Genomic DNA, 60,948 nt, shown 5'->3' with positions numbered 1-60,948 from the left:
CAGTCAAAACCCATATTCAGCGGGGAAGCAATTACAGAAGCCAGACCTTTCACCCTCTGCAACCCACAACGACCCTGGATCCATACTCTCAGAGAGATAGAGAATGGGAAGGCTATCAGGGGAGGGGGTGGGATGTGGAGATCGGGTTATGGGAATTGTGCGGAATTGTACCCCTCTTATTCTATGGTTTTGTTAATGTCTCCTTTCTTAAATAAGTATAAAAAATTTTAAAAAATTAAACTATCAAAAAAAGTTGTAAAAAGTGTGTAAAGAGCTCTCCAAATTTAGTGACATAAAAGAAAATGACACAATTCAAAAGTGGGGAGAGGACATGAACAGAATATTCTCTACAAAAGGATACAAAAGGCCAACAGACATATGAAGAATTGCTCCAAGTCACTGATTGTCAGAGAAATGCAAATAAAGACAACAATGAGATACGACCTCATGCCTGTGTGAATGTCATACATCGGAAAATGTAGCCGCAACAACAAATGCTGGAGAGGTTGTAGGGGAAGGGCATCCTGCCTGCACTGCTGGTGGGAATGTAAATTGGTTCAACCTCTGTGGAGAGCAGTCTGGAGAACTCTCACAAGGCTAGAAATAAACCTCCCATACGACGCAATAATTCCTCTCCTAGGGATATATCCTAAGGATTCAATCACACTCATCCATGTACACCTATGTTCATAGCAGCACAATTTGTAACAGCCAAAGCCTTGAAACAACCCAGGTGCTCAACAACAGATGAATGACTGAAAAAGTTGTGATATATATATAGACAATGGGACACTACTTAGCAATTAAGAATAATGTACTCACCTTCTCCAACCCACCTTGAATGGTATTAGAAGGAATTATGTTAAGTGAGATAAATTAGAAAGAGAAAAATGAGTATGGGATGATCCCACTCATAAACAGAAGTTGAGAAAGAAGAATAGAAAGGGAAACACAAAGGAGAAATCGACTGCGTTTGGAGTATTGCACCAAAGTATAAAAACTCTGGGTGGAGGATGAGGGTAGATTTTTCAGCTTCACTATAAGGGGTTGGGGGGAAGGACACAGACCTCTGGTGCTGGGAATGGTATTAATATACACCTCTATTAACTTATAGTCTTATAAATCACTATTTAATTTATATGAGAGGGGAAAATAAATTGATTGCCTCCAACTTTTTGATGCATAGACCCAAGTTCTGAGTATATATTCCTTCAATCTAAGCCCTTAGGGTTTCTTTATTTTTTAATATTTATTTATTTATTCTCTTTTGTTGCCCTTGTTTTTTATTGTTGTAGTTATTATTGTTGTTGTTACTGATGTCGTTGTTGATGGATAGGACAGAGAGAAATGGAGAAAGGAGTGGAGGACAGAGATGGGGAGAGAGACACCTGCAGACCTTCTTCACCGCTTGTGAAGCGACTCCCCTGCAGGTGGGGAGCCAGGCTTGAGCTGGGATCCTTATTCAGGCCCTTGAGCTTTGTGCCACATGCGCTTAACCCACTACACTACCTCCCAACTCCCACCCTTTATTAATTTTTTTTTTACTTTTTTGGGAACTAGTTTGAGTTTTTTTTCTTAAATATTTATTTATTCCCTTTTGTTGCCCTTGTTTTATTGTTGTAGTTATTATTGTCGTTGTTGGATAGGACAGAGAGAAATGGAGAGAGGAAGGGAAGACAGAGAGGGGGAGAGAAAATAGACACCTGCAGACCTGCTTCACTGCTTATGAAGCGACCCCCTGCAGGTGGGAAGCCGGGGGCTGGAACCAGGATCCTTACACCAGTCCTTGAGCTTTGCACTACCTGCGCTTAACCTGCTGCGCTACCACCCGACTCCCAACTAGATTAAATTTTAACAGTGGAATTAAATTATTAATACATTTCTAATAATAACTTTTTCTTTGAAATATTAAATCACCTAAAATCTTAGACCAGGGAGACCAGATGCAACAGGTCTGTCAGTATATAAGATACAGCTATTTGGAAATAGCATTAAATAACATAAACCATGGTGAGTGATTTAATCATGGCTTATATGATTATAAGAATCAGAGATATAGTTTCAAATTGTACCCACCACCAACATTCTGGGTCACCATACTAATAACCATGATTGTAAAGCCATAGAGTTTGGTTTCTCTCACTCTCTCTTTTTGCAAGCTAATGTGTTTCAGATTTTTATATTCTGCATATGAGTGAAAGCATACAATAGATGTCTTTCACCTCTTCTTATTTCCTTTAACATGTTCACCTCTAGTTCTATCTTTTTGTCCTATAGGATAAAATATCATCCTTTTAAATTACAGAATAATATTCCATTGACTACATATTCACAACTTCTTCATCCAGCCTTGGATTGTTCTCTTTGAGGCTATAACCAGAATGTTAGATGGGCTTTTTCAGCTTGGATTCATGTGGTGCTTCCTCATGGTGGACAAGTGGAAATGAGGCTACTTCATCTCATCTCCTATCAAATGGCTCTTGATTTTCATGTGTCCTGCTACTGGTGACCCTAACTTCAATCACTTATTAAAGTGGTGTCTATCAAACTTTCCAGTAAACTTTACAGTTACTTGTTGTCCTTTTTGGGGTAGGTATTCTGAGACTGTGCAATTTCCTATTCTGACTAACTTTCACTGCACTCATTTATTTACATTAGTATGGACACATGGCTTCCTGCCTCAGTAAACCAAAAGCCAATGTCATCATAATTCATTTTAATATTCAAGCTGAGCCTGATTTGTCCAGCAGGACCCTTTTATTCTGACCTTTTTCCACTTTTTCTTTTCTTTTTTTAAATTTTATTTATTTATTAATTAGAAAGATAGGAGGAGAGAGAGAAAGAACCAGACATCACTCTGGTATTTGTGATGCCGGGGATTGGACTCAGGACCTCATGCTTGAGTCTGATGCTTTATCCACTGCGCCACCTCCCGGACCTCTCCACTTTTTCTGTATTATCTTTTCTGACACACAAGATGTTCCAGAACCATTTTAGAGTTTCCCTGTCAGATCCTAGAATTATTCATTTCTCTGTGAAGGCCTGATTCCTACTAGCCATTTAGAAACCAAATCTGGGCTTTACCTTCACTTCTGGATCATTACTGCTTCAGGAACAAGACTGCTGGACTGAAGCAGGAGGTTGGGAGTCCCCACAACAGGACTAACATGTGTCCTAACAGGCCAAAGTGTTACACAGAATGTTAATTTAGTCAAAATTGTGAATAAGCTATATTATGAAGTTGGGAGGAGAGTGAATTTCCATCTCTCCTAGGTTGGGCCAGACCAAAGACACGTGTCAATCATTTTTTCCTCATATTCACCTTAGGGGTGGGCCCTACTATCACACATAATAGATAATCACACTGAGGCACAAAAGAGATAAATAACTACTCAAGGGTGCACTGCTACTAAGTTAACAGAGTCTGAATTTGAACCTGGGTAATCTGGCTCAAAAGTCAGCATCTTAGTCATTATTATAGTTTTTTTTAAAAGCTTTCAGGCACCTGGGTAATGTCCAAAAATTACAAAAAAGTAATAAAAAACAACTTATTGAAATTTATGGCAGGAAATGTCAGACGTAACAACTAGAAAGAACTACAAGCAGCATTGGACATGAGGAGTGCTGAAGCAAGAAATTGCTTGACGTGGTGTTTCACTTGTATAATTCTGATTTTTTAAAAACTGTGGGCGTTGTTTCAATTAAAATACAAATCAAATCAAGAAAAGGGAGCTTCAAAAAATATAAAAGGGCTCTCCAGTTCTCTCCTCAGGGATGCTCCCCTGGTCAGTTTCCTGTGTGCTGTCTGATGTGGGGGTCTTAGATCCCCACATATCTGTCTCTTCTTGCTCTCTCTCCTTTGCCATCTGTCTCCAAATTGGGCTCCTATCAGGGAACAGGGATAATTTTTCTCTCCTGGGTTCAATTGAGTGCTGTGGCTTGAAATTAAGCCAGGTCTCCTAGCTGCAGAGGGGCTTCTGGATGAGCTCACCCCACATGCTTGTAGGACTCACATGAGGCCAAGCACCAGACCTAGGCATGACACAGAGCCTGCTGACCCCAGAGGACTAGGGAGAGATTATTTCAGTCAGCCCAGGAACCTTGAGCACCAAAGTCTCCCTGCCCCCTTCTCATGGGCCGTCTTATATCCATTTTTCTTTGATTTCTATGTAGCACAAAGATGCCCAGCATCTCTCAGGACCAATGCCAGTTATCCCTTTTCACTTCCCCAGAACACCACTCTCAGGATCCTCTCCCCTGCTCCCAATCCTTGCTCTGGGGCCCTGAGAGCCACAGCTCCTTGGGTGTTGGGGAAACTAAGTCTAGCTGAGGTCCCCAGGACACCCACTCACAGCCTAGAGCTCTGGGGTAGGGTGAGTTGAACTTCCTTCCTAGAAAGAAAGGAAGAAAGAAAGAAAGGAAGAAAGAAAGAAAGAAAGAAGAGGTGGAAGGAAGGAAGAGGGAGGGAGGAAGGAAGGAAGGAAGGAAGGAAGGAAAAAAAAAGAAAGAATGAAAGAAAGGAAGAAAGGAAGGAAGGAAGGAAGGAGAAAAAGAAAGTCTGTATTTTTAGATGTCAGCTAAGTTGTTTCCTTTGCACAGGAGCCTCATTTGCTGTGTGGTGGCTAGTGGTTGATGGAGGAGGCAGCAGGGGTGGGGAGGAGGCAGCAGGAGTTCCTTCCTTCTCCCTGGGCTGGGGAAGGACAAAGGCTGACATCTGGTTTGCAGTGAGTGGTCTATTTGATTCCCCTACTCAACCAGTAAATTTGCCTGGAGCTTCAGAAGGTTTCAGGAAATTGATGGCAATTTGAACCCTGGCTCCTTTTGGGCCTCTGGATTTCATTCTGATACCAAACCACCCAGGCAGTTGGCACTTCCCAAGTGTGGGCTGACTGTCTCAAGACACTAGGCAGCAGATGCCTAAAGCTGGGGCCAGTACGAGGACTGGCAGCCTGTGTTGCCCTGTGCCCAGCAAGGCTACTTGCAAGAAGGTGCCCAAGGTAATTCTACAGCCTGGGAGGGTGAGGGGTGAAAGCAGTGGAGAGATATGGCGAAGGTCCTTCCTCTGGAGGTTCAGGGTTCTGTCACACCAGCCAAAGGTGGTATAGCATACAGTCATGTGGGCACCTGGGAATCAGGCAGTGCCACTGCAGAGAGGGCAGTGCTGATGCAGAGGGCTCGGTGCCTCACCAAGGGCTGGGTTGCTAGATGGGCAATGCCAGTAAACCTGCCCCATGATCTGTTTTCCTTTGACTGAAAAAGTGCTCCAAGAAGACTGAGCTCTCCGAGGGCTTCCAGGCCACTGAGTCTGAGGAGAGCCTCAGGGCTTCTGGGGATACCATGAGCATTTTAACTCATCTGAGCTGCCAGAGCAGCAACTCTTGGCTTGTACAAAGCAGAGACTAACTAGACGGGACTGGCTCTGGACACCAAAGCAGGCTCCTCACAGAAGCAGACCATCAAAGAAAGGCAGTGCCCCCAGAGGGACAGGTGCCCCCAAGAACTTCCAGACAGCCTGAGTCTCCACCTCTCTTCTCACCTGGAAGCCACTCAGACTCCATCTCTATTCTTTGCCCTGGCTACTTCACACCAAGCAAATGGGCTGGCATGTGGGAGGTGCCAACACACACTTTGGAGTGATGTGAAATTGATTGGTTACTTTTCTTGACCACCTGCCCCTCCCCCAGGCCCCAGGCCAGCCCTTCCCAGAGTCCTGTGATCCTGCTCCTGATTCTCTCAAGACATCTGAGAGCACTGTGCCTTGGGCAATCAAGACTGGGCTAGACTCTCATTTCTGGAGTTCAGGGCTGTGCCACAGTCATTCCTGTATAAGACTGAGAGATGGTGAATGATGTCCCTGATTTCCCTGGAGCCCATAGCTCCAACTGCTGTAGGGTGCCATGAGTCTGTCCTGGTGAGGACCATGATGAAATATGACTCCGTGCCTCCTTCCCAGAAAGTGGACTTTATTGTTGCAGCAAGAGGAAGAAACTGAGAAGCATGTAAGATAGCTCACCTAGGAAGGTACCTGCTTTAATATATGCATATCCTAGCTTTAAGTCTGACATCCACCACACTGGAGGAAGTTTCAGTGCTATGCTGTCTTCCCTGGCTTCCAACCCTCCTTTTCTCGAGTCTCTTTCTATCTGCCACAATTTGCCTAAGCAGTGAAACCCTGGCAATGAAAAAATGAGGAAGAAATTAAAGTTTTCAATGTCAAAAATTAGATTCATTGCTCATAGCTAAGCTGCAGGACCAAGACTAGAACCCAAACATTTATTACTCCAGAACCCAACTTCTACCTTCACAATGTGCTGTCCTCCCAAGTGGAAAGTAAAGGCAGGTTCTGATGTACTTGCTCCCAACATCCTACTGAGTCTGTGGAAAATGTGCCACAGCTAAGTGAACCCACAGTTGCTTTTTGGACAAAGCTTGGGGTTGAAAGGAAATAGCTCTTGGCAGGAGCCATTCTGCAGTGAAAACTACTGTGTGGGCCTCGAGTAGAGCAGGGAGCCTTTCTGCTGATACAACACAGACACACACAGAGACAGACACACACAACACAACACAATCTGCTAATAATAATTCAGTTCAGTTAATAAGCACTTGCTGGATGCAACTTTGTGCCAGACAGTGGGGTCATAGATATAATGGGGCTATTGCTGGATTCTGGGCTGACAGGGAGATGAGAAGATGTCAACAATGTCAATGGACAAGGAAGATCCAGTCTACCCTATTAATGGGTAATACTCCCAGACTCCCATAGGACCTGGCAATCTTTTCTTGGGATGGATGCATTGATGGATGGATGAATGGATGGATGGATGGACAGATGGTAAGTGTATCTACAGATGTATGAATGAATGAATGGGTAGTTTGAAGCTTCATTGGCACAGCATTAGACAAAGACAGACCATCTCTATATATACCCATGTCCAGGAATTAGAGGGTATAGGGATTCAGGGAGGGAGAGGAGTGAGGGGACTTTCCAGGTGCTTCCTGGTACTGCCACCAGAGTGACCCATGTGGACCCAAAGAGACCCAGCCAGGGATGGGTGGTATCATGCCAGTAGAGTACATAGGGGCTTAAACCTGGTAATGCCATGCCAGTAGAGTACATAGGGGCTTAAACCTGGGTCCCAGGTTTAAGCCCCTACTCTGCTGCTGCAGGGGGGGGAAGTTTCATAAGTGGTGAAGCAATTCTGTAGGTGCCTATTTTCTTCCTATCTATCTATCTATCTATCTATCTATCTATCATATTTCTATCTTTATCTCCTTCTTTCTATCAATTTCTCTGTCTCTATAAAAAAAAAAGAAGGGACTTCCTGGATCAGTGAATTTGTGGTACATGCACTCAACCTAAGTGATAACCCTGATGGCAAAAAAAAAAAAAAAAAAAAAAACTGTTTTAAAGATTTTCCAACAGAGTGTCCTGAGCAGAACTTTAACCCCCAGATGCCTTCCATCCCTCCAGCATTAGGCCATGAGGTTCTGTGAGCTTCAGGCAGTCATGTGTCCCTACAGGAAGGGATGTCTGCAGGTGCCAAGAATGAAGTGGTGCACAGTAAAGTCACTGGATGAAGCACAGGAAATCAGGTAAATTTGAATTGTAAATAAACAATGCTTTAGTATAAGCATGTCCCCAACTTTGTAAGTGGAATAATCCTACTCCAAACGTATTTTAAGCCTCAGCTGAAATTCCAGTTTCACTGGGCATCCTGTAGATGTATTTACTAAAACTGGCAGCCCTAACACGGGAGTGTTCAACTCAGTTTCCTGGATAACTTCCCTGAGTTCAGCCCCACTGCAGCCCAGAATTTTCTTTTGCTTCTAAACCTACTTTGAATTGGATCGCTTTCCCTGGCATGCAAATGGACACTTGTCAAATAGTAAGCAATGTATCCAAGGAGGTGGCTCAGTGGTAGAGTACAGGATTTGCATGTGGGAGGCCCCAAATTCCACCCCTGGTTTTACATAAACCAGAGTTGTTTTGGCCCCTCTCAGTCTCTCTTTTCTCTCATAAAACACAACCTTTTTTTAATATGCTTAAAATAACAAGTGACAGCCAAAATTCAGGAGCAAAGTAATATGTAGCCCAGGGATCCAGCAACTAGAAACACAAAATATAGAAGCAACAGCTCATGATATTTTAAAAGAAGGTCCCAAACTAGGGGTGGCAGCCAGGGTGACTTCTCGAATCTCTTTCAGGTGTTTCTCCCAGTTCGTGACTCAGGCCAAGCCCACAGTTCCCTCTTTCTTGACCTGAGTCTTCCTGGAATCTTCTGTCTTCTATATTCTCACTTCCTTTTCAATCTCAGTCCTTGATAATAAATGATGATGATTTTTTAATGTTATAGACCAATGTTAAATCAGTAGAATTTAATTGTTTAACAAAAGAAATTGCATTTAGTGTTAACAATGATTGACCTGAGAAGAACCTTGGACAGCCTCCATTGCTCTAGCCATTTTGTTTTATGGATGGCAAAACTGAAGCCCAGAGGAACAGCCTACACACATCAGGCTTTCCTCACACTCACTCAACTGTTTTCAGCTAAGCCAGTGATGACTATTATGTTTATAATCACCTTCATAGCAAGTGATTATGCTCAGACTGCTGAGAAATTCATACTTACTGAGTAATTGATGTTCACTTTCAAACCTCAATTTTCCTAATTTGAGAGTAAAAACAGAAGTTTTTTCTTCACCATGAACAGCCTTTGTTGCAGCCTTCTTTCTGTCAGCCAAAGCTAGAAATAACCTAGAGTACAACGACAGAGGCCTGGAGAAGTGAATCAGGATGCTTTCACTCCAGGGACACTATGCACATAGTGGAACTTAGCACAAAGACCATGGAGAACTCAGGGACTGATCACGGTGAGGTAAACACAACATAAAGCAGAATACAGATCTGAATAGTGATAAAGATTGCTAAAATAAAATTTTCTAGTTAGATAATTGTTGACCCAACTTTCAAATAATAGAGTGGGAGGGAGGTGGTTCTAAGTAGCATTTTCCTCCATTCACGTATTTTACAGTGCCTAAAAAAAAATACATAATTAGGAGGCCAGCAGGTGGCTCACCCAATAGAGCACACATGTTGCCATGCTCAAGGACTCAGGTTTGAACCCCAGGCTACAAATGAGAGCATCTGCAGAGGGAGAAACTTCATGAGCAGTGGAGCAGTACTGTGGTGTCCTCTGTCTCTGTGTGACTTACCCTCTGTCTGAAAGAAAAAGAAAATAAATGGCCACTGGCAGCAGTGAAGTCATGTAGGCAGTGAGCTACAGCAATAACCTTGGTGGCAAAGAGCATATCAACAGAAACAGAACAAAAAAAGAACACACACACAACCAAACTGTAACTAGAAACTCAAAGGGACAGAAAATTCAAACTATACAAATAGCCTTCCTTCTTGGTTAGAAGTGAGAAAACAGACAGATCTCAGATTTGTGACTCCTATGATTAAATTCATGTAGAAAGCAAATATACAGAAACCCACAAACCAAAACAGGATACCTTGCCCCCTTTCTCAACTCAGAGAACATTGTTCTAGTACTCAGGACTTAGTGGCTCCTAACATTATGTGAACTTATGTTCACATAATGTTCATTATGTGAACATCTGGAAAGATGTTCACATAATGTTACTAGTGTTAGTGTCTTGGGAAAGGGTGGCAATTTCTTTCATTCATTTGTGTAGTTTTAGTCTGTTCAAATTTATATATTACAAAAGCATGCATTATTTAAAAAATACTTTTTTCCTTTAAAGTATGCAAACTGAGGGGTTGGGCAGTGGCTCTCAGTTGGCTGAGTATACATGTCACTATGTGCAAGGACCCAGGTTCAAACACCCTTCCCCAACAAATAGGGCCCAGTAAGCTTCATAAACTGTAAAGCAGTGCTGCAGGTGTCTCTCTTTCTCTCACTATCTCCTTTTCAATTTCTATCTTCCCTATCAGATATAAGAAAAATACATATTAGTAAATCTTTTAAAAATATATACCAAATGGCTTGTGTCAGTTGAGTGTAGGTAAACAGCAGATTATTTCTTTTGGTAATTTTCATTTTTTTCTCTAATTTTTTTTAAAAGTTAAAAGAGATTTTAAAAATTTAAGTTAATAGAGTAACAGGGGCTGAGTGGGGGGAGGTATACAGGTAGCATGTGTATATTTTGTAGATTTATGATTTTTAAAAAATTTTTTCCAAAAATGTAACAGTGCTTCCCCAAACTAGACACATGGTGATGGGTTTGGCAGGCTGTGGGCTTGACAGCAGGACAGTACAACAGATGGCCTTAAAGCCCTGCGAACCACTGCTCACACAGCCCTTCTTCCCTCACTGTGTCCACAAATGTGTGGCACAGTGCTACTAGCAGACCTTCCTGGAAGTGACTCACTTGCGGTCACAAGAGATGGTTGTGTCACTGTGAAGAAGATGACCTGCTCAGCACCTGTTTGGGGTAGAATCACCACCTGTTAGGGGTAGAGTCACCACACGTACACCTAAGACCTATTGACAGTGACACCTGGACTACTATGGAGCTCACCCAGCTGCAGCCAAAGCAGCTCTTGGCTTATTTTCATCATTCCCCTCCTCTCCTCTCCCCCTACCTGCCTTCCCTCCATTCTCTCTCTTTTACTGCAGGGAAACTCTACACAGGTGTCCCTGGAGTTATAGTCATAATCTGCTTCTGCTGGGAGTCAGGGCACACACAGAACCCTCTAAGCTAGCACTCCTGACTTGCCCACCAGTAACAACTTTTTAAAAATTTTTATTTATAAATTGGAAGCACTGACAAGACCAGTGACAACTTCTATCTTTGTCACAATGCCCCTCCTTCATCTGCTCTTACTATTTCATAGATTTGGTCTGTTGGGAAAATAATCCTAATGAAACAAATTTGAAAGCAAGCAAGACTGCCACACTAGGCTGATGAGACCCTGGCCCACATGAGCCCCATATGCCCTCCTAATGGGTATGAGTCACCATCCTCCAGGTGGTCTCATACCTAGTACTTGTGTCCTCCTGCAAAGGACAGTCCAGATGTAACTGCTCTCTCTTTGCATCTAAGTGAATGGTTAAGCAGCAAACTTCTGATGTGGCTAGATACTAGGACTGGGGAAGGTTCCAGAAGGTGGTGTCTGTCCTTGGGCATGGGAAATTTCTATGCCATATAGCCTGGTCTCCCTTGGAGCTCCAAGATGACACACCCTCAGGGTTGAATCCAGAGAAACAGAGTGTCCTTGGGGTCACTCTGCTTTGGGAGACTACCATAACAGGAAGTGACTCATTGTGGGCACTGCATGTCCTTATAATATAGTTTGGGAGTGTGATGCCTCCATTTCTGTTTCTTTTCCTCAAAATGGTTTTGGCAATTCTAGGTGTTTTCTGGTTCCAGATAAATAACTGTAGTTTTGTTCTATTCTCTTAAAGAAGCTTGCTAGAACTTTGATGGGTAATGCATTAAATTTATATATGGCTCTGGAGAGAAAATTCATTTTGATGATATTTATTCTTCCAATCCATGAGCATGGGCTATCTTTCCATTTCTTGGTATCATTTTCTATTTCCTGGAATAGTGACTCCTAGTCTTCAGTATACAAGTCTTTCACTACTTTGATCAGGTTTCTTCATAGGTATTTTATTGATTTTGCCACAACACTGAATGGGAATGATTTATGGATATCCTCTCTCAGACTTAAGTGTTCGCATAAAGAAATGCCACTGATTTTTTGTACATTTAATTTGTAGCCTGACACCTTGCTATATTGACTTATAATTTCCAGTAGTTTTCTGCTGGATTTTTAAGGTTTTTCTATGTATACTATCATATCATCTAAAAATAGTGAGAGCTTGACTTCTTCCCTTCCAATCTGCATTCTTCTGATTTCTATCTCTTGTCTGATTGCTAAGGCAAGAACATCCAATACTATGTTGAAGAGTAATGGCGAGATTGGATAGTCCTGTCTAGTCCCCGATCTGAGGGGGAATGCTTTCAGCTTCTGTCCATTGAGTATGATGTTGGCTGTAGGTTTGCTATATATGGATTCCACTATCTTGAGGAATATCCCATCTATTCCCACTTTTGTAGTGTTCTGAGCATGAATAGGTGTTGGATTTTGTCAAAGGCTTTCTCTGCATCTATTGAGATAATCATGTGGTTTTTGGCTTTGCTTTTATTGATGTGGTGAATGACATTGATTGACTTATGTATGTTGAACCAGCCTTGCACTCCTGGGATGAATCCCACTTGGTCGTGATGAACAATCTTTTTGATATACTGCTGTATCCAGTTGGCCAGGATCTTGTTCAATGTTTTGGCATCTATGTTCATCATAGATATTTGTCTGTAGTTTTTTGTTGTTGTTGTGTCCCTATTTGCTTTTGGTATCAGGGTGATGTTGGCTTCATAGAAGGTGGAAGGGAGTATTCCTGTTTCTTCAATCTTATGGAAAAGCTTTAGAAGTATAGGTATTAACTGTTTCCTGAAGGTTTTGTAGAATTCGTTTGTGAAGCCATCTGGTCCAGGACTTTTGTTGTTGGGAAGATTCTTAATAACAATTTCAATTTCTTTGTCTGTGATTGGTGCATTTAGGTTTTGTAGTTCTTCTTGGTTCAGTTTTGGAAGGGCATATGTTTCTAGGAATTCTTCCATTTCTTCCAGATTCTCTAGCTTGGTGGCATATAGCTCTTAATAGAAGTTTTGCATGATTTTCTGGATTTCTGTGGTGTCCATTGTGATATCTCCTCTATCATTTACAATTATATTTATTTGAGTCTTCCCCCCCCTTTTTTTAGTGAGTCTAGCTAGGGGTTTGTCAATCTTGTTTAATTATTCAAAGAACCAACATTTGGCTTCATTGATCTTTTGTATGGTTCTCTTATTTTCAATCTTGTTTATTTCTGCTCTAATTTTAGTGGTTTCTGTGCTTCTGGTTGCTTTAGGGTTGCTTTGTTCCTCTTCCTCTAAATCCTTAAGGCATGTAGTAAGGTCGTTTATTTGAGCTTTTACTTGTGATCTAATGGGTGATTATATAGCTATGAATTCCCCTCTCTGTACTGCTTTAGCTGAGTCCAAAATATTTTGATAGCTTTTGTCTTCATTTTCATTTGTTTCCAAGAGCATTTGAATTTTTTGCTTGAGTGCCTCTCTGACCCAGCAGTTCTTAAGCAGCATGTTGTTGAGTTTCCAAATTCTGTGACTTTTAATAATTTTCTGTTTGTTGTTGAATATTAGATTTACTCCACTGTGGTCTGAGAATGTACTGGGGATGATTTCAATGCTCTTGAATTTGTTGATACTGTCTTTGTGGCTTAATATGTGGTCTATCCTTGATGTGTGCATTTGAAAAGAATGTGTATTCCTGTTTTGGGGGGTGAAGAACTCTGAAAATGTTCAGGAGGTCTATTCTGTCCATCTCTTCATTTAATTCTCATCTCTTTGTTGATTCTGTACTTCATTGTCCAGTGTGAGAGTGGAGTGTTGAAGTTTCCCACTATTATTGTATTACTGTTGGTATGCTTCTAAATCCTGCTTATAAGACCTTCTGTTTTGATCATCACATTAGGTTCACCTGTATTACGTACGATGTATTCTAGTTACATAACCACTGTTAACTAAGCACTCCCCTGCCTCCGGGACATTGGTTTAATCCTCACTGGTTCACGCTTTTCCCTTCTCCCTGCCCCCTATCCTATGTACTTCCATGTTCCTGACTCTTCTGCCGGAGGAGAGAGATGCAGGACAGAATTGTGTTGATTAGAAGAGATTAGTTTTTTGAACTATATCCCTGCTCTTGAATAAAGATTAAACTGCGTTCTCAGCTCAGTCATGAGTCCCTGGTCAACTCTGTCTCCCGCCCGCAAAGCAAGTCCAGTATATTACTATTGATGTATTTTTGCAGTTCTTTCAGTAGGTGTTTTTTGTATTTAGATGGTCCCTCATTGTGTGCATAGATGTTAATAATTGTTAAATCTTCTAGGTTGATTGATCCTCTAATCATTATGCAATGGCCTTGCCTATCTTTTATTACTTTATTTAATTTAAAGTCTATTATGTCAGAGATGAGAATGGCACTGCATGTCCTAACTGGCTGACTGGAACCCTAGAACACAGGCACCAGACAGCTGCCCAAAGAGGGAAGTGAGGACCAAGGATGCTCCAGCAATGCCCTTTGCAGACTAACTGGACCCACAGTTATGTCCTGAGAGGTAACAGGTTTCTCTCACCCACAACTGTCCCAAGCTCTAGGTATTTCTGTTAGGATGTATGTTGTCCACATACCAGTCAGATGAGGACACAGCCAAGGATTAGTGGTTCCCAACCTCTTCACTGCCCATAGGCTTTCTCTCCACCTCCAGGGGCTCTGTGTCTACACATCCCTTCTGGAATGTTCCTCTTATGAGATCACAGATCTGCTTGAGTCTTGTACATAGTGGATTACCAGCAACCAACAAATCTTTGGCTGCTGTATGTCCTAAGGTCCATAAATTCTACCTTACCCTCTTACCCCAAACCTGGTGTTGCTGGGAATACAGCACAGGCTAGAAGTGTGAGCTAGGCAAAGAACACAAAATCACTGAGGAGGGCCTGGCACCGTGGTCATCTCCTTTCCCATCACAGGCTGCTAGGAAAGTTGGGGTGTGAGGGAGCAGATTGCTTTATTTTTTTACTTGCCATCAGGGTTATTGCTGGGGTTTGGTGCCAGCACTACAAATCCACTGCTTCCAGCAGCCATTTTTTGTCCCTTTCTATTTTTATTTTATGGGATAAAGAGAAATTGAGAGGGAGAGGTAGGGAGAGAGTACTCATGAATTGTCACCCTTGCAGGTGGAAATAGGGGACTTGAGCCTTGGTCCTTGCCTTGCACATAGTAATGTATGTGTTCAACTGAATGTGCTACTTCTTAGAGGTGGGGGGGGGGGTAACTTTGTCTCAGACTGTATAGGGCTGTGAAATCTAGTTACTTTGTCCCCCAGGATTCTCCCAGGAGCCCCACAGCCCCTCATTACAAGGGAATGCAGTGTGTCTGCAGTGGCACAGAAACAGTCAGTCCTCCTACAGAACCTCCCTCCACTATTTCCTCCAGGAACAAAAGACTCAATGCACACTTGAAAGCCAATGGGTACAAGCTGATGAGACTATTACAGAATCCACATTTCCAACTAGGACTGTAATTAAAATGCTCAGGACATCTTATTGTATTTGCCTTGATGCCCCCTCAGGATCTGACTAGCAGTCAAATGCTGCTAAGTTGGAGAAACTACCTTCCTTTTAAAAAATATTTAAAAAAAATATTTTATGTAGTTATTTATTTGGGTAGATACAAAGAGAAATGGGGAGATAGAAAGGGAGGGAGACAGAGACACCAGCACCACTGCTTCACCACTTGTGAAACTTTCCCTCTTTAGGTGGAGGCTAGAGCCTTGAACCCAGGTCCTTGTGCACAGTATCATGCATACTCAACAAGGTGTACCACCAGCTGGCCCCAAGGAACTACCTTCCTCATGGAAATGTCACCTGCACAAAGTGAGTAGCACCTTGGGGACACCTGCATACCTCCAGGTAGGCAGTGGGGCAACTGTGGATGGGGATGGCCATTATTCAGAGGTGGCAGCCCTCTCAAGGTTTTTGCCACCTCTGAATAGTGGTCTGTCACCAGGGCTACTGTGCCTTGTGCTGGCCTTTCCTGTGACTTCCCCATGCTCAGACCCAAGACATGACCTAGCAACTTTTCTAGTAGTGGGTTGTGGTCTGTGGGGGCCCCACCTGCTTGTATGAGGCTGCATATACTTCCTAAAAAAAAAAGAAAAAAATGTTTGATATTCTCCAAAACTAAATGTAGGGAATCACTCCTTGAAATTTAGCGGAATCTCTCTTACTGTTACACCAACCCCAGGCTCTCTACAGGAGTTAAGAATGAGGGGAAAGCAACAGGATGAGGTTTTAGCCTGTGGACACAAGAAAACTGATCCAGGAGTCATGGCCAGAAACTTATTTCTAACACCCTGGGAATTCCTTTGATTCTCTCTACAAATGGCAGGAATGCTCACTCTCAAGATGATGACTAAATAACAGGTGTTTTTGCCTCTTAAAGATCCATTCTCAAGGCAGCTTCTCTCTCATTCAGGGGATGCAGGCTGGGTCACAATGCAATTATCAAGCACCCAAGGGCTCCCCAGGAAGGAGGAGCAGCAGTGTGGCTAGGACCACAGGCTGACAGCCCTGAAGATGTGGGTCCTGAGCCTCATTTTCAACTACTGATCTGAGGTCATAAGACTACCTTAGGTTCAGTGGCAAAGCCACCAGTTAGTGAGGATCCCCTGCCTATCCAACAAAGTTGCAGAGGATTAAATGACGGGGTGGTGGCATTGCACCCTGCTGAGTGCACATGTTACCATGCTCAAGTACCAGGATTAGAACCCTCGGTCCCATCGGAGGGGGAGATGCTTCACAAGCAGTGAAGCAAATTTGTGGGTGTTTCTCTCACCCTCTAAATACCCCCTTCCCTCTAAATTTATGTCTTATACGATAAAAAAAAAAAAAAAAGAAAAGGAAAATGGTCACTGGGAGCGGTGCATTTGTAATACAGGAACCAAGCCCATGATAACCCTAAAAAAACAATGTATCAAGCCTAGTACTTGTGACTCTTCTGTAAAAAACACATCCTAATCACCCCTTCATGTTCTGGGCTCTCTATCCTCAGGATGGACTGGGTTGTGCCACCCATCACAGAGGCTGAAATAGCTTTTTCCTAGTGACCTGAGTCAGCTCTCAGGATGAAAAGTGAGTGAGACCTACTACCTGCTGGGACCACTGCAGTCAGTCCTCACTGTGTGGGGCCAGCCAGCCCAGTGTACAGCTATAAGAATAGACAGTCTGGGTGGATGCTGGTCCTTGTGAGCTGGATACAAATACTCCCCCTACAGAATGGCTTTCCAGTAAAGCTGGATTTGAGCAGCATTTTCTAAACCATGTTATCAACTCATTTTGGTCTACTACAAGTATAGTAGTTTTCAGAAATACAGAAATAGAAAACCTCATGTTCTATAGGTAAGAATTCCTTTATGAACTGTTTGTTTTTTGTTATGGATCACAGTTCCAAAAGTCTGAAAACCACCAGCCTAGGTGGCCAGGTTCTGGGAACCACTCTTTGCTAACCAGGTGGTGCAAGAGTGATAAGGGCAAGAGGAGGCTTGGTAATGTCTCTCATTGGGCTGCGCCAGTGTGACTATTTTAGATACCTGGATTCTAGAAAGGCAAATGTACATTTTCTGGTTTGTTTTGTCTCCGAACCATATACAATCTCCATAGATTAAGGCACATGTTAGGCAAGGCTATCTGAGAAAAAGGCATTTTGGGATCAGGCTCTCAGCAATTCAGTCTAACTCAGAAGAAGGTATCAGGAGCCGGGTCTCTATGCACCCTGGAATGAGGCATGAAGGTATATGCAGGCCTCTCTCTGGTGCTGCAAATTCAAAGAGGTTTCTAAAGAACAGATGGAGGGTGCCAAGAATTAAGTAGAAACACTAAGAGTACAAGGTAGCAACCTGCTATATAAGGAGGTGTCCACAGTCATAAGGGGAGCCTACAAGGATGGTACAAGGGCACCCCCATGTGGCCAGAGGTGATACCCTACAGTCCTCTCAGGAGCCTGAGCCTACCAGAAGCAAACCAGCTCAATCTTCAGTCCTAGGAAAAGGGGCTCTGCCATGGTTAGCAGTCTTGGTACAGAAAGAGATGTCCTGTCTGGCCCTGGCTGCTGGAAGCACAGGGAAGCAGAATTTAACAAGACTAACACTCTTAGGGAGGGCCTGTCTCAGTACCCACTTCACAGACACATTATCTCAAATGAAAACAACCAGTCTTCTAAATCCACAGCCTTGGAGAATGCATAATTGATTCAATGTAAAGAAATGTGTTTGATATCACTCCTCTCCACTAAGTATAGTCCTCTATTTGAAATTCACTCTCAAGTGCAGAAAAGTTCTCTATATTCCTATCTTGAGAGATTTGGAATAAAAGTCAAGTATTACCTGAGAAGTCTTGATTTCAGAATTTCAGAAGCTACCCCAGGGCATCTGGAACCACCAGGTATTATTGGCCTGTGGTTACTCAAGAGTAGAACACTCAGTAGCTTCACCACTCCAGGCCAAATTTTTCTGACAGAAAGGGAGGGAAAGACCAGTGTGGGGTGGACCTGGGTCATGCACTTGACAAAGCAGGTAAACTATACAGATGAGCTATCTTGCTACCACCTCAACCCAAGGTGGTGTGTGTGTGTGTGTGTGTGTGTGTGTTACAGACAGAAAAGGCAAGAGGCACAGAGAAAGAGAGAGATTAAGAGGCCACAACACCAAAGCTTCCTTCAAGACAGTGGAGGCCAGCCTCAAATCTGCATCATACACATAACAAAGCATTGTGCTATCCAAGTGAGCTATTCTGCCTTTCTCCTGCCTCTCCCCCACACCCCCAAGATACATACACCACAATTTATTCTTTTAAAAAAGTGTCCTGTGTATTTTCCCCAATTCCTTAGCAGTGTGGGGCAGAGGACAAAGGTGGTGTCAGGAAGGGTAGCAGTAGATTAACAGCAGACAGGACATCAGAAGGCTCCAGGCTCCCAGAGATAGTGTGAGAAGAGTGGGCTGCACCCACCCTGTTGGCACAAAGAATCACCAGCCAAGTCCCTGAGGAGCTGGTGGTAGTCAGTGCTCCTATGAACTTCAGTTGCCCCTTGCACCCCATCTCACCCTCTAAGGATATTTGGCCCCAACACGATCATATCAGAGCACTTGGGTTGTTGAGCACCATCTGGTGTTATCATAGCCCTCCATCCAAACGAGCTATCAGAGGCTCCTCTTACTTAGTAAAACGGGGGGGGGGGGGGGCGCCTTGAGAATGGAAACACCACCTGGAAATACCAAGATGTAAAGTACATCTTCTAGGAGGGATTCCTAAACTAGCCTGGCAGTTTACATCTAGCTGCATGGAGACTGGCTTGAGCTGGTAGGGCCCCTACTTCTCACAGGGGGTGGAGGGCAGTGGCAGGAGTCTCTGCTGTGGAAGCCAGGGAACTAGCACCTCCCTCCTGCCATATAAGAGTTTATCTGAGAAGGTAAGCTCTGAACAACAGTCATGTGGCTCTGGAACCAAAGCCACACTCTCACGTTGTTTACACTCACATTGCCTTAGTGCTGCTGTGATCACTGTCATTTGGCAAAGAGAGAGGATAGGAAGATCTCCCCTATAGTCTGGGCAAGGAGGAGAGGCCCAGAGGTGGGAGGCAGGTGGAGGAAGCTTCAATGATACAGTAGGCTGGCTCTACAGAGGCTTAAGGAAGAGATAGATGGCAGAAGCAGGGGCCCCACCAGCTCAAATCTCCAGACACTTTCCAGCAAGTGCTTTACACAGCCCCCATACAGGTGTCCAGGTTTCCTTTTCCCCACCACCTGTGCTTTCTTTTTCCATAGGAGTCAGTTCGTAGATAACCTCCTCTGGTTTTCATTCCCAACTAATCTAGTCCACTGTATACCCTCATCTGAACTTGGAAGCTTTTCCACAGGTCTGATTTTGTGCTGGTTTATGTTAGTATGCAACTGCTGCAGATCCTTTCTCCAGGTGGATATTCTCTTCTGAGGCTTGGATTTGAAGTTTCTCAAGAACAGAGATCCCAGCTCTTCTATACTTCTGTGTCTCCCCGCCATAAGGAGACAAGACCTAGTTATTAAAGGGGTTGGGGAGCAAGCCCAGAAATTTCTGCTCTTTGGGTTTGACTCTGAGGTACTAGATTCACAGAGCCAGGACACATGGGTAGGTGGCAGGACTAAGAAGAGAGAGGAGGGGTTAGGACAGAATGGGGGCAAGTGCAGCACAAAGTGCCACCCTCCCAGTCATCCCAGAAATGCCTCATAGTCTATGTACCAAACCAGCTGACCAGAAGTGGGCAGGACCCCTGAGATGGGCCACTTTTGGGGCTCATGCCCAACACGGCTCACCAGCAGGGTGATCTCACGCTTCATCCTGCCCATAACCAGGACTGCCACCTTCCTGGCACGATTGATAAGGGGCAGGCTAAGGCTCATACGCTGGTATGGCTGGGAGGGGCTCTTGGTCAGCACTACCAGTTGCTCACCATCCAAACCAGTGGGCGATTGGGGAAAGAGGGAAGCTGTGTGCCCATCAGTACCCATGCCCAGTAGTACCAGATCAAAGCTGCTGTTGGCTACCAGAGCCAAGATCTCATTAGCATAGCTCTGGGCTCCCTGGTCCTCCTCAACACAGAGCCTCTGGTGCAAGTGTACAGGCATGGGGTGGATATTGTAATAGGGGACCCTGACATACTGTAGCAGGTGAGTCTGCAGGCTCTGGAAGTTGGATTCAGGGTCCCAGAGTGGCACACAGCGCTCATCCACAAGCCACAGGTGTGTCTGTGCCCAGGGGAAGCTATAGTGTCCTGTGGCCAGCTGCTGGAACAGAGCTATGGGGCTCGAGCCACCTGAGAGAGCCAGGTGGAACTTGCCAAAGTGCTGCACAGCCCTCACAGCTGTGGCCTCCGTGTCCTCAGCCAGCTTGGTGATTAGTTCCTCAGGCCAAGCTGAGACCAGCGGACTTTCTCTGTATTTGGCTTTGTGAACCTGAAAATTACTGGGCAGTGGGGCAGGGCCAGGCCCTGGCACCAGCTGTTCCAGCTGCTGCTGGGAAAAGGCTAGCTGGTTGCCATTGAACTCAAAATCCAACAGGTGCCCATTCACAGCTCCTCCGGGGTAAAGCCGTGGGACCTCCTCGGCCAAGCTGTCCAGCAAAGGTGTCCAGAAAACCCAGGAGGCCAGTAGGTTCTCCGTAGTAATGAAGGAGTCCTTCCGACAGTGAAAGATTTGAGATATGAGGATAGAGTAGGCATCCTGCTCCACCACAGGGCTGTAGGCATAATAGTCAGACAGAGGACAGCCAAAAAGGCGGAGACTAGAATGACCTTCCACTTTCTTCCAACTCTGGGAGGGCATCGAGGGCTGGAACAGGTTCCGGCTGACCAGCACAGCAGGGCTGCCCAGCTCGCCATGGCCAATGTAGAAGATGATTTGTCGGGGAAGGCATGGACTCTTGGCTGTGGCCCAGTGCTCTTCTTTGGGCACACAATATGCCTGGTTCTTGAACAGGATCCTAATGTAGCCTACTCTCTCATCCAGGGCTTTGCCAGACATCAGGAAGAAAGGCACACCTTCCCAGCGTAGGTTGTCCATGTGAATAAGGATGCCTGTGGGAGTAGGGAGCAATGGAAGTGATGCTCTAGCACAGAGAACTGGGGTTCTAGCCCATTTTCTTTCCTCATTGTCACCTTTCTGACAGTCAACCCACTGCCTTTAGATACTGCCCCCCCCAAGAAACACAGACTTTCCATACCCATGCCCTGCCTCTCTCCTTCACAACCTCTCTCCCAAGCAGGGTTACAAAAGCAACCTCAGGTTACCCTAAACACCCACATGTCTTGGGGAATCTCTCAGAGTCATGCTCCCCCAGAAAAGAAATTGAGTTTCCAGCCTGCCATCCTGAAGTTTCACTGAGAGGCGTAAAGCAGGAGAAGAGGGGAACTGGGAGAAAGGAGCTTCTCTACTGTCTGGAAATCACTAGGAGTTGCCTAAGGGTAGTGGTGTACCAAAAAGCCAGTCCTGCAGCAGGACAGGGTGATCAAAACTAAACCCAAATGCCTTATTTCAAGTTCCAGCCTTGGTTTTTCTCCACACTATCTCTGTGACCTCATGAAAGTATCTACAACTTCATGGAGTTTGAGCTACATTTTTTTTAAAGATCTATTAATTTATTTTTAGGGAAGGGAGCTACAGAGAGAGACAAGAGACCAAAGTACTTGCTTATTTCTAACATTCAGCAGTGCTGGGATAAAACCTGTACCCTCACTGCTCTGACATAATGAGAAACTTCCCTGGTCCACGCTTCTTCTCCTTAACAAGAAGAAAGCTCCCTACTTACCTCAGGTTGTGTACAGTATTTGTGTGGATTAGATTACATCATACATATTATGTGCTGGCATACAGTGGGTATTTGTTGCTACTCTTGTGATGGCTGTTTTTATCTAACCCCGGAAATCAGCCCACTCCCCAAAACTAAGTCTTCGAAACCATCCAGAGATCACTCTGGTGGACATGTGCTTGCCTAGCCCGGTGGCTGCACAGTGAGATGCCTCCTTATCTCATACCCATACTGGGGGGTTGAACATAAACTCCATGAGAGCAGAAGCTAGATCTTATTCCAGCTAGATCTTTCTGCACAACAGAATGAGACCATAGGAGAGTCTTTGCCCAGACCTGCTGCTTTATGCCCTTAAGAAGCCAGAAAGGCAGACTGAGGCTGCTAAGGAACCTTATGAGGACCCCTCAAACCCACACCAAAGGGTGCCTGTACTGGGACTACCTGGCTGCAGAGCCCACCTGCAAAGGTTGGTGTCAGGCTGTGGAAGCTATCTGGCTTGTGCAGCTCTCGGCGCACCTGCTGGCTATAATCCTGGTACTGGCCCAAGACTGCATTGCTCTTCTGCAGGTCCCGTAGTGCCTGGAAGGCCTGCAGTTTGTGCTGGAGCACAGCCTCTGAGCTGCTAATGTTGTGTGGCAGCTCCATGGCCACAAGTGTGAGGATCTCTGTCAGATGGTTCTGGAGGACATCTCGGATGACACCATACTCCTCATAGAAGCTGGTACGACCTGTGTGGGTGGGGAAAAAGGTTGAGAGGCTCTTTGTGAAAAGGGGACAACAAACATGTCTGCTTCCCAGAGGTATAGCCAGACCAACCTCCCCCCATTACACTTCTATTCTAGATTTCTCACTGCCAGGTCCAAAGAGCAAACTTATTCTGGATAAAATCTCAGCATGGGAAGAAAGGAGTATCTTTGAGCCACTTCCCTTCAATGAGAACCATTTTTTTAAATATTTACTTGATAGGACAGAGAGAGAGAGGGAGGGAGAGATTGAGAGAGAGAGAGACCTGCAGCCCTGCTTTATCATTCGTAAAGCTCGCCCCACCTCAACAGGTGGTAACCCAGGTCCTTACACATAGTAACATGTGTGTTCAACCAGGTGTGCCACCTCTTGTCTCTTAAGAACTATTGTGTGAGAAGGTTTTGGTTCCAGAAAAGGTCATTTACCCCCTTACAATGATATATAGAGGTCCTACTCTTTTAGCTTCACTAAAAAATACAAGAAAACTGAGGGTCAGAGAAGTCACATAGCTGGTAGAGGTAAAATGCAGCTTGCCCTGGAGCCTGGAATTCTAACAACCAAAACACTTTTTAACGGCTTCCCATTTAAACCACCATAGTGAAGCATTAAATGTGGGGTGCACAATGTGTCCTGGAACCCCACTGACCCTGAACCCTACCCCACTAGGGAAAGGTAGAAATAGGCTGGGGATATGAATTGACCTGTCAATGCCCATGTCCAGTGGAGAAGCAATTATAGAAGCCAAACCTCCAACCTTCTGTGCCCCATAGAGATCCATACTCCCAGAAGGATAAAGAATGGAGGTGGAGGGCTGGACAGTAGCACAGTGGATTAAGCGCACATGGCACGAAGTACAAGGGCTGGCACAAGGATCCCAGTTCGAGCCCCTGGCTCCCCACCTGCAGGGGGTTTGCCTCATATGTGGTGAAGCAGGTCTGCAGGTGTCTATCTTTCTCTCCCCTTCTGTCTTCCCCTCCTCTCTTGATTTCTCTCTGTCCTATTCAAGAACAATGACAGCAATAATAACAACAACAAAGGCAACAAGAGGGAAAAAATGGCCTCCAGGAGCAGTGGATTTGTAGTGCAGGCACTGAGCCCAGTGGTAACCCTGGAGGCAAAAAAAAAAAAATGGGGAAGCTTCTAGTGGAGGGGATGGGATGTGGTACGGTGGTGGTGGGAGTTGTGTGAATTGTGTCTCTCTTATCCCACAATCTTGTCTTTTGGTATCAAATAACTAATAATAAAAAAGAGAAGCTGAAAAATAAGAAAACACAAAGCAAAATTTGGACTGGATTTGATGTATTTCACCAAAGTAAAAGACTCTAGGGTCAGGGGGAGGGTTCAGGTTCTAGAACATGATGGCAGAGGAGGACCTAGAGGGGGTTGAATTGTTATGTGCAAAACTGAGAAATGTTATTACACATGTATAAACTACTGTATTTTACTGTTGACTATAAATCATTAATTCCCCCCAATAAAGAAAAAAATTACATACATAAAAAAAAAAGAAAAATGTGGGGTGCAGTGAGTGGTCCTTGGATGTGCAGTCTGTGGTGGAAGACATAAGCTGAACTGGACTGTGGAAAGGTGAGTTTAGGCCACAGGTCAAGGGCTTCACACCAGGCAGGGGTGACAGAAGCCTGAGGAAGTTGTGGGGCGGTGTCTCCAAACTGAGCCAGATAGATGGTGTCTTATCAAATTTAGCCAGGGTGACTAAGTCTTGCAATTTTTTCTAGAACATCTGGATCATTAAGTATAATCTTATAGTTTTTAAATGTGAACAAGATAATTCAACTTAAAAAAAAAATTCATGTGTTGGGGTCAGGTGGTGGCACACCTGCATAGGTACACACATTGCAGTGCACAAGGATGCAGGTTCAAGCCCCTGGTCCCCACCTGCAGGGGGAAAGTTTCACAAGTGGTAAAGCAGGGCTGCAGGTGTCTCTGTCTCTCTCCCTCTCTATCTTCCCCTCCCCTCTCAATGTCTCTGTCTCTATCCAATAATAAATAAATAAAAATAATTTCATGTGTCTTAAAGAAACCCATGTGTGGGTTGACAGTGCTCTCTAGTCCTTTCCTCTATTCTGACACCATTTCCTCAGACACTATTTTTATCCAACTTCATGTTAGCTATCAAACTCAAGCAAAAACTACCACAGTCATGGGCGCCTAAAATGGACTTCCTAGCTCCCTTCTACCCTAAAATCCCTAATCTCATCTGCTCTATTTCTACCTTTTTGGTTCCTGTTCATTAACCATTTTGACTTACTCTGTATCCTGCCACCTTCCAGATACCAAGTTGCATATGCTATCATGATTTCCACCCTAACTTCTCTGGGCAGACGACCTCACCAATGTGTCCTTGGAACCTTGCCTCTCCAAAGCTCTACCGTACTAGGGAAAGACAGAAACAGCCTGAGGGTATGGATTGACCTGCCAACACCCATGTCCAGTGGAATGCAATTACAGAAGCCAGAACTCCTACCTTCTGCACCCCAAAAACAATTTAGATCTGCACTCCCAGTGGGGGAGACGTGATAGGATGAAGAGGATAAAAGGGCTCTGAACTGCAGATCCATTAGGACCCAGAGAGAGAGGAGGAAAAGGGGAGGGACATTTGTATGTAGTAATAGGATTGTGTGTGGCTTGGAGGGGGAGAGAGAACTGAACCTGGAAGAATAGGGGACCAATTATGTACAAATGTAGACAGCTGTAGTTAATCCATATCTGCAACCTTAAGACAAGCTGCAGTAGCTTACAATGGAGGGGGCTGAGGATTCAGAACTCCGTTGGTGGGTACAGTATGAAATTATAACCCTGTTGACATGTAATTTTGTAAATCAATATTAAATCACTAAAAAAAAAAAAAAAAACCTGGGCCATGTACGTAATAAGGCACATGCCCTACTCAGTGGGCTGTCTGTCCAACCCAATAAAACTTTTTTTTTTGTTATAACTGAAGCTCATTACTCCAATCCACTTTTTTTTTCAGATAGACAGAGAAGGAGAGAGAGAACACAGCACTGAAGCTTCCTTACATATAGTGGGGGCTGGGCTTGAACCTGAGTTGTGCACATGACAAAGCAAGCACACTATCTAAACTGAGCTATTTTGCCAGTCCCCACCAATTTTTTTAATATGCTAAATGGATCATCAAGATAGCTCACCTGGACAATGTGCCTACTTTGCCATGTGTGTGACCCAGGTTTGAGCCTGGGCCCCACCATATAGGAGAAGGCTTCATTATTGTGGTATCTTTCCCTCACAGTTATTCTCTCTTCCCCACCCTACCTACCTCTCATCATTTGTCAGGACTTCACTGGGTCAAGTTTTTCAGACAGAGACAGAGTTGGGGGTTAGCGAGGGACCCATCTCAAGCCTGGGCCATATGCATAGAAAAGCAGGTATACTATCCAAGAGAGCTGTTTTGCTGGACATCTTTTTATATGAAAAAATGGACTCAATGGCAATGACCAAAAAAAAAAAAAAAAGAAGCTAGACACAAAGAGGTGTGAAGCTATACTCTCAATATTTTATAATATTGTAAACCAAAGGTGAGTCAATAAAATTGTTTAAAATTAATAATGTGACAGGAGAGGAAAGTGAAAGTGAAAGTGAAAGAGGAAAGTGCCTGGGAAGGTGAGCTCATTAATAATCTGCAGGATGAACAGAGCAGGGCAGTCATAATGAAAATGATGAGCCAGCATCTACTGCAATGGGAGGAAGAACCCAGGATAAGAGCAAAGGAAGTAACAGGCAACACAAAAACACTACTGCATGGGTGAAGAAAAGCTGTGTGGTGCCTGGCTGCATATGAGAAAGGTTTGGTCTTTCCTGCAGTTTGGTCTTGAGAGCCAGGCTACCCAGGTTCAAGTACCTATGCAGCCATCTCTTAGTCCCCTGACCTGGGTGAGTGGCTCCAGCTCACAGAGAAAAGAGGAAGATTCGTTTCACCACCTCTGATAGGACTAGTAATGAGTTCACACATAGACAGAACTTGGAGCAGTGCCTGGCATGCAGAAAACACTTGCTGATAAATGCAGGCTACTATTTCTGTTACTGCAGGGGCTGCAGGAGAAGAACTGCTAACCAAACAATTCAAAGAATAGTTGACATTTAAAAATAAGGAAATTAGAAGAACTAATTATTGGTTCATGAGAAAAATACCATGATGGCTCTAGTTCTAAATCTGCTAACTCTGAAGTGGTTATCTGACACATATCCAGGGCAACTGGAAGTATGAGACTAGTGCCTGGAAAGGCACTGAACGGAAAAGATGTACTAGACTTCATCAAACTGAAAATGTCATCCACAGTGAAAGTAACATTATTTTATAAACATTGAGAAAGAAACCCAACTGTTACCCCAGTGATGGTAAACTCAACTTCAGAGATGTTCAAATATTAAAGAAAAAAACTGTGTCTTAAGATTAGAGAATTACAGTAAATTTAAGAGTATATACAGGACAGTTAACACATTGAGAAGAGATGAATTTTTGATGTGGCGAACACAACAGAGTCCTTAAGAAGCCCTGTTATTTGCTTACTATTCATTAGTTTAGCAAATCCTTAAGGGGCCCTTTTCCTATTTTTATCCTCTCTCAGTCCTAGGGAGACTGCATTTCATAGGTTTATTAACCACTGTGTAAAAGAGAGGTTCCTTTATGCCTTAATTTCAAGTTTCAGGAGGTGCACCTGTGTCTGGCACAGCCCATAGATTTATGGACTTTGATCTTTTTCTGGTTAGCTTTTTCAGAGTTTACATGCATAATTATAACCATGGTACCTCCCTGAAGAATAGGTCATAGAGCAAAGCACAAAAATGTGAAATTAGTGAGACAGCCCACCTAATGATGCTCAATCCATCAATTTTTTTTCTTAGTTATCACCCACTGGTGTGGACTGACTTTTTCCTCCCTGAAAATGGCCTCCCTTGACTCCTAGTATCATTTTCTTGGTTGAAGCTAAAGATTCAAAAAAAGCCACTGACATGTGAGTAAGGATAGGATAAAAGCACAAGCAGATAGAATCACTTTCTTCTGGAAAGACCTTCACAAATGTGATTTCCTGTCTGCTCATCTCCAAGGCTTGTCCAAGGTCACAGGATCATGGCAGGAGAGACCCAGACATCTGACCTTCATTCATGCTGTCCTTCAAATCTGCACAGGCAGCAACTCTGAGAGGAAGAGAAGGCTCCTCATTCTAGTAGAAAGCAGCTTGAAAGTCATGACACTGGCCACAAAAGGGAGCAGCATCCATTGTGAGTGAAGCTGCAGGAATACCACTAGAGATGGAGGTTTTGTGACTGCAAGTTTTCTGGGAAAACAGTTTGACTATGACACTGGGCTTAAACTATATAGAAGCTCTTAAAAATATATGTGCTTACATAGCTTTTAAAACATCTAAGTCAACTACAGCTTTAGGCAAGACAGATCAAGACCATTTGGCCCTGTCAGTATCTAAAATGTGGAGATGTTCAGACACCACTAAAGGGCATAGAGCAAAGTGCAGTCTAGTATACTACAACAGATGCTAACCATTCGATTAGCATAAAAACAAACCCCCAACTAACCTGGTTTTAACAACAATTAATTATTTCTATTCTAAACTCTTTCTAAGACTAAAAAATACCTCTTGCATTCTCTTTAAGATCCCCATTTCTCCTAGTCCTGTAACCTCTAGGACTATGCCCATACTTCTCAATATTTCTTCTTTCTAATTCCTTACCATCATACCACCTCTGAAGGCCTCAACCAAATTACTACTAGTGATACCATCCCACATTATGCCACTACTGAATTCTTATGATGGACTGCAACCAGAAATACAGAACCTGAGATGTCAACCTCACAACTCTTCAAACCTAGTTGATATCTTTCCTAACACATGGGACTACCTACATCCACTTTAGACAGCATATCATCTAACAAAGTTCCAGATACTGGATATGGGGTAGCATTTACGGTACTAGGTATAGGTGTACATGTAGCCGTAAGTTATAAATAATTATATAACTCAAAGTAATAGTATTCAAGTTCTTGATGATTAAACTAATAGACCTGGAATCCTAGTTGTAGTGCCTAAAGAAAGCACCATAAATTCTCTAATCAATTTGACTTAGACCAAATTAGCTTAGAAATCTAACAGAAAGATCCAAAGAAGACAAATCCCAAAAAACTAATTCTAGTTTGGCTGAACAAATGACACTCAAAACGTCTAAAGTCATCAGACAAAGAGAGGACTACAAAAGTCGGATAAGGACAAGAGACAGGCTCACTTAATAATGGCCCTTTTAGTCAATATCATACCACCTCACCATCTGGGGTACTAGAAAGGAAATTCTTGGATTCCCACACAAATATGATGGGCCTAGGCCTCTAAGGGATCCCTCTCTGCATCACCACTGGTCACTTCTATCAAGAACATAATCACAAGCCCTCTTGTGGGCCCTCAAGACCTTGCCCTCACCACAGAGCAGCTATGATAGGAACTGCTCCGGTTTCCAAAGGGACTCTATCCCTGCTACTTAAGGACGACTAGTCCTGAAATAAGAGCAACCTGCAATGTTCCCAGCTGTGACCATAAACTTTGAGCTCAGACCAGTAGGGACTTAAAGGTTACAAAGGCTCTTGTGCTAAATATAAATATGGACCCTGGATTGGATGGATTGAGGTAAAGTTAATTCTACCCACAGAATATTTTCAAGAATGGGAGCTACTCTCTACCCTAATGCAACTCTCTAGCCCTTTCCTCTACTCTGACACCATTTTCTCAAACAATGTTTCTATCTAACTTCATGTTAGCTATCAAACTCAAGCAAAAACTATCATAGTTCTGGGCCCCTAGGAACATGTCTAATATGGACTTCCTAGCTCCCTTCCACACTAAGATCCTTAATCTCATCTGCTTTGTTCCTATTTTTCCATTTCTATTCATTAACCATTTTGTATCACTTTATGTCCTGCCACCTTCCAGACACCAAGTTGCAGATGCTACCAAGATTTCCACCCTGACTTCTCTGGGCAGACAACCTGACCAATGTGTCCTTGGAACCTCACCTCTCCAGAGCCCTACCCTACTAGGGAAAGACAGAAACAGGCTAGAGTTATAGATCTACCTGGGAATGTTCACATCTAGCAGAAAAGCAATTACAGAAGCCAACTCCTACCTTCTGCACCCCCAAACCAACTTTGATTCATACTCCCAGTGAGGAAAAGGTGATAGGAGAAAGAGGATAAAAGGTCTCTGACCAAAATTAACTGTTGTTGTTTTCTCCATTGCTCAGTGACTGTGTGTCCTATCCATTGTGAGAGGAACTTGTTTCTCTCTACCTCTTCCCTCCACTCTCCTTTCTCCCTCCTCCTAGCAAATTCAAAAATAAGAAATAAAAATAAAACTCTTTCCTTTCACTGCTTTTTTTTTTGTCTTTTGGTTTTTGTCTTCTTTTTTTCCTTCCTCCTTCTTTTGATTTCTGAATTCACCCACATACCAAACTTTGGCAAACAAAAATATGTGTTTGTCTCAACTGATACCTTTTCTAAATTTATGTGGGCAACAGCTCAGATGGGAGAAAGCTCTAAAAAGCTTATAAGCCATATGCTCTCCTGTTTTGTTGTAATGGGCTTACTTCTTCAATAGACAACTGACAATGGCCCTATGTTTACCAGCAAACAATTTAAAGATTTTTGTTCCCTCTGGAACATTACTCATACCACAGGCATTCCCTATAATCCACAGGAACAAGGCATTGTCAAGAGGGCCCATCAAACCCTTAAGGCTCAATTAAATAAAGATAAAGGAGGAATGTACCCCCCCAATATCCAGCTAGCAAAAGCCTTAACTACATTAAATCTCTTTAATATTTACAATAACTCGGACCTACCTCCTATTATTCTTCATTGTCAAACACCATCTACCCTCTCAGCTATTAAGGGCAAATGGAAAGACACACTCGATAAAATTTGGAAAGGGCCTGACCCCCTATTGACCATGGGGAGGGGTTTCGCATGTGTTTTCCCACAGAATTACTCCAAACCTGTCTGGGTTCCTGCCCGCCATGTCCAACAATACCCGCATGATGGCACTGCTATCCCTGAAGAACAAGAAATACTACAAGAGGACAAGATGCAGGGTGCATCCCAGGATCCATAATACGACATGGTAGAATCTGGAAAATCTGGCTCACAGAGCCCTAACTCCTACCCCTTCTCTGGATGTCTTATGTTATGTCTGGCCAGTTGTGTTTTGTGAGTGAGTGTGTTGAATGACCAAAAATTTTTGTATGACCCATCTGCTCATGGTACTCTAAAACTTAATTGACTTTATATAAAAATGCTGGACGCAGCCAAGGTTTCTGGAGATGTCCAGAAACATTCCAAAAAAAATTTTTTTTTCTCTCTTTGAATTTTTTATATATAAGTCTTGGTATATATGTAAAATGCTTAGTCTTAAACTGTGAGTAAAGACGGATCTAAATTTGTTTTTAAAATGATATGTTTTTATAACAAAAGTTTTTCTCCTCCTATGTGTTATAACTAAATGTTTATAGGTATGTTTCGAGTTTAGTAAACACTTACTTAACGGTTAAAAGCATAACCTTGAAGCTACATTATTACCAGACAAGGTAAAATTAATTTGCTAAAAGTAACTATTTAAGGTAAAGTCTAAATATTTAACGTAACAATATATCCCCAAAACTAAAATGCAAAGTCTCTATACAGAGCGCTTTTGGAGGGCCCCCAAAAGTGCCCTGTAAACTATCTTGTGGAAATTAATCCACAACAGACCTGGCATCAATCTGGCACTATAAATGTTAAAACCATTGTCACTAACATGCGTTAACTCTCTAAGTAACCTGAATCTGTTTATAGTCCAAAGTAAAAATAGTTAAAAAATCAAAATATGTATTTTAACTAAAACTGGTCTGAAGATCCTGCTGTAGAGATTGCTACAAGAGGTAACATTAGATGACCTTTAAACAAAATCATAAAGATAATTAAACCAATTATAATCATCGAGGTATCAATTATAGTAAACCTCTAACTTGTTACAAGTTTTATTTTTTTCACAAGTAAGTGATTACAGCTATCAATCCTTCATATGAAGAATCATCTGTTCATATGGTAAGGTATTAAACTATAAAAAGTTCCTCCATATTCAACTTATGTGAATTAACAATATTCACATATTCTCCTACACTTAACTGATGTATATCGTCTTGCCACTACAGGCCTGCCATTGTCAGCCAACAATTTAAAGATATTTCCCTTTATACCATCACCCATGCCACGGACATCTGTTACTACCCCCAAAGACAAATGGCTGTTGAGAATGCCACCAAACACCTAGGCTCAATTAAGTAAATAATAATAATAATAAATAAATAGGGAAGATACATCCCCCAATACTCAGTTGGCTAAGGCACCAAACCTCTTTTACTATAAAAAATTCAAATCTACTTTGGACTGAGACTTCTATCGGACTTGCTTGTATACTCTTTGGACACTTTACACAATTTTAAAGCAGCTTCCTTCCCTTGATGCTGCTGTTTTTTCAAAGACTGACCTGCAGTAGTTCATGGACCTTACAGCCAGTTGCCTTGGGGACTGTACAGCGCTGAACAGCCCCTTCACTTGGGAGGCATGCCCTCCCACCTGCAAGCCCTGTCCCCAGATACAGGAAAACCCCCCTTATTAGATACTGGCCCCAGACACATGAAACACCCTTTGAGACAATGAAATGCCTCCAGAGGCAGGAGACACCCCCAAAGACAGAAAATGCCCCTTTGAGCACCAAGCCTCCCCTTGGCATCACACTGGCTCTTACTGTTCCCCTACTTGTCCCATACTGTTTTGTTATATCATTCAGGTTTATGCCCAAAAGGTTTCTGCTCACCCCTACACTACTATTCCTCTGTCACAGATAGAGTCTTTTACAGACGTTGAACCATCATAATGCAATGACTTCATAGAAAGATAGAGTAAGATGTAGAAATATTGTGAGGAGATGGTTGAGCCTGGCAGAGCTTAACGTATGAGACGAGTCCCTCCAGGTAAGTCTCTCTCTCTAAAGAGGGGTTGAGCACAGGGGGGACACATGAATCTCACAAGGTTGGTGGCCATTTAAGCCTTCCCTCCCCCACAAAAACATTCTACATCTTCCCACCTGAGCACGGCATTCCTTAAAAACATTTAAACCTGCTCCACAGTATAGTTTCCTATACTGTGGCCATTAGATATAAGGAAAGGGGGAGATGCTGGGAAATTGTGCAGATGCAGTCACATCTGCCATGTTCCCCCCTCAGGCTATTGCTGGTTCCCACGAGAGTTGGGACATGCTCGGAGAACCTGTTCTGCCATGTTGTGCCCTCAGGGCACTGTCAATTCCCCACAATAGTTGGAGTGCTTTGGTTACTCCTCCCCCTTCCCATTCTCATGAGAGTTATTATCCTAACCTGGAGTGCTATGGTTACTCCTCCCCCTTCCCATTCTCGTGAGAGCTATTCCCATAAAGGCCCTCCTTCTTCCGCCCCTCTCTCTCTTTCCCGCCTTTCACTTCGGTGATTAGACACAGGGAAGGTTGCTGTGCGAGGCGGCCCTTTTTGCTACCTCCACATGGCCCAAACTGCTGTTCTCTCACCCAACTCTGAGGTGCCAGTGCAAATAAAGGATTGAGTTCCCTTTCTGCTCCAAACCTCCTTTTTCTGCGTTCCGCTACCGCTAGTGACACTACTCATTTGTGAATTACTTTAGGGAAGAAATCTGACTCACAGTGAACTCTGTGTGTGTGTGTCTCTCTTATCTACTTCCCTTTCTCCTCTTGCTATCCCTAGAATTTACAATGGATAGTAGATTTGCAAAATTGTCTATTCTTGCTTTTCCTTTTTTCCTGTCTCCTTCTTTTTCCTTTGGATTTGGTTGCTATTTTTTCTTGGACTCGAGCTGTTGTTTGGCTAACTGGTACTGATTGAACTGTATCAATCCTTGCTTGAGTTACTATTGTGGTAACTTCTGAGGTTGGGTAACTACATTTTTCATAAAAGTATTTAATATAGCGTGACTTGTAATCAAAACACAACAACTGAAGAATGACAGAACAGAAAAATAAAAAACACATCAACAGCTGAACAGTGCTCTGGTAAAAAACAAAAATAAACAAACAAAAACACATCAATAAAAAGAAAATGGCTAAATCAAGAGCAAATAAAACTGCTAACACAATAAATCAAGACAGGAGCCCAAAAGAAATTCCAAATAATTCAGAAGTAACCATAGATAAGAAAAGTATGTGAGCAATAATAAACCTAATAATCACAGAAATGAAGACAACTATGGAGGAAAGGGGTATCAGAATTAGGGAAATACAGATGAGGCCCTCAAGGAAACCACAACCTAGCTCAAGGTAATTAGAGAACTGAAAGCTGAAATAGCTGAACTAAAAGGTGAATTAGCAGAACAAGCTAATACTATAACTGAACTGAAGAAAGAAACTGAGCCGGCAAAGCAGGCTAACAGAAGCAGAAAACAGAATTAGCCAGACAGAGGATGAGCTAGCAAAAACAAAGGAAGAGGTAAAAGAGCTCAAAAAGAAATTGAGAGACACTGAAAACAACAACAGAGACATACTGGATGATCTCAAAAGAAGTAACATTCGTATAATTGGCCTACCAGAGGAAGAAAGAGAGAAAGGGGAAGTAAATATTCTAGAGGAAATAATAATAAAAAAAAACTTCCCAGACCTAAACAACAGAAAGGACATTAAGATTCAAGAGGCTCAGAGAGTCCCAAACAAAATCAACTCAGACCTGAAGAAACAAAGGCACATCATAGTTACAATGAAAAGAAGCAAGGATAAAGAAAGGATCCTAAAGGCTGCAAGAGAAAAACAAAAAGTCACATACAGGGGAAAAACCCATAAGATTATCAGCAGACTTCTCTACTCAAACTCTAAAAGCCAGAAGAGAATGACAAGATATCTATCGAGCCCTGAATGAAAAAGGGTTTCAACCAAGGATAATATATCCTGCTAGACTTTCATTCAAACTAGATGGAGAGATCAAAACTTTCTCTGACAGACAAAAGTTAAAGGAAGGATGTTTATGTACACTTCATCTGCATTATTCCAGCCTTTAGGTACATAATTGTTCAACAATTTGTTTGACTTTGCATGTTAACTCTCTTTTCAACCACCAGGTTCTAGATGCCAGCATGATGCTGACCAGACTTCCTTGGACATATGACACCGAACCCACCAAAGTGTCCTGGAGCTCTGCTTCCGCAGGAACCCACCCTACTAGGGAAAGAGAGAGGCAGAATGGGAGTATGGAATGACCAGTCAATGCCCTTGTTCATCGGGGAAGCAATTACAGAAGCGAGACCTTCCACCTTCTGCAAACCACAATGACCTAGGGTCCATACTCCCAGAGGGCTAAAGAATGGGAAAGCTATCAGGGAAGGGGATGGGATATGGAGATCTGGTGGTGGGAATTGTGTGGCGTTGTACCCCTCCTATCCTATGATTTTGTCAATGTCTCCTTTTTTAAAAAATTAAATAAATAATAATCAAAAGAATAACAGAAAGAGAAACTCAAAGCAGAATTTGACTGAATTTGGAGTAGGACACTGAAGTAAAAACTCTGGGTTGAGGGTGAAGGTAGATGTTCAGCTTCACAGGGTGGGGGGGAGAGGGGTGATGGGGCACAGTCTTTTGGTGGTGGGAATGGTGTTTATGTACATTCCTACCAATCTGTAGTCATATAAATTACTATTTAATTAATATGAGAGGGGTAAATTGATTGAATGTCTCAAACTTTTTAAAGCACAGACTGAGTCTTTTTAATACATAGGCTGAGTCTTTGATATGTTGACTCTCTTAAAAGCTTACACCAGGGAGAAGGAAGCAACTGGTTGCACAGCTATATGCAACTAATGTCAAAGGGTATAAATTATGGTGATGTTGTGTATGATACAACAAATCCAGACAAAGGGATATTTTAAAGTTAACCCAATTGCCAAATAATGTGATTATAGCAAAAACTATCTATTGTCTCCTTAAGCCCAAATACAACAGAATCATCCCGCTTCCTCTTTAGAGCCTATATTTCCCACAGTCCTGGAACCTCTAGGGTGGGGTCACTTTCCTGCATGCTTCTCTCAATATCAAATGATACTGCATCTGCCGATCCCAAACTAATCAACGCAATGAGTACCACCTCAGCATGCTTCACTTCAGACTGTCCAGAGACGTCAGGCATGGAATGTCAACCCTTCAGCCTCATTACTCAGTTGAGACCTTTCCTTTCACAGTATTTCTCAAATTCCATATCAGGAGGTTCAATTCCTAATAAAATCCCAAAACCTAGATATAAACTAGGTCCCGTGAGATAGAGTATATGTTCATATGTATCCATAAATTAGGGCAAAATATATACCTGCAAGCAAAAATACACAATAGTCTGTAGTGAGTCAGTAAAAAGTTCATAATGAGATAGTGTCCACTTAGACTTAGATACCCTCCTCACTTACTTCCTATTACAGTTCTCATACTCACTCCAAAGGTAACCTCATCAAAGCAAGGACTGTAAAAGCTGAATAAGGGCAAGAGACTGGCATACTTCAATGATGACAATTTAGTCACTATCAGGCCACCCCATCAGCTAGGGCCCTAATTGGGGAGTCTTGAGCTTTCCAAACAGACATGATGGGCCTAGAACTTGAATAAATCCCTCTCTCCATTGTAACCATTCATTCCTATCAGGAACAACACAATAGACCCCTTTGTGTGCCCCCATTGGACCTTGTCCTCAGCTTGGATCAACAATGGTAGAGAATGTCCCATCCTCCAAAGGGAGGCTGAACAATATACTCTATGCTACACCTGAGGAAGATGGGTCCTGATACTGGGGCATCTTGGAACATTCCTACCTATGACCACAGAATGTGAACTCAGATCTAGAGGGATGCAGAGTCACATAGGCTCCTAAGCTGAATATGGGCCCCAGATCACATCAAATCGATGGGGTTTATAATCAACAATATTTATACACCATTCCCATAATTGGGAGCTACTCTCTTCCCTGATCCAGCTTTCAGGTCCTTCTGTCAGCCATGAAACCACCTTCCCAGTCAATAATTAGGATCCACCAACATATCCAATTTCAGGTTCAGGGAAAAAAAAAAAAACTAGGATAGCCACAGGCCCTTTGGAATATAACTAAAATATGCCTACTTGCTATCTACAAAATGGAGGACCCCCGCCCCAACTCTTCATATGCACTATTCTAGCCTTTAGTTCCATGACTGGTCAACAATTTGTTTGGCTTTGTATGTTAACTCTTTTTTCAACCACCAGGTTCCATGCTAGCATGATGCCAACCAGACTTCCCTGGACAGACAACCCCACCAATGTGTCCTGGAGCTCAGCATCCCCAAAGCCCTTTCCCACTAGGGAAAGAGAAAGAGAGGCTGGGAGTATGGATCGACCTGTCAACACCCATGTTGAGCAGGGAAGCAATTACAGAAGCCAGACCTTCTGCATTCTGCATCCCACAACGACCTTGGGTCCATACTCCCAGAGGGTTAAAGAATAGGAATGTTATCAGAGGAGGGGATGGGATACAGAGTTCTGGTGATGGGAATTGTGTGAAGTTGTACCCCTCTTATCCTATGGTTTAGTTAATGTTTCCTTTTATAAATAGTAAATTAAATAAAATAAGAAAAAATGAAAGTAATGAGCATTTAGGGGAAATTAATTCAGTCTATACTTAAATATATAATTAATTAATTATAGGTAACTTTAATATCAGTATGAGTGGTAAGTTTATAAATAAACTTGCCTGAAAGTGGATAGACAGAAAAAAAATACTAAAAAAAAAAAAATGCCAGCAAAGGTCGGGTGGTGGCTCACCTGGTTGAGAGCATGTATTACAAGCATGCACAAGGACCCAGGTTCAAGCCCCCGGACCCCACCTGCAGGGGAAAGCTTTGCGAGTGGTGAAGCAGGGCTGCAGGTGTCTCTCTGTCTCTCTCCCTCTCTATCACCCCCTTCCCTCTTGACTTCTGGCTGTCTCTATCCAATAAATAAAGATGATAAGAAAAAATGATGGGGAAAAAAAGGAAAAAGGTTTGACATGGTGTATTAACAGCTCTGGGGGACGCATTGGATCGACCTTCTCGTGGTGCATCCCGTGAGTACCCATTTATTGGGGAAACTGACGATCCTTCCTAGCCGACTGAATCCACATGGATCCCAGTCACTTTCAAAGCCAGCAACAAGCAGACATCAGGCTCAACCTGACGCTGTTGACTGGCTACAAAAGAAGGGCAAACGCTAGAAGAAGAAGAACAGCTCTGGCCACCTGCAGGGGAGTCATTTCACAGGCGGTGAAGCAGGTCTGCAGGTGTCTATCTTTCTCTACCCCTCTCTGTCTTCCCCTGCTCCCTCCATTTCTCTCTGTCCTATCCAACAACAACAACTACAGCAACAACAAAAAGACAACAAGGGCAACAAAAGGGAAAATAAATAAATAAAATTTAAAAAAGAAATAAAAAAATAAATTCTATTTCATCAATATGTTGAATGGAAAAATGATATTGTTTCCTCAACCCTGTGAGAATGGCATACATAAAAAAAGAACAGCAGCAACAAATGCTGGAGAGGCTGTGGGGACAAAGGAACTCTTCTGCACTGCTGGTTGGAATGTAAATTGGTCCAACCTTTGTGGAGAGCAGTCTGGAGAACTCTCACAAAACTAGACATGGACCTTCCATATGACCCAGTAATTCCTCTCCTAGGGATAGATACATCCCAAGGAATTCATAACACCCAACCAAAAAGATATGTGTACACCTATGTTCATAGCAGCACAATTCATAATAGCTAAAACCTAGAAGCAACCCAGGTGCCCAACAACAGAATGGCTGAGAAAGCTGTGGTATATATACACAATGGAATACTACTCAGCTATTAAGAATAATGAACCCACCTTCTCTGACCCATCTTGGATGGAGCTAGAAGGGATTATGTTAAGTGAGCTAAGTCAGAAAGACAAAGATGAGTATGGGATGATCCCACTCATAAACAGAAGTTGTGAAAGAACAGAAAGAGAAACTCAAAGCAGGATTTGACCAAATTTGGAGTAGGGCACCAAAGTAAACATTTCTGGGTTGATGGTGACAGGTATCGACCTATCAACACCCATGTTCAGCAGGGAAGCAATTACAGAAGCCAGACCTTCCACCTTCTGTACCCCATAATTACTTTAGGTACATACTCCCAGACAGATAAAGAATAAGGAAGCTATTAGGGGAGGGGATGGGATACAAAGTTCTGGTGATGGGAATTGTGTGTGCCCCCTCTTATCCTATGGTTTTGTCAGTGTTTCCTTTTTATAATTAAAAAAAAGAAAAAGAAAGAATTAGGTAGTAGTTACACAACTTTATAAGCAGATTTAAAATCTGTCTGACAGGCTGTGAGTATGGATCAACCTGCCAATGTCCATGTTCAGCAGAGAAGCAACTACAGAAGCCAGACCTTCCACCTCCTGTACACCGTAATGATACTGGGTCCATACTCCCAGAGGTATAAAGAATAGGGAAGCTATCAAGTGAGGGGAAAGTATATAGAGTTCTGGTATTGGGAATTGTATGGAATTCTACCCCTCTGATTCTACAATCTTGTCAATATTTCCATTTTACAAATAAATAAATAAAATGGTTTTAAAAATTCTGTCTGAAAGGTGGCTCAGTGGCTAAAGCACTGGACTTAAAAGCATTAGGTCTTGAGTGTGATCTCCAGTGTTGCCTGTGCCAGAGTGATGTCCTTTCCTCTCTCATATTAGCAAGTAAATAAAAATGTATAAAGAAATAAACAGATTAAAATGTGAACTGTCCACTTTATAAGGGTAGATTTTATAGATGTGATCTGCATTTTCATTTTTTAATGTAGCTACTAGTGTGCATGATACCACTATTCAGAAGCCCATTTTAGGCTTGTTTCTAGGGGCCCAAGCCAATTTTCTCATTCATCTACTTTAGAGAGAAAGGGAGTAGAGGGTAAAAAGGGAGGAGAGGTACTACAGAACTGCTTCATGGAGTTCCCCAGTATTATCCATAGTGTTTCCATGTGGTGTCAGGATTTGAACACAGTAAAGCATCCTACCCGGTGAACTGTCTCCTAGCTTTTTCAATTTTTAATTTTTAACATTTTTTTAAGTTTTCAAAGTACTATTCAAAAAATAGAAGAGAAAATAATTAGGGACAACCAAAATTTTTAATAACAGTAAACACACAAAATGTGATAGAAACAGAATTGAACAGGTATACCCTGTAAAACGTATACAGTATGTAGATTGCCAATACACAGGAATTTAAATGTGTGAGGGAGATAATATAGGGTGAAGAAAAGGCATAAAACAGTATTACAGACCAATTGTCTTTATGTAACCCAGCATAAGTCACATGGACTTCAGAAAGCCTGAGAACATTGTTGCTTCCTCTCTCTCTGCTAACTTGGAAGAAGAACATTTCCATTTATAAAGCACTGTTGTGTACATTATCTGATTTAATCCTCAAAACAACCCCAAGAGATAGTGGATTTAGTCTTGCTACAGAGAAGTTGAGCTGAATCTGGGCCCAGAAGCCCCTTCCCCATTTTCTCCCTATTGTGGGGGATCCTAAGTTTCTTGGCAAAAGCTTAGATTTATAAACAAAAAACTAAAAGCTGCAATTCCTACTAATGCCCTCTGGGATCACTAAAAATAATAAGGTGGGAGGGCCAAGGAGAGAGCAGCCTGATGGCTGGTTTGCTTTGTGGGCAGGAAGCAGAGATAGCCCTGGATCACCTTGCAGACATCAGCTGAGTAAGCCCTGGGCCCCTCCACACAAGCTGGAGACAGGACATCTGGAGTGCTCACAGGATTCTGCTGTGCATATCCCTCATTGAGGGTCACCAAATGGTCACTCCAATCCTCAGGGCTGAACATGCATCATGTTCCTCTCCACAGGGTCAGAGAAGGACCCTCCTGAGCAGGGACAGTGATTCTCCCCAAGGAGTCCCCCTCCTCCCTCCAGCCAATAAAGAGGCTTAAACTAAGGCTTCAGCTACTAAGAGCTGGAGAATAGAGCAGCTGCTGGAAGGTGCCTGAGCAGATCCTGGCAGGAAAGTCAGCCACTAAAGACCTATGCCGACAGGCCACTGAAGCAGGAGAGTACAGTTGTGAGAAGCTTGGGTTGGCATGTCAAAAATATTAGCACTCACAGGAGAAATGACACCCCACCTGGAGAGCTAAACTTAGTCCAGTAAAAACAGTCTCCTTTCTGCAATGCCTTCCCAGAAGTCATGAAAAGAGGTAGAAGGGATCATCTTACACCAAGGCTTAGTGGTCTGGCCAAGGTCAAACCTTGATTGGCTTATGTCATTGCTTCAGGAGACCCTGATGTAGAGTTCTGGGGTATTTATGGCTTTCAGGGGCTCACTGGGATGGAAGGGAGCTTTCCTCTCCCCATTCCGTGCTCCCCACTTCTGCCTATGCAGCAGCCTTGACTGTAGCAAACTCCTCTGGGCCAGAGGCTGCAGCAGAGGAAAAAAAAAAAACTATACATATAGTGGTGGAGGGAGGGGGTGAGGGAGCCAGGGAAGTCAACCTCTACCCATTTGTGTGTTGTGTGTATGGGAGGATGGAGTGCAAGATCGCTTTCTCTCCTCTCCTCTCCTCTCCCGGATCAACTAGGAATACCAAAGGAGACCACCCGGACCGAAACAAGACAGGACTAGAATGACCACAGGAACCCAGTAAATCACCCGTGAGTACAAACACGCGTGGCTGGTGACAGAGAGGAGAGAGGGGCCTAAGGAGAGATTGAGTGACTGCTAACATTCAGCAGTTTATCAGTGGAGACACCACCTCCAGTCTGCTCCACAACAAGGGGACAGCTGAAGGGAGGAAAGGACTCCCCAGAGACTCACCAAGTGCAACTCTGAGTCTCCATTGCTACTACCCTCAGAATCTGGAGCAGCAACAGGGAGGGACACCAGGGTACAGAGATCTAACCGGGAAACTCAGGAGAAGACCTATACCTCCTTGGCATAGCTGAGGGGCTGTGAAAGTCTCTTTGCATAACCACTGGATTATCTCTGCCACACCCTGCTTTATCTCTTGGTCAGGAGTCAGTGATTAATGTAAGAAGCCTATTGATAGTTTAAAAGCCCTCAGGCACCCATAGCCTACAGGGAAGATAAAAAAGAGGCTTTTACACCACTGAGCTCCAACTCAGGGGTTGAAAAAAAACTGTTAACTTCCACCACAGTAAACCCTTTAATTAAATTACTTAGACACAAGTCAATCCAGGCAATAGTGATCAATAATTTTAAAAGTACTAATAAAGGGAACTCATAACATAATATATAAAATGGCTAAAACAACAAGAAAAAATATTGGAGACTCGAACCAGGACAAGAGTCCAGCTAAAAGTCCTCCAGAGGGTGAAGCACAAAACAACGAGTTCAACATCCAAACATTAGCTAAGGAAATAATAACAGGAGTGAGTAAAGAATTTGAAAAAATTGTAATCAGAAATGCAGGAACAACAAATGAGAATATGGAAGAAAATTCTAATAATCTCATGGTTATTAGAGAGCTGAAAGCTGAAATCTCTGAGCTAAGAAGGCAACTAGCTGAACAAGCTAAAACAGTATCAGAGCAGGGCAACAAAACAGATGAACTCCAGAAAGCAGTAGAGGGCAGAGAGAACAGAATCTATGAGGCTGAAGACAGAATTAGCAAGATTGAGGATGAATTAGAGACAACTAAAAAATAAGTAAGAGATCTCAAAAAGAGATTAAGAGATGCTGAAAACAACAACAGAGTCCTATGGGATGACTTCAAAAGAAACAATATACGCATTATTGGCTTACCAGAGGAAGAAAGAGAAGGAGAGGAAGAAAGCATTCTCCAGGCCATAATAGCTGAAAATTTCTCTAGTCTAGACAACACCAAAGACATAAAGATTCAAGAAGCCCAGAGGGTCCCAAACAGAATTAACCCAGACCTAAAGACACCAAGACATGTCATACTTAGAATGGAAAGGAATAAGGATAAAGAAAGGATCCTCAAGGCTGCAAGAGAAAAACAAAGAGTCACTTACAAAGGAAAACCCATAAGATTAGCAGCAGACTTCTCCATACAAACACTACAGGCCAGAAGAGAATGGCAAGATATCCATCGAGTGCTCAATGAGAAAGGCTTTCAGCCAAGAATACTATATCCTGCTAGATTGTCATTCAGACTAGATGGAAGCATCAAAACCTTCTCAGACAAGCAACAGTTGAAGGAAGCAACCATCACCAAGCCTGCCCTGAAAGAAGTTCTGAAGGGTCTCCTATAAACAACCAGACCACCACAAATAGGACATATATCAAAACACTCTAAAACTCTACAAGAATGGCGTTAAAATATCTTCAATCTTTGATATCAATAAATGTCAATGGCCTGAATTCACCTATTAAAAGACACAGAGTAGGAAGATGGATCAGAAAACACAACCCAACAATATGTTGTCTACAGGAAACTCACCTAACGCAACAAGATAAACACAGACTTAAAGTGAAAGGATGGAAAACTATCAGTCAAGCCAATGGCCCACAAAAAAGGGCAGGAATAGCTATTCTCATATCTGACATGATAGACTTTAAAATAGATAAGATTAAAAAAGATAGGAATGGACACTACTTAATGCTCAGAGGATCAATCAAGAGGACTTAACAATTATTAATATCTATGCACCCAATGAGAAGCCATCTAAATACATCAAACTTCTACTGAAAGAGCTACAGCAATATATTAACAGTAACACAATCATAGTAGGGGACTTCAACACCCCACTCTCTCAACTTGACAGATCATCCAGGAAGAAAATCAGTAAAGACATAAGGGAGCTAAATGAAGAGATAGATAAACTAGAACTATTGGACATTTTCAGAGTCATTCATCCCAAGAAACTGGAATACACATTTTACTCAAATCCACATGGATCATTCTCAAGGATAGACCATATGTTAGGTCACAAAGACAGCATCAGCCAATTCAAGAGCACTGAAATCATCCCAAGCATCTTCTCAGACCACAGTGGGAGGATGGAGTGCATCCAAATGACCCTGCAGCACAGTAGTCCCTGTCCTGAGCATGAAGCAGCCAGGAAGGAAAAAAAAAATCCCCATTTCCCAGACCTGTTTTACAGCCCTCACCTTCCCACCATCCAGCCACTCAGGAGCCACTCCCCAGCCTCCCACCCCCATCCCATAGGGCTTCAGTGGAACAGTTGGACTACGGGGCACAGCAGGTGAAAGAAGGTCTCAGCACTTGGCTCTTCAGCCTAACAGCATCCTCCAACCCTGCCTGGGAACCCTCCTGACTACACACATACCTGCTGCAGCCCAGTCCTGTGACCTCAAGCCCAGGAGAATATGCAGCAAGGTCTTTATGTGCCAGGTACTAGATATAGTGGGGTATCTGTGGGGCCCACAGCTCCAGACTTGTTACTCCAGCCTGAATTAGAATTCATGATGACCTGTGGGGGTTGGATTCTAAAGCAGGAACAGAGAAGTTACTGAGGATCATTGTTCAGGCCACTGAAGCTGCACCAGATTGCTTTCTTGGGAAACAGACAATACTGGTTGTCCTGTATTGTCTAAGACCTGTGTGGTAAAGGCAGAACTCATTCTACACCAAAGGCCCCATATCCAGAGAGGCTCCAGTTGCTATTGGCTGAGTCACTTTCTGAGACTGACTGTTCTGGATCTGTGTATAAAACTGGCAGATAAACAGATGAAGCAGAGAAGCCTCACCCCAAGACAGCTGCAGTACTACTGATCCTCTCTGAAAAGCAGTGTGGTATCAGACTAGCATTGCAAGAGAGAAAGAGATGACCCAGGGACTAAGCTCGTGGCAGCAAAGCAATACAAATCTTCATTCATACGAGCACCTCAGAGTCAGGCGGTGGCACACCTGGTTAAGCCACGTGGCGCCAACTGCAATGGCTGGCATCAGCCTCTACACACCTGCCCTCCGCCAGCTCAGGACCCAGAAGAGACAAAAGACAGAAACAGAAGAGGTTTGACAATACCATACATTGTTAGAGAAGGGGTGGCAAAAGGCAAAAGGGGCCAGGAATGGTATGGATCTCCCCAGCAACTGTTGCTAGGGGTTCAACTGGCAGGATTAGCAATACCCTGTGGGGATATAGGAAGAAGACATTTAGTCATTTGTAAGACAAAGAAGAAGATTGATATGTAGATAATAAAGGGATGGGCTATAGTAGCAGGGAATGTAGGGTGCTTTGTGAGCCCTGCTAAGCTCAACCACATCTGTACAATTTCCCAACAGTGTGGGTTATGCCCTTAGTGCCGCATCTCCCTCAGGACTGGTAAATCCCCAGCTGCCCGAACCATTCTAGGCTGAGGGCATAGTGCCCAGCCAAGCATAAAGGCTCTATGCTCTAGAAATGGCAGCAGGGAAACTTTCCCACTCAGAGCCCACACCCTGAAGATGAGGCTGTGCCTGTGATTTGGTCCCACACAACAGGGCTCCCTTTGCTTATACTTGGACTATTGAGTTGCTGTTCATGTCAGATTCTCCATGAGACCAACAGACCAGGGTAGGCTTCTGTATGCCTTTCTGTCTTGTCTTCTTTTTTTCCTTTCACTATAACCCAGAGATATCTTTATAAGGAAAAGCGTAACTGCAGGCTACCCATTGTCTGAGAAAATTTTTAAAAAAAAAGTACATATAGCCAATACTCAAAAAAAAGTGATGGAATCATAAATGCCAGAGTTTAGTGTACTTTATCTGCTTCCATCTCCATTCTGCTCATCTCACAGGTGAGGGAAGTAATATGCTGAGGTCACCCAAGTGATAAGGGGGATGAGTCCAACACTCAAGCCTTCCTGGCTCCCAGAATCAACACTGCTTTTTTGTTCATGATTTACTCAGCATGGGCTTTGTCTATGGCAGGGACCAGAGAGGAGGGAGAGGGACAAAAATTGATGGGGACTCAAGAGTGAGGAAAAGTAAGGAGTCAATGGGAGAAGCACCCCAGACAAAGGGGCCACCACGCAAATAAGAAAGTCTCAGGAGCCTTCATGCAGCTTCCCAAGGTCTCCAGGACATTCACATCGAACTCAGGTTAACTGCAGACTTTACTGTTGGCCAACTGTTTCAGGGTCTGAGCCAAGTTTACTTAGCTTCCCTGTACTCTTCCCAAGGGCAGCAGTGATGATTCAGGCTTTGCTTTCAGGACCTAAGGTTGAGCAGAGCTAGGCATACAGCAGGCCCCAGAGGGAGACCACATATTGGCAGACTTCTCTTTGAGAAGCATGGGTCAGAGCACAGGCCCTTGACAGACATGAAGCAGAGGAAGCAGGGGAGGCCAAAAGAGTGGGACCACTCACGCACCTTCTGCATCCACTGTCTCCTTCATGATGATCTCCACCCTCTCCACGTGGTGTCGGTTCCAGAGCCCATCCAACGCTTTTCGGTTCTGGTCTCGGAAAGGCAGGATCTGAGCCACGGCCTGCCAGGGAAGGGACTGGTTGTGTCTGGGTACTTCTCAAGAGGAAGAAGGAATCCTGACTCCAAAGAAGAGCCCCAGCCTCTCTATTCCTTAGGTTCAGAGAAGGCTAACAGTCCCCTGACTCCAGAAGCTTTCAGATCAGGAAGGCTTCGAAAACCTTTTAAGTAACTTCTAATAGATGAGTGGCATTTAATTTTATCAAGAAAAATATTTTGGATGTTCTTTTTTTTTAAGATTTCAAATATTTAATTTATTTATTATTTTTATATATTTGATTTAATATTTTAATGATAGAGACACACAGAGAGAAAGACAGAGAAAAAGACCAGAGCACTGCTCTGGAACCTCAAAGCCTCCGGCCTGAAAGCTATCTTCTATTACCATCAATTTTTAATAAAAGGAAGATAACTGCACACCAAAGAATGCAGCAAGAAAAAAAAACTCAGATTGCGTACATTCAGCATTTTTCTCTTCTCACCTTTGGAGATCCACTAGTGAAAACCTTACCAGGACAGGCCCAGTTCTGAGGACCACTCTTTGTGGTCCAAACAGAAAATAGGGATGGATGGAAAGTGATGCCTCTGTCCAAGGGGACTATGTACCCACCCATGTGGTATGGATTCCCATGCTGGTCAGAACAAGATCTGCTGGGAGTTCTGAGAAGAGATGCCCCAGGGTCAGATCAGCTCCACACATGGTGATGGTCCTAGGTGAGATGCACAGACCAAGTCCCTATTCAGGTTGAAGATATTGTCATCAGCTTTCTGGCTCAAAACAGAACTCAAAAAGAAAAGATTTGTGGAAAGAAAAGGGAGATGGGTTGGGGACATGAGGGTGAATTCTGGTTCTCACAGCATAGACAACTGGAAACACAGCTGTAGAAGATGCAGAGATGCTGAGAAATCTGAGCCCTGGCTTGGAAAAGAAGACAGGGTACACAACAGAACAAGTGGGGACATACATGGACAAAGCTGAGCAGCCTGCCCTTACTCCTTTTCTTTCACCTCCTGGTCACTTTCAAGACAAGGCTGGAGCTCAGAGCTCAGGATACTTTTCAGGCCTAATTTCACTCATAGTGAGTACACTTGTTAATAGGTTGTCCCTGTCCCAGCTCATAGCAACCCTGAAGCTCACTGAAGCTCACCTGCTTGCCCAGGTAATGGTCTACTCGGTACATCTCCTGCTCTTGGAAAAAGTTCCCAAGTTCTGTGGCCAGCTGCTGGGCAGAGAGGTGATCCCGGCCAAAGGGCTTCTCAAGGACAACGCGCAGCCAAGCACCAGGACTGGGACGGCAGCTGCTGTTGATGTTGCGGGCAATGTCCGCATAGGCAAAGGATGGTACCGAGAAGTAGAAAATTCTGCCGGCTTCCCAGCGGCCTTCATGCAGAACCTGTGCCTCAATGTCCTTGTTCAGAGCCAGATAGTCCTCAGATGTCTTCAGGGAGCGGTACTGGCTTAGCCCCTGGAACTGATCTTTGAGTTTCACACAGCGATCAGGGGCCATGTCCTTGGGACAGGAGAGGGTCTTCAGAATCTTTGCCAGGGTCTCTTGGCCCTGCTTAGTATCCACCAGAGCAGACCCATGAAAGCTTAAGCTGTGGCCCTTCCCTGCCTCATCCAGGTACAGCTGGAACAGTCCCTGCCATAAGTACTTTCTAGCCAGGTCTCCAGTGGCTCCCAGCAGGATTATGGAGACATGTCCCTGGAGCTCCTGGGCCTGCAGGCAGCCCAGAAGGGCCATGCACAAGGCCAATGTGAGCATTTTCCAAAAGCTTGGGTGCCTAGGAAAGGCAGACAAGGAAGAAGGAAAGATTAGACATCGCTTGAGTGCTTTTCAGTAAACAGATTTCTAGGCTAGCAAACAGTTCCTGCCAGGCAAGTTATGTGTTCCTCAGAAAAATACTAAAGCCCCATAGCTTCCCACTCCCTCTTCAACAGTCTGGCTTCTGTGCAAGGAAGTTAGAGGGCAAGGAGCCTTTTCCATAAACAGGGACTGTGCCTGGAAAGGGGAGAAGGGACTTTCTAGAGATGGGCCACTTTGTCATCAAGAGCACAAGGAAGTGGCCTCAGACACCAAAGGAGCCAGCAGGGCTGCCATAGACTGCAGCTGTTCACATAGGTCAGCCTTATCTAGGAGTATCAGGATGGTGAAGAGATGGTAGCAGACTCTCAGGTGGTAGATGGCTGGCACATCGAGGGGCCATGGCCTCCACTCCATTCTCTCTGCTCTTCCCTTATCTACAGTGCTTCAAGCACAAAGCAAATATTAACCTTTACTTCAGCATAACAGAAAAAAAAAAAAAAAGAGTCTGGTCCCCAGTTCAACTCCTTACTTTGGACAATGATTTAACCTCTTTGAATCTCTGGTTTCCTCATCTGAAATAAGGGTAGTAGTGGTACCTATACCATGGGGTTGTAATAAGGATAAAAGGAGTTTATAATATACTTAGGACAATGCCTACCACCTATAAACTATAGCCATTACCCTGGGATATTAATGCAGCAATAAACACTGAATGCCAGTATGTTCCAAACAATGAATAGATCCTGTGTGTACTAGGGCTCACTAGGCCCAGACAAGAACCCAATGTAGTGAGAGCTATTATTACAGAAAAAAAAAAAAAAAAACTGAGGCTCAGGAAGGTGCCATCCCCAACATAAAATGATGGGAGAATCCGATGAGCTGCAGGTCCCAGATCCTCATCTTGACTTGACTGTCCAACAATTGCAAACTATAGCCTCCTCAAGGGGAGCTACACATCTTGGCTGGTTTTCATCCCAGTTTGAAGTATATGGCATGTATAAAGGTGAGAGGTCCTGGGCTTGACACAAATGCACAGTAATACTTTTTTTTTTTTCTGGCCTTCCATTCTGACCAAGATTGTAGGGCTAACTGTGTCCATCTCTTCTCCTGCCACCCTCCAATTGTCCAGTTCCCCATGAAGACTAGTAAGTGAGGAGGAAAGTAGCCTTGGTCAGAGTGGACACTCAGACATTAGCAGGGATGGGATCCAGTCTGGGGCACAGAAATAACAAAGGGACTAGTATTACTGAATTAGCGCCTATTAAGTGGCAGACATTTTACTGAATAAAGGGTTTTAAAAAAATTCTTTGGAGTTGGGCAGTACTAAAGTGGGTTAAGCACAGGTGGTGCAAAGCACAAGGACCGGCTTAAGGATCCCAGTTGGAGCCCCAGGCTCCCCATCTGCAGGGGAGTCACTTTACAAATGGGAGTTGCAGTTAAGCACACGTGGTGCTTAAGGACCAAACCAGCATAAGCTTCCTGGTTCCAGCCCCCAGCTTCCCACCATCAGGGGAGTCACTTCACAGGCGGTCACAGGTCTATCTTTCTCTCCCCCTCTCTGTCTCCCCCTCCTCTCTCCATTTCTCTCTGTCCTAACAATGACAACATCAATAATAACAATAAAAACAACAAGGGCAACAAAAGAGAAAATAAATAAATAAATAAAATTTTAAAAAATTCTTTGGACAGGGAGATAGTATAGTGGTTATGCAAAGACTTTCATGTCTGAGGCTCCAAAGTCCCAGGTTCAGTCCCTAGCACCACCATAAGCCAGAGCTGAGTTTATTGTCTCTCTCCCATTAAAATAAAACTAATAAAATATACTTAAAAAAAAAAAAGAAAAAGAAAAAGAAAAATCTTTAGTAAAAGTTTACAGTCTGTCAGTATAGATAGGGAAAGTTTTACAAAAGGCCCTGAAGATCTGGACAACAACCTTTCCCTCACCCCTACATTTCCTCTTACTGAGGGGCCCCATCTCACCCTGACTCTGACCTCAGCCCCTCCTCCCACTTTTCATTTTCCTTTGCTGCTTTTTCCTCTCTCTCTCTCTCAAAATCTAGCCATATAGTGGCTTCATTTAGTGGCCAGATAAAAATGAGGGTCCAACAATAGCCTCTGTACTAGAATCCTAAGGACACCAGTCATTTCTAGATCTTTTAAATATGAGAACTTTAACTGGAGAACAGAAGACTACTAGAGTAACCTCCCAACCTTCCTCTTCCACTCTCCTTTTAGCCACAGATGGACCATAGGACCATTCTTTTGTCACCAACCCATGTCCATGGCCCTTAATGCTCTTCTTTTTCAACCAGTAATCACCCTGTTCTGGATGGAAAGAAAAGCTATAAGGTCAGTACAGGAGAGGAGCAGCAAGAAATCTGAAACTCAAGAGAACAGCTCCTATAAAAGAAGCCACCAGCTGGCAAGTTGCATTGCAGAGCTGCTGATGGGAGGCTGCAAAGGGAGGAACTTGAACCTAGATGGGCAGAGCCTAGGGGTCAGTCTCTACCCCGTACAGAGGATTGCAAAAAACCAAGAGGAATGGCTGCCAAGCCACCACCCTCTAGTCAGTCCAGTTCTGATACAGGTTTCTGGGATATCTTTCTTGTTTCAGTTCTTGGTGCTCAGGTTAGTCTCTCTTATCTCATGTTTTTGGTCTCAGCATTCTCTTAAACAAGTAACAAATCACAGAAATAAGCTGTTAAATAATCAGAAAACAATCCTTTTCTAAACCAGTGTGTGTAAATGTGTGTGTGTGTGTGTGTGTGTATGTGTGATTTTTTAAAATGCAGATTCTGGTGCAATGGGCCAGGGGAGGAGCCTGTAGTACTGCTAGCTATTTCCAAGAGCACACTTAAACCAGATAGTTGGGGACAATGAGCAGTGGAGTACAGAACATGACTCTCACTACAGTAAAATGTCAGAGTCAACTGGAGGGGTTTCAAAATACCTACCTATGGCCTCCTATTCCATTCATCAAGACTATGAACTTCTGACTCAGTAAGTCCAGAGCAGGTGCAAAAATAGGCGTTTCAAAACAACTCCAAGTGTCCTGCCCACTATAAAAACTGACTAACTACTGACAATACCTAACATTTGTCAAGTGATTCACATATGCAGACAATTTAAATGTACCATATCAATATTTCCTCTGTGTAATCATGTAATGGAGGCTCTGCCAGTTTCACAGTCAAGGGACTGGTGGGTGAGGTTGACTGTCACAAAGTTAAGAGCCCACCCCTATCCCCCAAAAAGTTTTCCCAATAAGGTAGAAGAATATGGAATTTGGGCTCAAGACTCCTAGCTATCTGAGCTTACTACATGGTCACTTGAGGTCCAAGTTTCTTCATCTGTGAAACAGGGCTAGTACTGTAAAACTAAATAGTGTGTGTATATGTGAAGTTTAGCTGAAATGAAACCTTTGACCAAAATGCTATAAAACACTAATTAAGTCAACAACATGTAAAGTACCTCCTGGGCCCCAAGATTGGCATAACCCATAAGTGTCAGGAAAAACTAAACAGTTCCCTCATTTCAGAAGCTACAGAGGCCAGCACTACAAATAGCAACAAGAACTAACTCTGGCACTTAGAAAACCTTTCCTGTTTGTACTATTCTTCTGAACAATTAAACTGCCTGGAACAACTTAATTATAGTTACTGGGCCTCAGTTTCCTCACCTATGAAATGAAGAGACTGAACTAAAGGGTGTACAATACTTTACACCTGTGTTTTACCAGGAAAAGTGATAATGACACTATCATCAAAGCGAAGAGCTCTTCCTCTCCAATAAGGCAGTTAAGTGCAATGCAGCAGCTGGAAATACAGAGCTAAAACATGATTCAATAAGCTAAAAAACAAGTGTTATTTAGAAGATAAGACAAAACTCTCTGAAGCTATAATTCAAGTGTGTGGAAGATGCTATTTCATTTACAATAATTCCTATTCAAGGCATTTGGCAGAAACACACTGTTCCACAGAGCAGGATGCAGGAGGGTTCACTCTGGTGCAGGAAAAGCATCTCCTGATAGGCTCCTCTTAAAATCAGGACTGACTGGGCACACATCCATAGCCAGGGCACCTTCACTGTCTCACTGAAAGAGTTCTTACCAGGCATCCTAGAGACTCACCTTTTAAAGCAATGCACTGCTTACATACCCAAATGTGTGAATGCTGATTTGTCTGGTCACAGGCTTTGAATCAGAATTAGGGATCCAGTCTTTCTGTCTGCCCAATTGCCAGGGTGAATACTCATGTAGCTGTGACTGTAGCCTGGTACTAGGGCTCCAGCGGCAGAGTGGTTTCTGGTAAACCACAGGGGCAGGAACTTGGTTCCCAGCAAGCAAGGGGTGGAGAAAGCTACTAAGGGATGAGATCAAAGGTCAGTGGTTGCTGGTGCCCTGGCTTCCTTACCCAATGTCTCACTTTGACCTTTACCTTTACAGGTTAGAAGAGAGGGAAATTCTCTGTACATCACAATCCATGAATTTGGACCTTTTTTATATTATTATTATTATTATTATTATTATTATTATTATTATTATTAGGTAGAAACCAAGAGAAATTGAGAGAGAAGGGAAAGGCAGACAGAGAGGCATTTACAACACTTCTTCCGGACTTGTGAGGTTTTCCTCCTGTAGGTGGGGGCTGGGGGCTTGAGCCTAGGTCCTTTTAGACCTTTTAAAAAAAACAAAAGTTGAAACTAAAGGTCATTTTTAACTATAGCCTAAGGGGATGTGCCCCACTGTTTCTATAATCTCCAACTCAAGCAGTTTTCTCACTATCTTCCCTTCTTGGCAGGGCCCATCAGTTCAAGTACATCCAGGAATCAAAGACTTTATCAGTGAGTGAGCTGTGCTTTGCATTTGTTTCCCTCAGCACTGGACTGGGGACAAAGATACCTGAGGGAGTTGTGAGGCCCTGTCCCTCCAAAATCTCAGAGATTCTTTATCCCTATCATCTCTTTAGGTAGCAATCTTGGGTTTCTATAACCCAAATGGTATGCTTGAGCAACCCTGAACATGCATACAAGATTCAACTTACAAGTTATTTCCAATAACTCTTCAACCCAGTAGTTAAACGATCATACTTAATAGCCAAATTATATAAAATTATAACTACAAGCACAGCTTGTTTTACTGTTCTTTGCTTTCCTAAATTCCAGACACTGTACTTTATACAAAATAAGTGTCTGCTGCAACCCTCATCAAGCAAGTCTGATCAGCTCTATTGTTTATGCTCACTTAGACAAACATTCAATACATAACGTTACTGCACAGGTTAGACTAAAGAATAGCATAAATACACAGCTTCTCATATGCTCTGGAAAACTATCTGTATGACCTGGTTCAACTCTGACAGTCATATATATATGTTTTGTTTTAACTAGAGTCAGACAAAGACCAGAGCATTGCTCAGCTCTGGTTTATGATGGTGCAAGAGATTAAACTTTGTAGCCTCAGGCATGAAAGCCTTTTTGCACGACCATTATGCTACCTTTTTGTAGTGGTCTGAAACTGAACCTACAATCTCTGTGAAATATGCCTACAGATCAACAGCATTATAAACACACAAAATCAATACTCAATTCCATCACTTCTTAATCTTTTAACTACGTTTTAATATTTTTCTATGCTCTGGAAATTTCTTGCATCTACTGAACCTGTAAAGTGAAGATAATCTGCAATGATGTACTTGAAATTGGCCAAAGTGATTATTTATACCACAGATATTGGCAGATGCTGTTAAGTCACATAGGTTATCCACCCCCCCCCCTTGCAGAGTTGGTTATTAAACATTTACTAGTTCACAACTACCAAGTATTTTTTTTCTTTAATCTCCAGGCAGATCCCTGCCCCCATCTCCCTCCACCCCCACTGCCTAACTACAGACTCACACAATTAGCTGCTATTATAACATTAGCAGAAGCTGGGCATCTAGAAGATTTATCACGTTCAAAATTGAACTGACTTCTCTGCCAGATTATTTTCAATTGAAATCACTTTTCAATTTTCCCTATCCTTAGTAAACAACAACTCTTCCTGTGTGCTCAAGTCAGAATTCTTGGAGCACTCAATCTGTCAGCACATTCTAGTTTTCATCTTCAAATTTTATTTATAATGCAATTGCACACTTATCACTAGCTTTCCTCCTCCTCTTGGGCCTAGCCACCATAACCACTGTCTGCATTAATGTAGAAACCACATAATCAGTCCCCCATTTGTTTGCCTTAACACAGTAATCAAGAGGGATCAATAGTCAGTCATGGTGGCTTGGAAGACAGCTCACCTAGTATGCCCCTTGCCTTGCCATGTGTGTGTCTTGTCCCCAAAGGAGTAACACAGAACCTGGGAAAATTCCAGTGCTATAGTGTCTCTTCCTCTCTATCTGAAATAAAAAGAATGAAGTGAAAAAAATTAATAAGCTTGTCCAGCAGTGGTGAAGCCACATATGGGGCATGAGGCCCCAGCACCAAAATAATAATAACAATAATGACAATGGTGATGATGATGATGATGATAAGAATAATAGTAACAGCAACATATCATTTTTCTTTATGCACAATCTGGCCTCCCACTTATGTCTCTGATATCTTCTATAATTCACCCCTCAGCCCCTCTGGGCTCCAGACACACACCCTCCTGCCTCAGAGCATTTGACCTGCCATTTTCCATGGCTTCCCCCACCCCTATATGTCCACAAGGTTCACCCCCTCTCTAACTTTAATTCACGGCTGAAATGCTACCTTCTCAGTGATGCAGTCTCAGATGACTGGGTAAAACTGCAAACTACCCACCTACCTCATCTCATACTCTCCATCTTCCTCCCCTGCCTTATTTCTCCCATAACACACACAGCACTTTCTAATATACTGTATGTGAAAAGCAACTAATTTTATTTGTTGCCTATCATAACTCCCTCTAAGAAACTAACCACTAATGAGGACAGGCGTTTTGGTTTTTTTCACAGTAGTATCACCAGCATCCAGAACAGAACCTGATAAGCAGAAGGTTCACTGTAAATATTTGCTGAACAAATAGAACAAATATTGATAGGTTCCATTGCACTTATGAGTATTTTGCCTTTAAACAATGTACAAAGGTTTTAAATATTGAATGGTGACTTCATCACTATGACAGCACATCAGCAGCAGCTCAGTACTTATAAAAATACTAGCATGAATAAGAGATATTAATGGGCTATACAGTTTAAGGGCTTGCCATGTATCTTGCCACCTAATTCTTGCCAAAACCCTCAAAGGTAGATACTATTAGCATTGCTATTTTCAGAATGAATTGACAGGAAACTAATAACAACAATAATGATAATGATGATAAGAATAACAATATGTCATTCACCTTTCTGCACAATCTGGCCTCCCAACTTAGGTCTTTGATATCTTCTATAATTCATCCCTCAATCTCTCTGAGCTCCAGACACACATCCTCTTGCCTCAGGGCAGAGAAGTAAAATAACTTATTGAAGGTCAGGCAGTTTATAAGCAACAGGATTTGCATATAGGTCATCTATATGCAAAATAGCTGTAGCATTCACCTCCCACTTACCTGTAATATGTATGATTACAACCCAAAACAGCAAAATTAGAAGCAGTTTATTACCATAGGGGTGAATTCTGTTCCTCTAAGACTGGAATGACCTGACAGGCTATTTATCTTACATAAGCTTGATAGGCAGCTCTGGTCCCCAAAAGTCAAGTTTCTCTGGATACTGTAGTAAATGATCAGGCTTCACAAATCTACAATGCCTGAAAACCCCTGTCCTCCTTAGCATCATGAAGACATTGTATTTAAACCTGAGCTGCTTTATTAAAACCCTACAAGGCTGAGTTGGGCTGGGAAAGAGTTTTCAGGAAACTCGCTAAGTGTGAGAGCTTTTGGAACTAAATCTTTGTTCTGCCACTTCATTGTTGTACGACCTTCAACAAGTTATTGAAATTATCCTCTCTGGACTTCAACCACAAGAGTGGAGAAACAAATTAGTAAGAAGCATAAAATAAGAGAGTCCACATAAAGTAATTGGTGCAATGGTTAGCCTACAGTAAGCACCCATGAAATGTTAGCTTCAATTATTGTTAAACCAGTAGTACCATGAGTAAAGGGATTTTTCTTTCTAGCTTCTTGGCTATGATGCAAAACCAACTAGCCACCCTACAACAGAAGCAAATGTCAAATAATAGCTTACATTTATGACAGTTTCAAAACCTCCCAGTCACATTGATTGAAAAATCAAGGGGGGGGGGGTTAATGCTGAAATAGTAAGAAAAAAATTCCACCACAGGCCAGTAAAATAGCTCATCTGGATAGTGTGCTGCTTTGCCATGTGCAACACTTAGTTTCAAGCCTGCCTTCTGCCTACACACACATTGAAGGAAGCTTCAATACTGTTATCTCTTTCACTTTCACTCTCTTTAAAAAAGAAAAAAAAAGTATAAGAAAAGTCCCCACCCGTTACTGAGGAGTTTATAAATCTGGCCCAAAGAATGTGGAAAGTTAAGAAAAGTCCTAATTGTGGGTCCAGGCTTTTCCTATAAGTCTTTAGAGTAGCATTAAATCACATCACCCGCCATATTATAATGTCTTATCAGAAAACAAACAACAAAATAGATCGTGGCTGTGAAAATACTCTGGGAGGAAATGGGGGCGGGCGGGGGTGAGCACCTGCTTCTAACTCAGGGCAGTAAAATGAAAAATTAGACTTCCTGCTCTGCCCCTGGGTTTAGGGAGAATTGCACAGTGAAGTTTAGCAACAAGGAAGAACATTTTACTTCCTTAAAATCCCATCAATAAAGTGAGAAGTGACAAGGTTACAGATTGTGACGGGGCCTCTTTAGTTTCCCTGTTCTTCCCACAGATATAACTGTTTCTCTTTCAAACTGCCTAAAGCCACCCGAAGGTAACAGTAACTTGGTTAAAAATAACAGATGTTTGCTTAGAGGGGTTATTAAGAAACTGTTACCAAAATGCTGCTTTAAAAAGTATAAGCTCTATGACAGGCCCTAAGTACTTTGACCTCAAATGCTCCTGAAACTTACCAAAAGACTAGCCAATAAATAAATAAATAAATAAGAAGAAAGGAAAGGAAAAGGAAAAAGACAAATTAAAAAAGAAAGGAAAAGAGTAAGCCCAGAGCGTCTACTCTCACTGAAATGAATTCCAGAAAGCCTAAGGAGAGGGGCGCCCATTTATTGTGGACCAGCCTGGAAGAGGTCCAGGAGGGTGCAGGCGGCTGCAAACAGAACCACAGGCCAGAGAGCTGCAGGAGGCAGAGCACGTGTGTTTGGGGGAGGGAGGGGTGGTGGGCTGGAGGGCTCCCAGTGGCAGAAAGGCAGGCGGTGGCCCTGATGACTTCGGAGCCCAGACGCCAACCTCGCTGGCCGGCATAACCACCTACCGACCTTAGGTTCGGCGGCACCAGGGCGCAGCCGCCGTGGGGCTATAAATAACCGGTGGCAGCCAAGCCAGCGGGAAAGTACAGTACGGAGGCAGCTTACTTCGTCTCGCCCTTCAGAGATAGACGCTTCGCGGGTCGTCGCGGGCGGCGCACGACGCGCGGTGTTCCACCCTGGGCTGCGGCCAGGCCCAGGCCCCACGCATCCTTTTCCGCGGGCCGCACCAGCCCCCAGCAGGTGCGCACGTCACCGGGGCCTGCGCCCGGCTGGAAGCGGCGAGCCGGGAAAGCGCGAGGCCAAGTTCAGTTCGGTCCCGGGACACTGCGTCAGCGTCCGCGCGTGCGCCCGACCCTTCCCGCCAGGGTATCGAACCTCCGCGACCTCGGAGCGCGCGCAGCTGGGCCAGGGCGAGGGGTTGCTAGCAGTGGGCTCCGGGCCAGCAATACGGGCGAGCTGCGGGCTCTGGCTAGGGACGCGCGCGCACGGCGGGCCCCCGCGCGAGTGCTGAGCGCGCGCAGGAAGCCCTGGAGAGGCGCGCGCGCCGGAGGGCCGGGCCTGGGGCGGAGGCTCGGCTAGGACCACGCCCCCTGGGTTAGCGTCACCTGCTATGGGAAGGGGGAAAGAGGAGGGGTGTCCAGCGTGTTTCCTAGGTTCTTGTAAACTGAGCATACTGGAGAGTAAAGTGGTTGGGAAAGAGACCGGCCCTCCCTCCTACTGCAGCTCATTCTCTTTTGTGCGAAACTCAGCAGTTTTTAATCTGAGCTGCCATCTGAGGCACTTAGGTACCTCCAGAGGAGACCCGGAAAATGGTTGCAGGGTCCTCCCAGTACTTGAAACGCTTATCTGACCTCCTCCGGGTCTCTCTTTTCTCCATGAGCATCTGGGTTTGCCCCATTTTTACTAACCAGAGGTGGTGATTTAGGGGCTGGTGAGCAATCTTTTGCCAGGCCACCAGTCGGCTTTAAATCTCTGCTTACACTCATGTGACCTTGAAGACTTGAGCCTGAGACCCAGTTTCTTCATCTGTACAATGGGGGTCACACGTGCATGTATGGGGGCGTGTCTTGGGGGTCATCTGGACAGTGCAAAGTGCTCAGTGAATGTCACTACATGGCTGTCGTAGAAAGGCAGAGCATAAGAATGAGACCTTCCTTCTCTGGAGGGCAACGTGTAGATGAAATCAGAAGACAATTGCCTCTCACTAAGGTCAGTAGATGGTATGCTAGACCTCAGCTCACTTGGCACCATATCATGCAGGGTACACCCACTTTCCTCCTGCCTCTTCGGTGTCCCAGGGAAAATTAAGGAAGGACTAGACTGCACTGGCTATCTGAATATTGGCCCCCCACCCCTATTGCTTGAGTATATCAGCACTGTTCCTTCTACAGATCTACCCTCTTCCTCTCTACTAGACAGCCTTGTAGTACCCAAGAAAAGGCATACAGATTGGGGAGAGCATATTATGTATGCTTTTATTTCAGGAAGGTTCCATCTGAGATAAGCTCTTCAGAACTAGCAGTAGAAACTTGGCACTGTCCCACAGGAGTAAGTAGAGTCATCAGACATGGGTTGCCACACAGAATGTTGCATAAGAGAGTTCCAGGAAGGCTGGGGAGCTGGGAGGTGGAGTGGGGCCAGGGCTCATCTGAAGGCCTGCAATGGGCTGTCAGGCTTAAAGGAGGAGTGAGACCATAAAGAATACCAACTGGTGCGTGGGTCAAGAAACCAAGTAACTCCTAGGCTCCTTCCATCATCAGAACTGGGAAGGAAGATATAGGGTGGGGGCCAGCCAAATCAAATTCAGGAGACACAGTGACTCTTGCCTAGAGACTTCCCTGATCTATAGCCATGGGTGCACTGTGCACTCACATGATCTTGGGTTACCTAGAATGTGTCTTTAAAAATATCACAAACCGGGGGTCGGGCGGTGGTGCAGTGGGTTAAGCGCATGTGGCTCAAAGTGCAAGGACCGGCCTAAGGATGCCAGTTCAAGCCCCCGGCTTCCCACCTGCAGGGGAGTCGCTTCACAGGCGGTGAAGCAGGTCTGCAGGTGTCTATCTTTCTCTCCCCGTCTCTGTCTTCTCTCTCCATTTCTCTCTGTCCTATCCAACAATGAATAACATCAACAATGGCAATAATAATGACCACAACGAGGCTACAACAACGAGGGCAACAAAAGGGGGGAAAAATGGCCTCCAGGAGCCGTGGATTCATGGTGCAGGCACCAAGCCCAGCAATAACCCTGGAGGAAAAAAATATATATCGCAAACCAAAATAATAATAGTAATAATATATCACAAACCTAGGCCATGAAATGCACTGAACTTGCATAATGGAGACTCCAAATGCTCCAGGTTCTATCTAACACTATCATTTGCCAAAGCTGAGTAGTGTTCTACTGTCACCTACCCCCACCCTTGTGTGTCTTTCTATCTCATGAAGATAAATCTTTTAAAAATTAGGGGTCTGGAAGGGAGAAAGTGGTGGTACACCTGGTTAAACACACATATTACCATGCACAAGGACATGGGTTCAAGCCACCACTCTCCACTTGTAGGGGGGACACTTCACAAACAGAAAAGAAGGTCTGCAGGTGTCTTTCTTTCTCCTCTACCTCCCCCTCCCTTTTCAATTTCTTTCTATCCTATCAAATAAAATAGAAAAAATAAAAAGAAAGAAAAGAAAGGAAGGGAAAGAAAAAGAAAAGAGAGGAGAGGAGAGGAGAGGAGAGGAGAGGAGAGGAGAGGAGAGGAGAGGAGAGAAAAAAATTAACAGGATTGGCAGGATCCTGGGAGGGAGCCTGCTTTGTCCTACATGCAAACTAGGTTCAAACCTGGCTCATGTGGCATTGGGGAAAGCTTTGGTGCTGTGTTCTCTTTCCCTCTCCTTCTATTTCTGTCTTTGTCTTAAGAAATCTGCTCAGAGCAGTGACATGCTGGATACACACTCAAATTAGTTAACATGAGTTTATTAAAAAAAGAAAAAAAAATTGTGTCATTATGTTGGAGTCTAGGAGTGACATGAAATGAGTCCATGCTGTCACATTGTCCCCCACTGGTATTTCTCCTTTCGAGGGCCACTGAAACATTTTATCTTTCTGTCCTCCTCCCTCTTCTTTAGCCTTTATCACTCTTTCTGATTCCAGTGCCTATTAGTCCAGTTTGGGCCTTCTGATCATGTGAAAACAATTTGGTCTTTTCCTGGTGCAAGAGCCCCCTCACCAAACAAAACAACAAAAAACAAAACAAAACAAACAAATAAAAAAAACTTGGTTGGCTTCATAACAGAATGAACCTGAAGGTTTGCTGATTTGTGTACTAATAGCAATTGCAAGACAAGTCCATACCCTATCATAGGGGGAGAAGCCCACTCCCAAGCTCTCTGTAAGAAACCAGAAGAAGGGAGTGACACCTGTGGAGGGTCATTTCACATACACACACACACA

The 60,948-nt window shown here is 43.5% G+C and overlaps 1 protein-coding gene across 4 annotated transcripts; it reads right to left on the bottom strand.

The window, feature by feature from the left end:
- Window positions 1-16,527: 16,527 nt before the first annotated feature.
- On the bottom strand, window positions 16,528-58,023 carry H6PD (hexose-6-phosphate dehydrogenase/glucose 1-dehydrogenase). Of its 4 annotated transcripts, none has more exons than XM_060201419.1 (6): window positions 57,606-58,023; window positions 54,383-54,481; window positions 47,436-48,072; window positions 46,174-46,291; window positions 22,443-22,712; window positions 16,528-21,253 (listed from the first exon to the last, which is right to left on the bottom strand). In XM_060201419.1, the coding sequence occupies exons 3-6, from the start codon at window positions 48,051-48,053 to the stop codon at window positions 19,890-19,892; spliced, it is 2,370 nt and encodes a 789-aa protein (XP_060057402.1). In that variant the 5' UTR covers window positions 48,054-48,072; window positions 54,383-54,481; window positions 57,606-58,023; the 3' UTR covers window positions 16,528-19,889. The 4 variants fall into 4 exon arrangements, with proteins under 4 accessions (XP_060057402.1, XP_060057403.1, XP_016048440.1 ...); XM_060201420.1 differs by lacking the exon at window positions 57,606-58,023 and adding an exon at window positions 52,253-52,456 and having other exon boundaries at window positions 54,383-54,477; XM_016192954.2 differs by lacking the exon at window positions 54,383-54,481.
- Between the last annotated feature and the right edge of the window lie 2,925 nt (window positions 58,024-60,948).

Source organism: Erinaceus europaeus, chromosome 11, assembly GCF_950295315.1.
Source record: "Erinaceus europaeus chromosome 11, mEriEur2.1, whole genome shotgun sequence".
Taxonomy (NCBI): domain Eukaryota; kingdom Metazoa; phylum Chordata; class Mammalia; order Eulipotyphla; family Erinaceidae; genus Erinaceus; species Erinaceus europaeus.
This window is presented reverse-complemented; position numbering and strand designations above follow the sequence as displayed.

Coding starts and splice junctions, on each gene's coding strand:
- H6PD (XM_060201419.1), bottom strand. CDS start 48,053: ATGCTCACATTGGCCTTGTGCATGGCCCTTCTGGGCTGCCTGCAGGCC. Junction 46,292..47,435: donor ACCATTACCTGGGCAAGCAG/GTGAGCTTCAGT, acceptor CTTCCCTGGCAG/GCCGTGGCTCAGATCCTGCC. Junction 22,713..46,173: donor GGAGACAGTGGATGCAGAAG/GTGCGTGAGTGG, acceptor CCACCCACACAG/GTCGTACCAGCTTCTATGAG.